Source organism: Azolla caroliniana, unplaced genomic scaffold, assembly GCF_043228905.1.
Source record: "Azolla caroliniana isolate FFs.n. ecotype wild unplaced genomic scaffold, voAzoCaro1.0.p SCAF_7, whole genome shotgun sequence".
NCBI lineage: Eukaryota > Viridiplantae > Streptophyta > Polypodiopsida > Salviniales > Salviniaceae > Azolla > Azolla caroliniana.
The window spans coordinates 8,122,153-8,184,052 of record NW_028230442.1 but is presented as its reverse complement, the minus strand read 5'-3'; the positions used below and the strand labels follow the sequence as shown (position 1 = coordinate 8,184,052).

Below are 61,900 nucleotides of genomic sequence, written 5' to 3'. Positions count from 1 at the left end.
CCGTCGCGATGCGCCTGATGTTCCGCTTCTTCTCGTACAGATCCCTCAGCAGCGCATTCGGTTCCGGCGGAGCAGCCGCACCCTCCATTCCTTTCTTTCTTTCTTTCTTTCTTTCTTCCTTTCTTCCTTTCTTTCTGAATCTATCTATCTATCTATCTATCTAGATATGCCTGCCTGTACCTCCTCTGTCTGTCTGTCTGTTTACATATACATATACCAATCCACTCCTTTATGCCTATCACTCACACACACATTCACTCGCTAAGCTGAAAGGCTGTAAAACATAGAAACAGAAGAAGTTACAGAGAAATTTAGAGAGAGAGAGACAGAGATCCAGAGAAACGCAGAGAGAGAGAGAGAGAGAGAGAGAGAGAATGGTGGGGAGATATGGTGGTGGTGGTGGTGGTGTAGAATTAGGGTTGAGTGGTAGTAGGAGAATTAGGGTTGAGTAGTAGGAGGAGGAGAATTAGGGTTGAGTGGTAGTAGGAGAATTAGGGTTGAGTAGTAGTAGTAGTCGGATAATGAGAAGCAGCAGGCAGAGGAGAAAGGGGAAGAAGGAAAGGCTCAGACGGGAAGAAGAAGAAGAAGAAGAAGGATACGTGTGTGTGTGTGTGTGTGTGTGTGTGTGTGTGTGTGTGTGTGTGTGTGTGTGTGTGTGTAAGAGAGACAGAGAGACAGAGAGAGACCTTTGACTGAAAGCTTTTTTTTTAAAGTTTGTGTGCCATTCATTCATTCATTCATTCATTCATTGAATTGTGCTCCCCTGCCTGCAATTAATTAATTTTATTAACTAATTATAGAATTCTATTTATTCAATTACATACATATCTATATTTTTTATTCATCTTTTTGTTTATTTTAATTGTATTCACTATTTTTAATATGGCCCCACACATTAAATGCCTTCTTCCTTTTTTCTTTCTCTTGTTGGGCCCCAGAATATTCATTAATAAAGTATTAATTAATAATTACATAAAGAAATAAAGAGAAATATATATATGTATGTACATACATACATACCCATCATCCCCCTCTTTCTCTTACATATCTATTTTTTGTGCTTTTCCGTTTTTCTATGTTTCTAATAAACGTTTTGTATTTATAAATGTGACCCCTGACCAAATATATACAATAATACATATACATATGTACATATGTGAATAATGCCATGAATCATGATGTTTGTGTTTTGGGAGCTTGCAAAAGAAAACACACACACACATGTTTCTCATGGGCCCAGACTCTCTCTCTCTCTCTCTCTCTCTCTCTCTCTCTCTACCTTATCATTAGCATTAGAGTGTGTGTTCATCTCTGCCCGCAGAGGAGAGGCTCATAGCACACTCGCTCTTGTCCGATGAGAAACTTTAACACTTCTTCTATCCCTCTTGACAAGATTCTTGACTTCGGAAACACTTGTGTATACGTTTCTGGAATAGTAGCTCCCAAATAATACCTTCCTTCCTTCAACTCTATTGTTGCCGTTGGAGCTTTCTGCATGTTGTATGTTATTTGCCACCATAATTAAGGAAAACGTGTGATCCCAATTTGCAAGCTCGTTAGAACTCCGATATTAACTTGAACAAGTCCAATCAAGCGTAACTCAACAACTGCACATGTCCTTCGTATACTTATTTTGAATCCAAAGTAGGACACGACAACCCAGGGATCAATCCCCAATCCCCATAAAAACTTGGCTAACATAATTTCGTACTCGTGCTCAAGCAAATACGTTGCCATTTGCCATGGCATACGACCATATCCAAGTTTGACTAGCATATTATTTTGCAAAAGGCACATGCAAATGTAGGGTTAAAGAATGGAGCTTTACAAGTGTAGCTCATAATTTATGATTTGTATAGTAGGAGCATGTTGTTTCTCAATCCATACACTTTTAGTGCTAATACGTCATAGTGTATTGATCCTCTTCCTATATTTGTCCACATTTCACATTTGTACCTTTCAATATTTGATCCTCAATTTGATGTGAGCAGGACAAGTAAGTAGCATCATGATCATTAGTCAATAAGACTACACCCCATACTAATGATTTCCTAATATTCGACCTCGTTGAAGTTCTTCTTCAAATGCAAGGAGTGCAACCTTTTTTTCAGGGAGTTCTCAACATTGGTGGCCACAAAAAATGGATATCCATGTATATTTATGATGACCCCTTAAAAATCATACAAATATATTCTAAAAGTGGATTCATTCTTGATGACCGTTTTTTAAGAGATTCTTCGATCTTCATTTGGAATACTTAAGATGTTATAGATTTTGAATAGAAAGTGTGCCCTACCTTTTGTCTTAGCTAGACTTAAATATACCTCGGACATTTGTGATGTTTCATGGAATGGATCCTTCTTTCCACCATTCCATGTCAAAATATAGCCTAATTGCCAGATTTCCTGTCATCTTTTGGCTCTATACTGAACTAGTCAAATTTGTGCCCATCATCTTGAATGGTGATGACAATGCATCATAGATGTGAGCAGGCAATGTCATAATTAAAACAAACTTGAGAATTTGGGAGTTACTACTAATAATCAAAAAATATTGAGAATCCTCTCAATAGTCATTTCCTTTATTTCAATGTAGGCATTTTATCACGATATCCACATTAGGATACTTAAAATATTGAAACCTAAAGGAGTTTTTTTTAACAAAATTTCAAAGTTCACCCAAATGCTTATAAATGTATTAATACTTCAAAACGTATCCTTGGTTATTTACAAATCCACTTATATATGTTTCGTCTAGTAGAAATTATTTACAAATCCACTTATATATGTTTCGTCTAGTACAAATCCACTTATATATGTATTAATACTTAAAATCACTTGTAGAAATTGAGCATGCCCTAATTAGAATCTTAATTTGCTAATCTAGTTTCTAATTATAATGTGGGAATGTCTAGTAACTACTTAGTTCTGCTTCTTGCTAGAAGCTTCATTATGTGCTTAGTTTTAATTTTAATGTGATCAAGGGTTTGAATATTGGCCAAACATGAGAAAAGTCATTTTGTAAATTAAATAAGCATACTTGAAAGTCGACAACTTTGACACATAAGCACAAAATATTTCTCAATTCTTTGGAGTAAAACCTCAATAAACTTGTCCCATCCATAACGTTTTCCCTCCCAAATTTGAAATAAAGTGTGTATGCAAGTCCCTACGCAATGTCAACAAAGTCCCGAACAAAAATGCCCTTTAAAGTGCACTTTTGTGCGGGACTAATAACTCAAAATAGAGATTGTAAAACCCCTTCTATCACATGTATGGTCATGCAACTATTGAGTTTGAACATTGTTTTAAATATGGTATTTTATAAGCCTTGGTTTTGTGAAGTTTTTTACGTCAAAAGTGTATGCATGATTATTGATTCTAGGATTATCTCAATTATTGAAGGCATGTTCATTTCTATATGAAATGAACATAATGGTAAATTTCGTATTTGAGCTCAACCATTGCGTAACTCCAAAGACAACCTCAAAAATTATGTTTGGTTGGGAAAATGAATAAGGGCATATCCAATATATGCAAATGACATAATTATGTGCATGAGTCGCAAATTGTTTATCATCACCTACATATTACATGTATTATAGATAGGTACAAACAAGATGTGCATATGTGTGTGTATAGTGTACACGCAAATATATTGGAATCCCCACCGAATTCAATATACTTGGTTTTTAAACATTAATCTAAAAGCTTATGAGGAAATATGTTCCATATCTAAAGGACCCATCGAGAGAGAGAGAGAGAGAGAGAGAGAGAGAGAGAGAGAGAGAGAGAGAGAGAGAGAGAGAGAGAGAGAGCTCATTTTTTAAGGCACCCAAGCATTTACCAATATGCCCACAACAAGTGGCTTGACCAATATAAAGTGGATCAACATGTAGCGATTTTTCAAGTGACTTTCAATATATATGTGAAACAAGAAATGCCCTCACGCGAAATGTGTTAGTGAATTGTTATTGCTCATCTATGCAAGTTAATGGCAATACTATTGATATGTTTGGGGTGAAGTGCAAATCTATTATATTCAAATAACAAATCCAAATAGAGATATTCTCTTCATAATCTCATTATATATGATTGAAAGGGCTTGGAAGTTGCACAATTTTACAAGCCAAATACACCATTTTACATACACGTGTACATAAATATCCTAGAGATATATTCACATCTTTAAACTTTATTTTATTATGTCACACAAGACGTCGTTACTTTGATGTCAAGGAATTTCAAACAATGTTTAGGGCATTTTGTTCTTAAATAGAAGGTCTGCTTGATTTGGAGAGTTTTCATTCATAAACGTGAGTCATAGGTTGATGATACATCGTTAAGTTTGAACAATTGACAACTGTCAACAACAATAGGAGGGGGTAGAGTTTAGAATTTTATATAAATAAATAAATAAATATATTATTGGTTATCCTGAGGTATTTTGGGAACATTGATGAGGGCGAGCAGGAGAGGGTGAAAAGATTCTTCAAGAGTGTGAACCCTCGGCTTGACGTTTGGACTAAGTCAGGAGAGGGATTGAGGACGACAAGGTTTTGTTGTCAGACTTCTTGTTTGTTGTAGACAATGGCATGATATACAACAAAATCGATGGCACTACACTAATGGTCAATATTGTTTGTCCTACTCCCATTGTTCCCCAAATTCCCTCCAAATAATTCTATTGTGTGAGCTTTACATAATAAAACTCATTGAGTTCTATTATTGGGAGTTCTACACAAACAGGTCCTCACACATACTTCCGCGCACATATCCGAACATAGCCATCAACAAGTGGTATCAGAGCCTTTTGTTGTTCAACAACAGCGAATTGCAGAAAATCCAAGAAGAGGAAACCCTACAACCGAAAGAAAAGACCAGGTCAGTAAATCTCACTTCAAACGAACATGGCTTCAACATCTGGAACAGGAGTTGAAATCCGAAAGTTCGACGACAAAAACTTTGCCCTGTGGAAGGAGATGATGCGAGACGTGTTGATCATTCGAAGACAGGTTAAGGTCATTCGACATAGCGAAAAACCTGCCTCAATATCAGCCAAAGAGTGGAGATCAATAGATGAAATTGCACACTCCACCATTCGAATGCATCTGGCCAAAAACGTCTATTTCAGTATGGCAAAGGAGGCGATAACATTCTCTTTGTAGGAGAAGTTACAGGCTGTGTATGAGAAGAAGTCCTCATCTTCAAAACTGATATTGATCCGACAACTATTCAACATCAAGATGAGAGAGACATATCCAACAACCTCCCACATCAATACCTTCAGTCGGGTGTTGTTTGAACTCTCCTCCCAAGGGATTTACTTCGAAGAAGAAGTGAAAGCCCTTGCCCTCCTATCGAGCTTGCCAACGAGCTGGAAGGTATTCTGCATGACTTTCGCCAATAGCAGCCTTAGGCTAAACCTGGACGAAACTATCGATCAAATTCTCATAGAGGATATTCGGCAAAAATTTATGGGACTCACCATCGACAAGTCGACAGAAGCCCATCACTCGATCGAGTCGATCGAGAGAACAAGTCGAACGATCTAGTCGAAACACCAGTCGATCGAGAAAGAGGGGAGACCGACAGAGGTCGAAGTCGAGGAATAGTTGACCATGTGATTTCTGCACTCATTGCAGAAAACCCGGTCTCAATGTTTCCAACTGTTGGTCGATCAAGAGGAAGGAGAGGGGTCGACGATTCAAGCGGAACTCGAGACGATCCGACTTGAACCACTCTCCAATCGGCAACCAAATCAATGTTGCCAACTCTCGATCAAGAGAAATTCCCTCTCTAGAGGACTCGGTGATTGGAGAGGTCCTCTACAGTGCGCAAGACGCACACACGTGGTTATTGGACTCCGGTGCCACATTTCACGTAACCCCAAACATCAAATGGTTTTCAAACTATTCAGTTGACACCAACGACACTGTCCGACTTGGCAACGGGTAAGAGCACATAATTGCATGGATAGGAGAGGTCCCCATTTGATTACCGAATGGCAACATGATCACCTTGCACCAAGTTCAGCATGTACCCAATCTAAAAAGGAGTCTGGTCTCCATCGACATATTAGTTGAAGACGAGTACCAAACAACTCTCAATGAGTCGACATGGATGATCAGCTGAGGAAACCTGAAGATTGGACGCGGACACAAGTACAACAACTTGTATCCAATTATCGCGATCAATCCAGAAGGGGTCGTGAACATAGCCGAATCGACAAGCCCGAACTTATGGCCTGGCCGACTCAGCCATATTTCGCAAATCCATAAGTTTGGCCGAAATCCAAAGGTTGTTTGTATTTTGCCTTCCAAAACAATTAAGAACATTCCTTCCACCGTACCCATGCTAACCACCTAATCCACCAAATTTTGTTTCGTCCAAATTTTATTCCCATGAGCATGCAACTAGAATCTCTCAAAATATATGTAATATATTTTATGTCAATCGCCAAGTCAAATTTTCTTTCTATCCGCTACGAACCTTTAATTCTTTGTGAGTCACACATTTACTCTTTCCAAGTCCATGATAAGTTCCATCATGGTCTTCTATAGAGACCCTTGTTGGATCCATCCTCATATTGCAACCTCAATTTTATGTTTTGACATTTCTTTCATTCTCATCCGCCAGTCTCCTTGAAGAACTTTTAACTTGTAAACTAGAAGCATTAATGAGATGTATTGAGCCACAAACTTGTCTATACTCAAGATCTATTGCTCCTTCACCCTATAATACAAAAGTGATGACACTAAAGTGAATACAGACATGGTAACAACGATTTAGGCTAGCACTAGGCACCCTTACCCTTCCTAAGATAAGGATAAGGTGCACATTAATAGAGGCACCATTATTTTTATCCAAAAGAGGAGCTCCAAAATTCTATAAAATGAGATAGAGTACTCACTGTCAAGGATCGACAATTTGAGAAGGATGCATAGGCTTTGTCGATGGATGGATTAGAATGGGGTAATGCAAATCCAACTACGAAGAATGGTATCATTCAAATCCAAAGGATTCAAGCACATCTTTCACACAAACTACACAATACCCAAGCCTCATACAAATGAGTTGCAGATCAACAATTCGTTCCATGTATCACTTTTATAACCTTATGCGTCAACCTCTATTCCAAATTGCATTGTTTTTCTCCCATCTCTTAGTCAACTAGTAGATGGACCATAGTACAAGGTTGACGTCATTTTGGATTCCAAGGTCCTGTGTCATAGACCATATTTCTTAATGGATTTGTTAGACTATACACCCAATGATCTAACATACGACCTCACTAGAATCTTGGTAATTTCCCAACTCTTCTCCAAGAATTTCTTCATTGTGATCCTAAGAAGCCAAGTCCAGATTGTGGCATGTGACTAATGGAACTTGTTGTCAAAAGAGGACTATAGCTTTATGAGCATACACACAAAATGGCATAACCTTTTAGAGTTTTGAACCCATAAATAAAAATATTGTAACATATCCTATACATAACCACATTAATGTAACATTTGTGTGATACTAACAACATCATGGTGTCTCGATGGCGACTATGCATGAGCTCAATATTAATATCTATGGGAGTAATTTTTCATTATCAAACCATTCTCTCTCAACACCTATATTCGAGGTAGTCTTGAGATCTTGTCTCTTGCTAATACAAACTCCCTTTTTCTCAATTTCTTTTCTTCCTTTTATGTTTCAATAATGGACTTGACACATAGAAAACCCCAACTCAATGGATGGAAGATAAGAAGAAATGGTTTGGAAAATTGGATGCATCACATTTACTTCATAGAAGATACAACTTGGGAAATTTGTGGAAGCTCACGTTTCACACATTATAATACATATGATGCATCGACCTACAAAACCTTCTTTTGCACTCATCAATCAAAGCTAAAGCCCATCCTTTGTTCATAATCCTCACCATTGCTTCAATATAATGTAGATCACATTTTCTTCAACGTGGGATGGGGAATTCGGGGTCAGGTGAGGAGACTTACCAACTATGCATATTTTGCTCTTACAAGTGTGGGACTTAACCTAGTTAACCTAGTCCACTCCCTACACGCATTCCGCTCACAATCACAATGTGCTCTCTTGATTGCAACATTTATCAATAATGTTCTTGAACATCAAGAGTCATCATTGAATTCCATGGCTACGTAAAAGTGATTTAGTTTTCGTCCCATAAGTCATATTTGAACTTCAAGGACAATAATAAAATCTATCTATCTCAAGCATAAACTAAGTTTCTTGTCCAAGTTCTCCAAATTGAAAGTTAGCTCTAAGCTTCATTACCTTCAAAAAATCACAAGAGGAAGAAAATTCTAATTGCATTCACAAAAGTCTCAAAAAGCTAAACGATAACATTGTGAAAAACTTTAACCCGTTCAACCTCTCCCCAAACCATTACATCAACTTCCTCTCATCTATTTTCCTATTCCCCTAGTAAGGTCCCTTGTACTTGGCATAAGAACCTTACCTTCCCATCCCTCATCACCTTCACATTCCATTTACTAGAGTTTTCCAAGAAAGGTTCTAGGAAACAAACTCTACAAGCACTAAACTCCTTGCTTTCAAAAGTCTAAGCAAGAAAATGTGAAAATAGGACACTTGTAAGGCATAAGCATATATGGAATTCAAAGGAAATGTGGTAGAGGCAAAGTGATAGTGCATGAATTAAGGGTAAAATCCTTCCATGTAATGAGTTCAAGACAACACTTTGTGCACTCTTGGAAAATTGTTCCAAGAATTGGGTGTCAACCAATAGATATACTATTTGTGTAAGAGCAGCATGACATGAAAATGTTCACTCCCACCCCTTGATTGTGGAGTAGTGTTATCCACTACAGATGTGCATCATTTTGCTGAATTCCACATCCATAGAACCATTGTCTTTCTACATGGGACTTGGATACTTCGCAATCCACAACCGTTGTCCTTCCTAGTGTGTCCAAAACATATATTGAGGTTGGACAACAGCAACAATCTTGTGTTTAAGGTCGCAAACAACATGACACCAAAAGAATTTTTCTTCTTTTTACACAATTTATACTTCATCATCAAACTTTACCCAAGAAAACATATTTGCCACTATGTTCAACAAAACGAGTTGACAATAAGCTGTGGAAATTCTGGGTTTAAGTTATTCGATATAGGTGATCCAACAGAACGTTTGCAATGTGCATCATTTAGTAATTAGTGATTCAACCTAATTCAAAGAGCGTTGCTTTGCCATGGGCTGTGTTCAAGAGCACACCTTTGTTTGGAACCTAAATTTATTCATGTCAGTAATGTTATTGACGACAATAAGTAGCAGTCTTGACAATAAAATTTCATGTTTATCCTACAAGTCTCACTTAATTGCTATTAGTCATATGCACCTAATTGCAAATTGTTATACGCATCAGTCGACAAAATAGCTAAAATTAGCATTTTCAGCTTTAGAAAGCTGCCACTGATGCCTCGTCCTCACAAATCATATAACATTGAAGATGAATGCGAATGTACGACAAACCAAGCCATATAATATACTATCATGTCTGTCTTGAAGTTGAATATATCTGTGAGCCAAATATTATGAAGCTGCCTATAATGCTCATGTTACATTGCCTGGCAACAAAGGGATGACCATACAAACAAAACGATCTTGCATCAAGATTTGCGATTACATGCTAATCTATCTATCTATCTATATATGCATACTACTTTCCTCCCTTGTAGCATTTTGATCAACCATATAAATTCAATTAGCATTTTGATTTGAATGGATGTCAAGAGTATATGACATTGAAAGAATGGTAACATCATAAAAAATAAAAGAGAGAGTCAATGTAGTGAATCTAAACAAATAACAACTTGCATAATCAGCAGCAAACTGTAGAACCATAGCTGAAATCTGATCAAACACCCATTGGAAACCCCTATTAAAAATCTGCAATCTCCAACTGAAGGATCGATAAACGTGACAATGCCTAGCCCATCAAATGAACAACTACTAGCCTCTTGATTATTCTGTTGATAGTAGCTATTAAATGCATACGAGAAGTTAGTTGGAGCACCGATATTACTACAGGACCCACCATCTGAAAGAGCTGTACAATCTGCATTTGAGCATGCATACTGTGCATTTACAAACAGGTGTGATTCATTACCAGACGGATTAGCCACACACCATCTTGTTGGTAAGTATGGAACATTATCTGCACTGACTAAAGTACTGGTTTTCCTCCCTTGGCCTGTGAGGTCTAATGGATACTTAGCTTGGCCATCAAAGGTAAAGACTCCCCAATGCCTCTCAAAATTTCCAGGTAACACACTTTTCTTATTCTCATCGAATAGACTGAATAAATAGGCTTCTATGGTTGTACCTGGTCGCAATGGTGTCCCTTGCTTGCTTAATACATGATTGATCAAACCCTGGTTAAACCTTTGTGCAGTAGAGATGTTTGCATATATCCCACCTTCTGTTGGCCAACCAATCTCCCCAATCACCACCTGTATACTAGAATAGCCAATGCTTGATAGTGCTGTTATTGCTAGATCAAAACTTGCATCGAGTACATTTGAGTATGTGAATGATCCATCTACGAGAGGGTGGTTAGTCCCATCAAAGAATGCAAATTCTTGCGGAAAAGTCGATTGTTGTGTCAAGTCCAGAAAAGGGTAGATGTTCACAATAAATGGGGAATTGGTTTGGTCCAAGAGTGCAACGATCTGCCTTACATTTTCTTTCACATCCGGTCGAAACTGTCCTTTTGAAGGCACAGTGTTCAAGAACACATCAGCATTGAATGGGATAGTCACCTTAACCTGGTTACTAAGGCCAACTTTCACAATTGATTCGTAAACGTTCTTCATAGCAGAATATGTATCATTCTGGAACTGAGTTCCATATGCTGCCAGAAATGGTTCATTACCTACTGCAACGTATCTGTAATGTATTTTCAAAGGATTATAAGCAGAGATTAGCAAATTATTCATAACTTTTTTAGCATCATATATATAATTCTGAGACTAAGTTTTGAATGTAACATGAGATGGTTGGTTTCGTATGGCATCAATTCATCTCAGTTCTAAGAAAATGCAATGTTTGGACACCTTTATAAGTAAATGAGGACGGAATGATCAGAGTTATAATTTGGATCGGTGAAATAGTCACAAATGAATCTGTGCTAAAAGCAATATTGGGCATACTCCACGGGAACGTTGTGTTTTGCATATACATAAGCCAACAGATCGACTAACTGGGACAACATTGATGCATAAATAAATTCCATTGCAATAGGAACCATAAGATCCTACAACTGCAAACCCAAGCTACACGGATTTCACAAATTGGGAGTATTCTAATTTCAATAATTTGCTAAGTTACACAGAGAGAGGTAGGAGAACCGTAAAAGGAGTATAAGGTGTGAATAATATTTCATGTATGCTGCTTTTCTGCATAATGCGGAAGTAATTGGTGGCAGAAAGGTAAACCACTAGGTGAATACGAGAGTAACGTTTGAATCCGGTTGGAGACTTCACAGCAATTCCCTTGAAATGTCATAAGAAAGAAAGAATGTAGTGCTTGACAACAGCAAATTACTGAGAGCAACATGGCGAAAGGAAAGCCAGATATCAAGGAACGCAAATTTCGTCCATCTTCCATTTAACAACATCGTAAACTCTTATCATTAGATTTCCTTCAGAACGCAAGTTTCTTCCGGATCATACTAATCGTTTAAGTTGTACGTCGTTTTTGGCTTATTTGTCCTTCCATACGCAGCTAAATGCAATGGCAATGGATTGATGATGGAGTAGATCAGATTCAATATCAAGATCCTGGAAATGTGATCTATTAGGAGAATCTAATGCTGAAAACGATATGTTCTTGCGGGCGAACACAGACAAAAGAAAAACTTTGTCGCACATATATCACTAAAGGAGCAAGGTAAACGATTTTCTATCTTGATCTATACAGCAGATCAGTGCATAACAAAGAAGATTGAAGATCAAGGATCAAGGATCAAGGATCAAGGATCAATAAGAGTTATGACACGTAGACACTGAGAAAAGCCACTGTGTAATAATCAAATAAGCTCCTTAACTGCAGCAGGTTCTGCTGTATAGAGTTCATTATTCACACAGAAAATGGTTCACTCCTAAAAGTTTCTCCCATCCTCACATAATCTCAAAGCTCACACGCTAGACTCTTACCGTTGAGTTTTCAGTACCAAGATTTCTAGTTAGTGCCAACTCTTTGAATCTTTAACCGTATTTTAACACGTTTCTGGGAAAATTCCCCTCGATTACCACGTTTACTAAGCATTATTGCACAAAATGTTCCGAATCGAATTCTAGTTAGTGCCAACTCTTTGAATCTTTAACCGTATTTTAACTCGTTTCTGGGAAAATTCCCCTTCGATTACAATGTTTACTACACATTATTGCACAAAATGTTCCGAATCATGCTATTTATTTGATGTTTAACTCGTTTCTGATCGAATTCTTCTTCTATAAGAAGTTAAGTGAGTGACGACAGGGGAACAGGTCATATAAAATGAAGAAAAGCAGCTACAAAAAAGGACATGTTCGATACTTACTTGATATTCACTCCTCCTTTCCCCATGAAAGCTGTGAGGTTAGATTGTACCCACGCATCTGCAGCGGTAGAAGAAGAAGCAAAGCTGTGAAGGAATTCGTTAGGAATACCAACCATAACCTCGATTCCTGAGCCAGCGAGAGCGTGGAGAGCAGAAGGAATGGCCTCGAAGAGCTTCACCTTAGAAATGTTGTTGGAGAGCAGCATTTGAACCACATTGCGAGCAGGAACAGGGTGAGAAGTGATGTCTCCCCAGTTGAATCCGAGCGCGGAAGCTGGAAGCAGGGATTGAGGAGGAGAAAGAAGGAGAAGAAAGAGAAACAGGAAAAGATGATGACGGAAGGAAGGAATGGGAGCGGGAGGCAGTGAAGAGTGTGGAAATGGAGATGGAGGTGCCCTGCCTAATGCCGCCATAGCGGATCTGCATGAGAAGGAAAGCAAGAAGGAAGTGAAGCAGAGAAGAAGGTCGTTCCTTCTGCTTCTTCTTCTTCGTTCTCTCTCTCTCTCTCTCTCTCTCTCTATGTGTGTACAGACAGTGTGTGTGTGTGTGTGTGTGTGTGTGTGAGAGAGAGAGAGAGAGAGAGAGAAGGAAAGAAGAAAGGGATGTTTTCTTTGTTCCTCCATTCTTTCGTTTCGTCTGTCTTTTCATTTGCCTACCTTTGGACGTTACATTTGTTATACATACATACACACATACATATGTATGTATGTATGTATGTATGTATGTATGTATGTATGTATGTATGCTGCCATTTATGTATATACATATACATGCATGCATACATACATACATATACATGCATGTGTAGACACATTATAGTAATAGCCTTAGGTACTAGGTACACTTGAGAAAAGGAGAAGGGTGGGGGAGTAGTAATAGAAACTTTGACGTGGTGATATTTCTGTGTTCCATTTCCATGGGATGGGATGGGATGGTGCTCTCCTTCTCTCCGTGTGTAACCATGTTCATAAAACTTTGCCAACTTGCTCTGGTACCTAATGGATGGATTTGGATCTTGAATCTCTCTTCTAAGATATGCTGAAATACACAACTTCGAACAGAAAACAACAGATGAACAGAATATACACTGCACACAGTTTTATGTGGAGACCCTAAAGGGGGAAAACCACGGGAGAACAAATCTTCAACTATATATAGAGAGTACAAAGAAGGGTTACAACTCTTCTTTGAAGGATAACCACTTAGGGTACTTGGTAAGTTCGTTGAACTCTGTCGCCACTCTCTCTCTCTCTCTCTCTCTCTCGCACTCACCACACTCTACAACTCACAACTACAGAAGCTCTAATCTGTATCATTTTTCTGTTCTACCTCACTATGCTTGCCCTAATTGTATTTATACTTATACACCTTATGGGTTATTTACAAATGTAGCCTATGCTACTATTATTCCTATTATTATAGTAACAGTCAATCACCGACTGGTCGACTAGTTGATTCGACTAGCCGACCCCTGTGTTGACTGTCTAGTCGGCCCGACTAGTCGACCTTGTCGTTGACCCTCCGGTCGGGCCAACTAGTCGGTCTTGTCTTCGACTTGGATCATCTATTGTCAACTCTCTCTCAGTCAACTCACCCAGTCGACTCTCCATGACATCGATTGTTGGGTCTCGGCCCGACCAGTCAGCTACTCCTTGTCATCGATTGTCAGCTCCTCCCATCGGAGGGACATATTACTAACACTAACTCCACCTGAATTCTTCAAAGGTTAAGGCATAGAAAGATTGTGTGCCTTACATAAGTATCATAGTAGGCAAATTATGGCCACCCACTGTAATGCAAGAGTCTTGTGTGTGTGTGTGTGTGTGTGTGTGTGTGTGTGTGTGTGTGTGTGTGTGTGGTGACTTATCTATGTAATGTATGCCCTGTATACCCTTGTTGTTCATAAACTCAGAAACTACGTATCATTGTGCTTAGACCTTGTGTCATTATACTAGATGTTGATACCAACGTACATAAGTTTATGTACATGGATCAATATCTATCTATTCTCTTATATTTGCCTCAAGTTGAAGGGAAACATTCAAGCTTTATAGGTTTTCAAAACTTTCAACCATGGGGTACTGGTCTTAATCATCTCTGGATCTTCTTCAACCATCACTGATTTGGAGTGAGTTTAAACATTTGTTACGGTTAAATCTATCGAAATTATACAAACCTTAGTATGGTAAAATCAAGCTTTGATATTTGGGTTTGAGGGACAAAACTACTTACATGATAACAATTCCATCTCTAATGAGAAAAGTTCAACATGTCTATCTCAATGTAGGATTTTTTTTGTTTGATCAAGAATTCATGGAAGAACATGCTTCCGTTAGGTTGTCTAGAAATTATCATTGTTTATTATAGAATAATACTACAAAAAAGATGTATTGTAATAACTTATGGTAATTAAACACTATTTTCTACGCAAAAACACATGCGACAAACACCCTTCTCCATGTGTATGTGATAAGGCCAAGGGTTGTTTGTTGCAAATGAAGTTGGTGCAACAACTACATGGAAACAATATTTCACAAAGCTTATAATCTTAAAGTGTAGGTAAACATCCCCCCCCCCCCCCCAATTGTATGGTGAGAAAAGAGAACCTTGTGTGAACAATAATTCTTCTAGTTAGGAAAGTTGGTTTTACTTGTAAATAAAGGCTCAAATGTTCATAGTTGACGGGTCTTATGCTCAATACTTTTGGCAATTTAAACACGATCATTCATTACACAACTTTAGTTTCAAAAACATACATTGAGATCAAATGTCTATTTTAGTAGAAAATGTCTTTCTAATTATTTGGTTTATATGCCATTATAAAGCTCAATCTCAAGCTCGTAATATGGATTCAAATCTTTCGTTCTCATGCAAGCATCACTTTTAGATACAATGCCCAATTTTCACGGGGCAATGGTAGTCTTAGCATAATAATTGTACTCTAACTCATAGGGGGTCAATGAAATGCCTCACGTGTGTGAAACCTAGAATAAAGGTAGGGTTTTTTTTTTTTTCAGGGGGGGGTGGGGGGCGTAGGCTATGTATTGGATGGTTGGGACAAGAGAGTCAATGTCATGTTGTTGTGTGAAACCTAGAATAAAGGCAGGGTTTTTTGTTTTTTTGTTTTTTTTTTTTGGGGGTGGGGGATAGGCTATGTATTGGATGGTTGGGACAAGAGAATCAATGTCATGTTGTTGCTCGAACAACAGTCATCGTGGTGGTATTAAAGTTGGTGACTTTGGGGAAAGAGATTTTTTAAGGGAAAAATAAGGCATCTCTTTTGGTTTGCACTTTTCTATTGAGATAAAGGAGGAGTTTTGTTTTCATCTCTTACTTAAACATTCTCCCTAGCATTTTGTGCGATAACATTTCTGAATCATCAATGCTTATTGTTCACTGTTGATCATCACATGTCATCACCTATTATTAGAATTTAGAACCCATTAGTTGTCGTCATTATTCATTACCATAATCAATGGATTCACTACTTGGTGGCAACGCGCATTACCTCAACATAACTCCAATATCCATGTTCGAGCAGATACTGATGCATCTTGTATGACCAGGATGCATAGTTGTGTCTGTCAAGCTTCTTTGTCGAAAGCAAGCTTGCCATACCTCTGTCTATCTTTCGTCTTTTCGGTCTGTGCTTTTTCGGAAGTTAGGGTTCGTCTGTTTCGAGCAGTTGTCAGCATTAGAGGTTCTCAACCCTCGTGCTTTGATACCATGTAAAGAATAACATGCAGAAGCTTGTAGACAAACCGGCTCAACCGGATTACAACAATAAAACAGAGAATGAAGGTTTAATGGAAGCTTAAGAACATAGAATACACAGGAGAGACAAAGAGAGCAGAAAGCAGAAACTCAATTCAAAATAATAACACTCTGTACATACAATGTGCTCAGTGAGCACTTTTATACAAGTCCTTACACGAACTGACAGAAGTACTAACATGTACTTCAATGCTCATATGAGCGATTGACACTGACTCCCAAAAATATGCCTATGTACTAGGCTAGATTTGTAGGCCTCTAACGGCCTACCAGTTACAATCTGATTCGTCTCTCCGATCTAGCTCTTGGTTCTAGATACCTATCCGGTTCTCTGTTCCGAACACCAATCTAGATCCGGTTGAGGTTGTCCGCTCAACAGAGACTTTGCCTAACATTGGAATATAGGTACAAGGATGTAAGTCCTATATTCAATGAACTTGGTAGTGGAGAATCTAGAATGTATCTTACTCAAGTACAAAGTTCTATTTAAGGCTTTAAAGTCAACACTTCTAACTAGATTCTAATTATGTAACTACTATGTTACATGGTTGACTAAATATCTAAACTTGGTTGAGCTTGACATCTCAACATCATATAACATACATTTTAATGTTTTATTCCTTTTCTTCATACTTATTCAATTGGGTATTTTATACGTTTTTCACGTAATGTACAAATTACACCACGACAATGGTTACGTGGTTTAGTTTCGGTTTTCAACTAAAGCCAAATTTCAAATTTAAAATTTCAAAATTTCAAAATTTTTCATTATTTAAAAATTTAAAGATTCTCCCTAAAATGTGGGAATTAGGCTTAAAAATGAAAAGGTTTTTTAAAACAAAATTAAAAAATTAAAAAATATTAAAAAACCATCAAACCGTTTAAACCATGGTTTCAAACCATTAAAACCAAAACCGAACCGAACCGTTTAAACCATTAAGTCGCGGTTTTGTTCGCTTCAGTTCAAACCGAACTGTTGCCGATTGTTACCTACAAAAAGCTTATGAAATTGTTATGGCATATATCCAAAGGCATGGAAATTTGAACTAATTACCCTTCAAACAATATTTGCAAACTCAACCATTAAGATATATCATACCTATGTAATTGTTAAGTTTTTTTTTCACTTGAAATGTAATCATTAATATTATGAATCACTCACATAGGTTAATACATTATCATTAAGTGCCATGATGGCATGGCAATCATGCATGCCTGTGAGGTGACGGCAGTTATGTGCTTAGTTCGGTTTCTTTGCCTTGAAACCAAACCAAATCATTTATAATTAATGAAAACCAAACAAAACTTAGCAAGTCATTTAAACCAAACAGTTTGGAACCAAACCATTAAAGCGGAATTGTTTAAAAAGTCGGTGAAATTGAATTGTTTAAATGAAACCATTTATACAAATTTTGAAACCAAACTAAACCGTCTAATCATAAATCAAAGTGAAACCAAACCATTTAATCCTAAATTAAAACCAAACCCACCCATTAAACACATTAATTAATTAAACCATTAAGAAGTATTGTAAATTGTGAAACTACTAAGCTTAAATATTTAAGCAATTAAATTGGAAATTATATAGGAAATTATGTTGTTAAACCAAAAAATTACAATGTCTTTCTCATTAAGAAAAACCAGAAATTGAAATCAGTGTATATTGTTAAACCATATCTTTAATTGCAACTTGCGTTGTCATTTTGTTGTGAAGAAGTAATATGATTCCTTTAAGTATAAAATACGTAAAATGATAACTTATAACTTATAAGTAATTAAAAATAAAAATAAAGAATTAAATAAAAAACAAAATAATAAAAAGTATGCATACCTCATATCCCATGATTATCATGTAATATGCAATCTATTACCTTGTCTTCACCAATAAGATTATCCAAATTATTTTTTAGCTCTTCAAAAGTCGTGTGAAAATTATATGTCAATAAAACACCAAATTCTTGTAAAACTTCTATCCATGATCGAACACACATTTCCCCTTGAATTTGCTCGAATGTACTTTGCTCCTATCATCAAATGTTATTCTTGGTGCTGAATTAACCTCTTCAAAAGGTATTAATGATGCTAGTATAACAAGGTAATCACATGTCAATATATATAGTTCCATTGTAGATTTATTATCATGCCAACATTGTAAAGGATCCTTGTTTGTGCTAGTTAAAGGAAGTATCATGAAGTACTGATGTAAATAAGAAATAAGACTTTTATTACTTACACCCATTAACCTCCAAATTTTAGAATTATTATCATTTGGATGTATTGCCGTTGAAGGTGGTTCGACATCACTTGAGAATGAGTGGTAATGGGATTCAATTATGCTTTCAACCAACTTAATATCTAAAGCTCTTTCAATATGGTCATTTGGAAGAGGCAATCTATGTTAAAAATACAATATATTTTTAAATTCAAATAAACAATTGGAAGGCATGATGAAAATTGTATAACATAAAGTTAACCATTACATGGGATCAAGAAACATTGCTATGCGAGATGGGATAGACTTTAGCAAGTCTTGATACTTAATTAAGCATTGCAAGCAATTCTCAAACGCTCTTTGAAGCACTTCTTGAGTGAATCTAGATGATCCTGGAAGTGAAGAATCTAAATTTTATTACAATGTTTTAGTAAACAATTATATGCAAGCAATGCTAGTGATGGTGTGGGATATCTTGATCATCCCAAAAACGTAGAAACCTCTACAAATTTATCCAACCATTCCTCCATGGCACGTATGTAACTCCTATTTTCTCCCATCAAGACATAACCATTGAAATCACTTGGAATTGTTAAATCTGAAACTGTAAAACTAAATAAATCTCTATCCTTGATAGCTTGCCTAAACATTTCCAAAGTAGAATTACATCTTGTAACAACATCAAGCATTGGGAGTTCCCTTTCACGATGTTCAACCATCCTAATGAAGTGTTACTGAGTAGAAGCTTTGTATGAGTTTGTCTTATGATTTTGTTGTATGAAGAAACCCATATGCTTTGACCTTTTGATTTGCTAGCCTCATATGGGATTGAATTCTTTTTCTGTTAATACCCGCAATCAACAGGACTATTGATACAAGTTCTGTGGGGTATTATGATATGTTTTGAAGAACTCGGTTTTGTTAAATGTTCAAAGTTGTAGGAGGTACCATATGCCCAAGATGCCATCAAACCTGAAAGGTGGATGCATGTGGCACTACATCATATAATTACAACTATCCCCTTCTTTGCAGCAAAGTGAGGATGGGGATTGAACACATTACATACAGTGAGTTTGAGGCACGTATGCACACATCACCTATCACCACATCTTTCTTCAGATTTATAAGATGCCTTTTTCACACTTCATATTCCATGTTTATCTTTTGTGGTTGTACCGTACTCGCATACATGTGGGCCAATGGGTGTTTGTTATCCAAATTGACTGCATGTTCAAAGGCTTCTAACCCCATCTTCAAGTTTCCGCAATTTCTACAAGATTCCAAGATACTGCGCCATATGACAAGGTCTGAGCAAAATTCTGACTCTTTTAAAATCTCTAAGGCCTTGTGTAAATGACCGGATCGACTAAGCACATCCAGCATACACGCATGGTGGTGAATACTAGGAGCAATACCATAGTGTTGGCTCATTGCTTCAAAATATGTCCAACTTTGATCAAGTAAACCTTTACGACTGCATGCGGTGAGAACAACAAGAAATGAGACTTTGTCTGGTGATATGCCCTCTCCTAACATTCGATCAAAAATGATGAAAACATTTTCAATTTCACCAAGCTGGGTATACCCTGTCATTAGTGATGTCCATGCCACCACATCTCGTACCGGAAGCCCTGCAAAAACTTCTCGTGCTTTTTCAAGAGAACCACATTTAGCATAGATATCTAGCAAGGTGTTACCAATGACTAGGTCCTTCTCTAGCAACCCTTGGCTTTCAATATCAGCATGGATTTCCTCAACTTTCTCTGAGGCACCTATCATACCACAAGCTTTCATGATATATACCAGTAAATTAGCAGTTGGGGATATGCCCTCAAATCGAAAATGTTCAAAACACTTGACTGCATCCTCTCCATGTCCATGTTCAACATAACCTCCAATCAATATGGTCCAAGATACCATATCTGGGGTTTGAATCTTGTCAAATACTTGCTGTGCTAGATTAAGAGAACCACATTTTATGTACATTTCAATAAGTGCATTATTAAGAATAATATCTTTTTTAAATAATGCTTGCCTTTCAATCGCAAGATGTATCTCCACACCCTTATTTATGGCACCTATGAGGCTACAAGCTTTTAGGCACCAGAAATATGTAACAACGTCTGGAGATACATCATGGGATTGCATGTATTCGAAACAATACAGAGCTTTTTCTCCATGACCATGTTTGGCATATCCCGCTATAAGTGCTGTCCACGACACTAGGCTTCGATTTTGAAGCCTACTGAAGATTTCTTGTCCTATTGAAAGCCAACCACATTTTGTGTACATATCCACCAAAGCATTGCCGATACTACTGTCATCTCTTTCCCTGAAGCCTTGTCTTTCAATCTCAGCATGAATGGTAATCCCTTCTTCCAATGCATTTATATTGCCACATGCATCTAATGCACAAACAAATGTGACATTGTTTGGAGATATTCCCTGAAGCTTCATCTCTTCAAAGCATCTTAATGCCTCTTCACCATACCCATGATCATTGTACCCTGCAATAAGTGAGGTCCACGAAACTACATTCCGAATAGGAATCAGATTGAGCACCTCTTTTGCTATACCAAGCAAACCACATTTCGCATACATATCAATAATAGCATTTCCAATGACAACATCTTTCTGAAGGAATCCTTGCTTTTTTAAATCGTTATGTATTTCTTCACCTTTACGTATAGCTCGTAAATTACCACAGGCTTTCAAGATACAAAGATATGTGACTGAATTAGGGGTTATCCCTTCATGTTGCATTTGCTCTAAAAGATCAAGAGCTTCCACAAAATTTTCATTTTCAACATACCCAGACATGAGTGCCGTCCACGCAACTACATTTCGGAGAGGAATCTCATCAAAAACCTGATGAGCCATAGAAAGATGGCCACATTTAGCATACATATCAACCAAGCTACTACCAATAACAACATCTCTTTCTAATATACCTTGTGATTCTGTAATAGCATGCAATATTTTACCCTTCCTTATGGATCGTACCCTAGCACAAGCATTTAAGCTACAAACAAAAGTGATATCAGTTGGAGAGATGCCTTCATTTTGCATCCATTCACAGCATTCAAGCGCTTCATCACCACACCCATATGTGGTATAGGCAGAGATTAGTGTATTCCATGCGACATCATTTCGAGTGATTGGGATATTATCAAAAACTTCTTTTGCCTTTCTAAGGTAACCAAATCTAGCATACATATCAACCAGGGTGCTACCTAGGAAGATATTTCTTTCAAGCAATCCCCGTCGTTCAATCTCCTCGTGTATTTCTTGACCTTTACCTCTTGCAACCACATACGAACAAGCCTTTAATACACATGCAAAAGTGACATCATTTGGTGAGATTTGATCTTCTTTCATTTCTTCGAAGCATTCAAGTGCTTTCACACCACTGTCATTGTCACAATACCCAGCAATGAGAGATGTCCATGAGACCACATCTCGAACACAAATCTTCATAAAAATTTGCTTTGCTTTGATAACAAACCCACATTTTGCATACATATCCACTAGCGTGCTTACGATAAAAGAATTTATTTCAAGTAAACCCATTCCAACAACAAGAACATGGATACGTAGACCTATTCCAATATCTTTACATTTTCCACAAGCCTTGAGCAAACCCAAAATTGTATGTTGATTGAGATACAAAAGATCCTCCTTTTGCATTTGATGGTACAACAACAGAGCTTGCTTTGGTTTGTCATTCTTAATATAGCCAGTGACGAGGGCATTGAGAGAATGGATATTAGGATTTGCCATAACCATATATGTGCTTACCTTCTAGGGTGTCGCCATTGTAGGTTCTTCTTAACCTTGCTTTAGCTTTTGCTCTTCTTCTTCTTCTTCTTCTTCTTCTTGTGCTTGTGCTTCATGATGGCTATGGGATTGGTTCCATAAGCTGCTGATGAAGTTCTGATCCGGACACGTTGACATTTAAGGACTAATTCGGATCATCTTATGTCACCTCCCCCTTTGGAACATTGGGTAGTTCCTTATGAATATATATATGTACAATTTACAAACAAGGGGGTGCTTATGTACATAGTTAAAATGGTGCCTCATTTGGCGTTTTAGCTTAGTGAAGCCACTCGCCTCTAGGATTGGGTGCACATAGAAATTTGCAATATGGTTCGTAGAAATCTATGCTTTCACATTCAAAGTTCATTAGGGTTGCTTAGGAAGAGGGTTTTACGAGGCTTAGGAGCTCTCAAAGTCTATGCTTTCACATTGAGAGTACCTTAGGGTTGCTTAGGAAGCGGTTTTTATGAGGCTTATGAGCTCACAGACAAATCACATCCATGCTTTTAGGGCTTAGGGTTTAAGATTCAAGGAAAATCTTGTTTTGAGGTTTGGAGTTTAACATTTATGGAAGGTCTCCAGAATGGATTCTTATTGGGGTCTGGAGTTTAACATTTATGGAAGGTCTCCAAAATGGATTCTTATTGGGGTCTGGAGTTTAACATTTATGGATGTCTATGTCTTTACATGGAGTACCTCCCATAGGTAGAAGAGGTTCATATGGGACAAATATATGTGCTAGCTAGTAAGTTATTAGTTTTGTATAGGGATGGTGATATCTCATAATGCATTGACTAGAAATGATTAGTTGTTAACATCTTTCGAGTTCTGTCACATTAGTATATAGCATTCCACTGTCGAATACATGTGTATAATGGACGTATTCACACTATCCCGTTTTGGTCATTTATGTAATTAGCATAAAGGGTAGTTGCCCTAAGTCGGTCACTATATATAGTGGCCTTGTAACCTTTTTGTAAGGTTGGATGTTGTATTACTGTTTTGTGGAATAAAGAGTCTTTTGTGTGTCTCTCTCTCTCTCTCTCTGTGCAACGACATACAAACTGTCACCAGCAGGTATTCTGGACAGCAATCGAATGCTACTTGATCTTCCGCACAGACGACCTTGGCCCCAACATCTGGTATCAGAGCCTGCACAGTAGTCGGTCCCTCAATCCGCTGTCGGCCGTCGTCTCAGCATTCGGTTTCCTGCGTCATTCGAAGAAGAGAGAAGAAGAAGAAGAAAAAAAACCAGGTTTGCATCTCATCGCGTTAGATCATCTTTGCTTGGAGTAAGCCAGCAGGTTGTACTTCGTTCCTTGTGATCGTAACCGCTCGAGGTGAAATCCCCTTGTGCAACATTGACACGATCGTGCTCCACCCGGTTAAACGGCATCCGAAGAGGTAATCAAACGCCGCTCGTTGTAACCACTCGGTGCAGATCGGTCTCAAGACAACAACCCCAAATTCGTGCTTCATCAGGCTGATCGACATTCGAGAGGATCAGTTGGATCCACCTCTCTCGTCGCTGCAGTCAACCGAAGCAGAATCGGTCCAGATAATCGGTTTCAATAATCGGTATTCGGCATATATATCCGAAGCGAACCGGGCTCACTCCGACTCGGCAACATTCGGGAAGACCAGTCGGTTCTGTCCCTCAAGCTACCGGAGTCAATTCGAGCAAGTTCCGAAGCCGAACCGACTCGGGTTCAAATCCGACTAGAACGATATCGGGTGAGCCAACCGGCTGCACTCCAACAAGGTTCGTAGTCAACTCCGAACCGAGCTTCGTCAACCAAAACCGAACTTGATGGCATCAACATCCGGCTCGTCAGAAATGAGTCTACGAAAGTTCGATGGATCGAACTTCAACTTCTGGAAGGAACAAATGCAAGACTATCTCATAGTCAAGGGGCAAATCGATCCCATCGAAAATGAAGAACCTCCAGAAGGATACAAACCAATTGAGTGGCAGAAGCTGGACAGAATCGTCCGCGCCACGATTCGGATGCACCTATCGGAATCGGTATACTTTACGGTGCAATCGTGTACGACAGCATTCGAACTGTGGAAAACACTGTCGGACACTTACGAAAAGAAGGTCGCCGCAACGAAGATGTTTCTGATCCGGCGCCTCTACAACTTGCGGATGAAAGAATCCGATTCGGTTCAAGCACACCTCAATGAGTACGAAAGCATAAGCTCCCAAATCTCGTCACAGGGGACGGCAATCGAGGATGAACTCAGAGCAATGATACTCATGAGTAGCCTTCCCTCATCATGGGAAACTTTCGTCACAACTGTGTGCAATGCGTCAACCACGGCTGTTAAATACTCCGAAGTCACGAGCGCAATCCTGACCGAAGCAGCTCGGAGAAAGTCTTTCGCCAAAGACTCAACAGACGACGCTTACGTAGTACAAGGTTCGACAGAACGATCGAACATACGAGGAAGAGATTCCTCACGGCCGCCGAACAATCAGCGAAGACGGAGCCAGTCACGGGATAACCGAATCTGCAATTATTGCAAGAAACCCGGACACATCAAAGCCGACTGCCGCGCACTCAAGAACAAGAACAACAAGAAGAGTGGCCGGCATGAGGAGATCAATTACGTCAGCTTCTCAGCTGATGTACTACCGGACGACCCGAATATACTAACAATCGAAAATCCAGTCGGATCAGAAGTTCTACTCACGACTGAAGAATCGAGCACATGGCTCTTAGATTCGGGCGCGTCATTTCACGTGACTCCTCATCGATCCCAATTTCGGCAATATACGATCCGTCACTCCGACTCAGTTCGAGTCGGCAACTCACAACACTGTGACATCATCGGAATCGGCACAGTAGAGCTCAACCTTGCAGGTGGCTCTACACTTGTACTCCACAATGTCCGACATGTACCCGAGCTCTCAAGGCCATTGATCTCAGTCGGACAACTAGATGAAGATGGCATTCGTGCCGGTTTCTCTTCGGGAGGGTGGACACTCCACAGGGGGAACCTCCTGCTTGCTAGAGGACCCAAGATACACTCACTGTATCCGTTACATGTTACGCTCAGAGAGGGTAACCTGTTTTTGGTGGATATCCCTGTGTCATCACTATGGCACCGAAGATTAGGACACCTCAGCAAGGCCGGCATTACGCATCTATCTAGAGCCGGATACATCCCCAAACTCTCCTTCTCCGACCATCAATTCTGCGAGCATTGTCAGTATGGCAAACAAGCAGCCGCATCACACCCGACATCAGCACCAAGAGAAACGAGACCTCTCGATTTAGTCCACTCAGACGTCTGTGGCCCGATGCCGCATCAGTCTCTTGGCGGTGCCTCTTACTTCGTCAGTTTTATTGACGATTCGACTCGAAAGGTGTGGGCTTATCCAATTCGCACCAAAGATCGTGTCTTCTCGATCTTCTCCGATTGGCTCGCTATGGTAGAAAATCAAACCGACCGAAAGCTGAAATGCTTTCGGACCGACAATGGGGGAGAGTTCAAATCAGAAGAATTCGTCAAATTCTGCCGACAACGCGGCATTCGACGTGAATTTACGGCACCACACAGTCCGGAGCAAAACGGGATTGCCGAACGCATGAATCGGACAATCCAAGAACGGATAGTTTCCATGCTCCAACACTCCGGACTATCGGATGGCTTCTGGGCAGAGGCTCTACTCACGGCAGCACACATAATCAATATGTCGCCAAGCAGACCTCTAGGACTTCAAATTCCTCAAGAACTATGGATCGGCAGTAAGCCGAATTACGACAAGCTGAGGATCTTCGGATGCGAGGCGTACGCCCTTATTCCGAAAGATGATCGCCGAAAACTTGCACCTCGGTCCAAGAAATGCATTTTTCTTGGATATGGATCAGACGGCGAAATGGGATACCGACTCTGGGACCCCGAACGCAGACAAATCGTTCGAAGTTCGGACGTTGTGTTCAACGAGTCGGCTATGAATCCATCAGTCGAAAAACCGATTGAAGTCCGAAGGGTAACATTTTCCGATGTGCCGACCCTTCAAGAAGGCCCCGCTCTCAACACACGGTCAGCTTCACGGGTAGCTGAACCTTACACTACCGACTCGGACAACCCCGACTCGGCATAGCAGAACAATCCGCTTTCGGACCATCCGACCTTGATACCCGATACGACCAGTCCAATCTTACCTCGCCGATCCAAGAGACTGTCGCAACCTCCGGAGAGGTATTCTCCTGGAATTTTCTTCACCGACGCCGGCGAACCGACGTCTTACGAAGAAGCATCGACTTCTGTCGATTCAGCCACCTGGCATCTGGCGATGGAGTCGGAAATGCACTCCATTCGGGCAAACAAGACTTGGGATCTGGTCGAATTACCTAGGAACCGACGTGCTCTTCCTTGCAAATGGGTCTATCGACTAAAAGAGACGTCTGATTCGACCACCCCAAAGTACAAGGCCAGACTAGTTGCGAAGGGCTTCCGACAAGAATACGGTGTCGACTTCGACGAGATTTTTTCACCAATGGTGAAAATGACAACCCTTCGTTTCCTACTCGGCGTAGTGGCAGCCGACAACTTGGAGCTGATTCAGCTAGATGTCAAAACAGCATTCCTCCATGGTGATCTTGACGAGGAAATTTACATGGAGCAGCCAAAAGGCTTCGTGGCGACTGGCCAAGAACATCTAGTCTGCCGACTCAGGAAGAGTCTATACGGCCTCAAACAGGCACCGCGACAATGGTACAAGAAGTTCGACGACTTCATCCAATCGATCGGCTTCTCAAAAAGCGATGAGAACCATTGTCTTTTCACCAACACAGCTCAAGATGGATCACCCATCTTCCTCATCATTTACGTGGACGACATGCTCATTTCTGGACGCCACGCGGGCGAACTTGCCGATCTCATTCGGCAACTGCGGTTGAAGTTTGCCATGAAGGACCTCGGTCCGGCACGACACATCCTTGGCATGAAGATTAGTCGGCATCGCGATAAACGACATCTTTTTTTGTCTCAGACCGACTATACCCGACGTGTCTTAGAACGCTTCAACATGCAATCAGCCAAATCTGCTTCAACCCCGCTCCCCATGAATCTTCGGCTCTCTCAGCGAGACTGCCCGACATCCGGTCCGGAGGGGGAAGATATGAAGTCGGTACCGTATGCACCGGCAGTCGGCTCCCTTATGTACCTGATGGTCGCGACACGGCCTGATATTTCTCACGCCGTAGGAGTCGTTAGCAGATTTATGCACAATCCCGGCCGATCGCATTGGAACGCAGTCAAGCATGTGTTCAGATATCTGGCTGGCACAAAAGACCACGGCATTCTTTTCGGTCCGAACCGAACCTCAGGCGTAGTCGGTTACACCGACTCGGACTTCGCCGGCTGTATAGACAGTCGGAAATCAACAACCGGATACTGCTTCAAATTCGGCAATGGAGCAATCTCGTGGAAGTCGAAACTTCAGGAGTGCACAGCAACCTCAACGACCGAAGCAGAATATGTAGCTGCGTCCGACGCAACAAAAGAAGCTTTGTGGCTCGGTCGGCTGGCGCACACGTTTCGACAAGTCGACCATGACTCGGCCCCAGTTGTCTACAGCGACAGTCAAGGTGCTGTTGCCTTGTCGAAAAATCCGGTTCACCACAACGCCTCCAAACATATCGACGTTCGATATCACTTCGTTCGGGACTGCGTCATTTCAGGGAAAATCGGTCTAGAGAAAATATCCACAACCGACAATGTCGCAGATGGAATGACCAAGTGTCTTTCGGCAGACCGCTTTCGGTCTCTTCGGCATCAGATGGGCGTAACGACAAACCAGTCCGGTTAGAGCCGGACACAGAGCAGGATGGTTCCCGACAACCGACATCAGTTCCTTAATGATCGGCTTCAACTGTTCCGACCCGACCAGTTCGGTCTTCTGCCTTCGGACCCTGCCGACTCGAACAAAGCTGATATGTCCGAGAACCTAAGTCTATACCTGTAATCTTAGATAACCCATGTATACGCCCATTACGGGGGAGTGTCGAATACATGTGTATAATGGACGTATTCACACTATCCCGTTTTGGCCATTTATGTAATTAGCATAAAGGGTAGTTGCCCTAAGTCGGTCACTATATATAGTGGCCTTGTAACCTTTTTGTAAGGTTGGATGTTGTATTACTGTTTTGTGGAATAAAGAGTCTTTTGTGTCTCTCTCTCTCTCTCTCTCTGTGCAACGACATACAAACTGTCACCAGCAGGTATTCTGGACAGCAATCGAATGCTACTTGATCTTCCGCACAGACGACCTTGGCCCCAACATCCACACACTTCAATAGAATTTGTGTAGTCTTAACTCCTCGCTCATTTTCTATTACAACATCTCTCTATGAAAACAACCCACTAAAACTTGAGAGTGCATGGACAAAACAATTTGATGCTCTTCATATCATGGAATGTGTAATTATTGATATGCAAGAGTACTCAAATAAGCAAACATGTCTCTTTTCATAAGCAGAAAATTTTAAAAACTCAAATATTACAATAATCAGTGTCTCATAGTGGTGGCCTCCTCTTTGTTGTCATGAAGTGTTATCTCTTCCACCATGAATGTTTTTCTACAAAGAGTATCCATATGTAGGTATAAAATGATGGATAGATATAGAAATGTTTGCTTCTTCCTCTACACAAAGTGAATGAGTTTTGATATGTGAGAGACATCTTATTGGATAAGTACGTGTCATATATACTTTTATTATCCTGTTATCTTCATGGAGTAAAATTTGTAGCCTTTGACAATGCAATTTCAAAGAAGATTCTATATCTAGATATGTTAAGCTTTCATCGATTAGTTGTTAACTTATATTATTAATCTACTTATATTACACACTAAGTCTTTGCAAAATAGTATGATGTTTGTGTAAACTTTGTTAAATAAAAAACAATGAGAAGGAAAGTTGGAAAAAGTACAGAAATTGGATAATTAGAGCCGCATCATTGGGTCAACCACAATTCAATGACAAATAATGAACGATATTAGGCAGCTGTTTAAATTGAAGGATGGTTTTAGCTTTGGTGTTGTCATCTTTAACAAGGCTTCGATACCTCGAAATGACACTAAAGGGTTTCTATAATGATACCAATAACATTGTTAGGAAACCGAAGGCAGACATATCTTTAGTAGTAGATTGTGATGGATAAGGCATTTCATGTATTGAATTGTCTAATGTTTGTTTGTGATGGAAATATATACTAATGAGGTTGAGAAGTAATTAGCACCAAGAAATGTTCTCAAATATTGGTATACATCAAGCCTCCATACACAATAAGAATCTTCCCGTTGCTTTCACTAAGTTCTTGTCGTGTTTAGTCTTTTACACTAGTTACCTTGGATCTCTCTTGAGAATTTTGAAGATTGCCTCTCAGGTAATGGTGTGATAGTTGTCAATCTCAAGGTCTCTCAACTAAGGCACAAGAAAACCATTGGTTGATGCTAACATTCGTTGTATCCTTGAGCCATTGATAAAGTAAATAGTCAATGGTTTCTCGTAAAATATGGTGTTGTTATTGAGAAATAATTGGATTATTAACATACATTATCTTTATAGCTCTTAACACAACTATTGATTGTGGATTGTTGATACCATGAGTCTTGTTAACATATCCATGAATACATTAAGGATAAAGTAAGCCCATTAAATGTTGGACGGTTGTCCAACCACTAATTGAAACATATAAAATTTCCATATTTAGAATCCAAATTGTGAACAAATGGTCATATTATGATGGACATTGTTTAATTATCTTCACATGGGGCATTTCACTTGCATTCTTTCTTATTATCATATTGACATATGTTGTTGCTCTGCACTTGTTTCACTCATCTCCTTTTGAAGAAAATTTACATGTGATGCCATGATGTAAGTTGTTATTACCAATTATTAGGTTTATTTTCTTCTTGTCAAAAATTGATATGAACTAATACATTATCATACTTCCTCATTGAAAGAATTCAAGCAACCTACCAAATCAAACATGTTGACACAAACCTTTGCAATATTGTTTGTCATAATCATTCGCGAACAAAATGTTTCATGTTAAGCATTTATGTTGATCAAACTCTTGCCTATAACCACCATACGACCACAAGATGTGTATGACTATTAACGATAAACTATAAATAAAAACTTTTTTTAAAATCCGCGAATGTGCGTGGCCATTTATCTATGACCACAACAATTGAAATATTCCTAGTTTGTATGCTCCCCAAATGGTAGACTTGACTCTTGAGGTAGACACATAATTTTACAAACACACAATGTTAGGTCCCAAAATGTTAGTCACATTTTCGAGCTATGCTACAAAACATTGATTATTATTAATGAGTGGATGTCTTGACTTATGTCCCTATCAAAGAACTTAATCAAATAATTCACTATGTGCTCTTGTACTCTAATGACTTAAGCTCACATTAAATTGCCTTGGAGTGGAGTTTTGCTTCTTATGGGGTTGTTCAATATTTGGACAAACAAATCTATAGTGCCGCTTTGGTTACTAGTATTGGTTGTCGTTAGTGATATTGATGCCACAATAAACATTCAACATTCAACATTCCTCATTTTTGTAAGAATATAATACCTTTTGATGTTGACATGATTATATTTTATGGCAATTTACGAATATGGTACTATAGTTTGCCATATTTTCTGAACTAGCACCCAAGTTTACGAAACTCCCAAAGCAGCAAAGTAGCATTTGCCATAAATGTTTTAGAACTTGCCATGATTTTCTTAAAAGCTTGCCTAGTTAATGTATGAATTTTATATCCTCAAGGGAAAAAATATACAACAAGAATTATCAATTGTTAATTGATCTAGTTAGTTAAAATAATGTTGGAAATTCGAGATTCTATTTATTGGTAAAAAAAAGTCAAGATTCTAATTTCGAAACCTAAGTGCTAAGTGATTCACTTGGCAAAAGAAGAAGGCTATGCATTACTAAAATGCCATTTTAGGTAATAATTGTTTACAATAAGCATATCCTTAATTAAACCATTCAAAGACCAAAATACTTGCTTCATAGTTTGTGCATAGTGATAGTATTAGGTCTACACATAAGCCACGCACTTAATATTTACACCTATGCCACGTCACACATATTCAAGGTATTGACCATATGTATTTAGTTGTGAATCACCAAGCCTAACTAAATATTAAGATTTAAAGTATTCATCGAATTTAGTATGCATCCTTCAACCAAGATAAATATAAAATTACTAGCTCAACAAGTTCGAACTAAACTATGAACATATATTACGAATTCTCGTGGTTACTCTAAGAACAATATTAAAGTATCCTAGGCCCTGTAGGATTGACAAAACATTGCTATCTATATCCAATGATGATTAAAAGCATTTCCGCCCAAAATTCGATGATAATCAATATTAATTCAATGCACTAGGAGTGTTAATGCAAACACTTTTTTGTAAAGATAGGAAATACTTTACAAAACAAAGGCCTAAAAGTTAAAACTCTACAATTTATTATTTATTATTTCCAAAAAAAACTTCTTCCATTAGTTATAAAAATTTACTGATGAGAATGTTATATACAAATCTCAATAGAGACACGATAGTTCCATCTTATGTGGAGGCCCATTGACTCAAGAAAGGGAGAGGACGACCATTGTTGGATGAAGGCTAATCATTGTCTTTCGGCTCCATCGGATCCGTCTGTGAGGCCATCATATAGGCTCTTTAGAGTGGCTACAACTTCACTGTATATCTCTTGCAATAACATTGCTTGATGTATGGTTTGGAAAATACCCATTTACACCGCTGTTTCTAGAGAATCCAAAGAGTTATTGGGTTGACCAATTCCAACACAACTTAAAAACTCTACCAAATTGAATGAATCAATAGATAAATTGAGCACGTCTATAATAGTATTACAAAATGTAAGGATAGATTGTTGACCTTCACAATGGATGGGATTGAAATTTGTACATGATATGTACACCATATTTGAATGAATTTTCATTCTCCTTGTTAAGGACATTTTTTATCATGGTATTTTTGAATTCCTAAACTAACATCACAACCATAACTTTGATCCTACTAGGAGTGAGAATATATGTCGATCGTGATGAATAGAGAGGAAGTTGGGAACGTGGTTGGTATAAAGTTAGTATATGACCAATTCGGAGGTGAGGGATGAAAGGTGCACCCAAAGTCCACAAAAGATGGGATAACAATTGTGCCTACCACTGTTTCAACAATTGCGGAAGTAGGAAGATGGAAGAAATTGAGCTTGTTTTTGCAAATTGGCCGATTGCCACTTCCTAGGATTTGCATTGAAATCAAATGCCAAATATCATATTCATAATAGTTAGGAGCATGAACCTTGGATCCACTAAAAGGATGCACAATAGTTGAAGACTGAAGTATACGAATGACAACTTGAATGGTTGGGTCAAGGATGTTTATGTAGTCATTGGTGAATGTGATCATGATCAACACAATCCACTCTTTGGGAGGATTTTCATTAGGTAGTGAAGAAAACAAGGGGCAGTTAAAAAGTAATGTAGGTAGCCTTTCTTGAGCTTTAGTAAAGTCATCACGTGGCCACCATCTATGGAGCGGAAAGTAAGTGGGATGCGTTTGCATCCAAGATGGTGAAGATGCCAAGTTATCCCAAAATGTGGAATCAATGAAAAACTATAAATGTCATGATGGTTGAATTCTAGGTGGTTTGATGGAGGGATCAAATACTTTGTAGAACCAACAAGTTGGACTATTGCATGGATGTAAAGTGGACTTGTCCTTCATCTTTTAATTGTAGAGGTATGTGGTAAGAAGAATAGGTTCACCTTGGTTTTGACTTTGAAGTTAGGTTAGTAACCGAATAGATGTGCGAATAATGACTCTACCCCCAAATGATAGATAGACAACATTCTTTTGGGACATTGCATTGACCACTACACAATGTAAAGGGGGTTGTATTACATATTATGAAAAATAAATGTGGTTCGACATATGTCAACTATAGGTTAGTATGTTTGATGAGTAAGAATGGGTGATGGCCTAAAACTAAATACAATAAAAGAATATCACAAAAGCTCATTAGAATCCCCCCCCCCCAACAAATTTGATTTACAAAATCATCATATATACGTACGTGACGACGCTAAGCCCATAGTATGTTAATGCACATATGTGTATGCATGCATGTATGCGATGAGTGAGACCCATACGAGAAAAGAGAATGAAAGAATTTATCCCACATACAAAGGAAGGCACATAGATTGAGCCAGATATATGAGTAAGTGGAAGAGAGAAGACTTCATCCCGGGTGGTTCTGTACCTGTAACCCTCACAAGGGGGGATTTGGAGGCTGTGTGGAGGCATGGCTCCGCTGGGCTAAGGACCGGCAGGCGGCGCATCTGAATGGGCGCGCCCGCTCCAAGCAGAGAGTGTCGGTGGGCGTCTCGCCGGAGGGTGAGGCGTCCGGCGCCTTGAAGTGGTGGGGTACCGCGTGTAAGGCCGGCGACGGAGCAGCGATCACCCCCCTCTCTCGGCGGTGGAGGGACCACGCTGCCCTTGCGCCCCTGCTGACCATCCTCTCAGAGCCGCCACTGTCCACCGCAGCCTCCCTCCAAAAACCTTTTTGCGCAGCCAGCGATCATCATGACCCCCCTCTCTCGGCGGTGGAGGGACTACGGCGCCCCTACTGACCATCCCTCTCAGAGCCGCCACTGTCCACCGCAGCCTCCCCCCATTACCCAACAAAACCTTTTTGCTCATATAACTTGAGTAGACATGAATGAGTTCGATCGAGTATGTTTAAAACATTAAAATGATCAATTTAATGGTTTTCTAAGTTCGAGTAGGTGCGCATCAACAGGTAGAGAAGTAAGCATCCAAAATGGGTTTAGCATACATATAATTTGTGTACCAAGGACGGTTTGATACAATTCACCCTTCTAGGTAGATAGGGGACATATGAGAAATAAATGTCCATGTATGTGTTTTGTGGATGCTTATATGTATGTTGTCGTGTATGTGCCTGACTGAATATGAGATATTATTGATATGTGAATGTTTATTTGAGTGTTGAGAGTGCTTGGAAGTAGGCGTTTAAATGTGTGATTAGGTGTTTAAATGCTAAATTTTATGACGAAAGCCTAGAGTTTAGGAAACGAATTTAAGCTATGCATGTATTTTATTTATAGAGGGGGTATCTTTGGAACACAAAACCCCCACCCTAGGTTTAAACCCTAGGCATACGGGTAGTGGTTGCCAAGTGTCCAACTTTGAGCATTGTCGTGAGGTCATGTGTGAGTCGGGAACAAGCATTGGGCCCCTATTCCTTAGTGGAGTGAGCATGTTCCCACTATCGAGTAGCATTTTCAATAACATTAGCAATTGCATCGATAGGCCTAGCTTTGGGCTCTTTCCTTTCTTTCCTCCCTTAGTCATCATTACTCGATGAGGGGTTTGCACATACACATCCCTTTTGTCTTTGTAAAAGAATACATGTGCGGAAGCTTAGCAAAACTCAGAACACAGTCGCCGCTGTCCACCGCAGCCTCCCCCATTACCCAACAAAACCTTTTTTCTCATATAACTTGAGTAGACAGTTCGATCGAGTAGATTTAAAACATTAAAATGATCAACTTAATGGTTTTCTAAGTTCGAGTAGGAATCAATGGGAAGAGTCAGTCATTCATGAGTTCGATCAAGTAGGCATCCAAAATGGTGTCATGACCAACAATGTTAAGTAGGACCATTGGGGACCTGAACCAGAAGATGATTTCAATAATGGTGTTGTCAATGAAGGATTGTGGAGTTTATGTTTCTTGATTGGTGGTGCACAATCTGTGTACGAAGGACAGTTTGATACAATTCACCCTTCTATGTGTAGAGTGGTTTGAATAGGTAGGTAGATAGGGGCATATGAGAAATAAATGTCCATGTATGTGTTTTTGTGGATGCTTATATATATGTCATTGTTGTGTTGACTTATATAAGTATTTTAAACTTTATGGGGGATCTGCGGGGTTGTGTGGAGGCATGGCTCCGCTGCGTTAAGGACCGACATGTGATCTATTTCAATGGGCGCGCCAGGTTCATACTGGTAGCCAATTGTTCAATCTCCGCGTTCATACTAGTAGCCATGCTGAAAATAGGTCGGATGGAAGTCATCTTGACTACTGGAGCAAACATCTCATCAAAGTCAACACCTTTTTTCTGTTGAAAGTCCTTCACTACAATACGGGCCTTATACCCAGGTGTACTTCTATCTTCTCCAGTCTTTAATTTATAGACTCATTTGTTTCTAAGTGCCTTCTTTCCATCAGGCAACTCAATTAGCTCATAGGTGTGGTTCAAAAGCAAGGAATCCATTTCCTCTTACATGACACTATACCACGTCTCCTTGTGTACATCAGTCATGGATTCTTTATAGCATTCTAGTTCCCTTTCATCAGTCAAGAGAACATATTGATTGGCTGGATACCGAGAGGAGACCTTCCTTTATCTTAGTGGATGAGCTCAGATTTGGTTTCTTTTGCCAACTCATCTTCTGAGCCTGCTGTTGTGTGCTGGTTGACTCAAATTCGGTTTCAGCAGCCGGCTGTTGTTTGCAGACTCGTTGTGTGGAAGGGGAATCGACTAGTGCCGACTCCATAATCGTAGTCGCATGGGAAGACGACATTGGTTTTTGTTGTCTGTAGTCTTCTATCGTTTTGTCTTCCATGAATACAATATCACAGCTCCTTAGCATCTTCTTAGGAAGAAGATCCCACAGCTAGTACCCGAACTCATCTTTCGAGTACCCCAAGAATATGCAAGGCTTGGACTTGCTGTCTAGTTTTGACCTTCGATCTTTAACCACATGCATATAAGCTAAGCATTTGAACACCCTTAAGTGTTGGTAAGACACACCTCTTCAAGTCCACACCCTCTGTGGGACATCACCCTTTAGAGGCACTGAGGGAGACTTGTTTATAAGGTAAACATCCGCTAATATTGCCTCAACCCAATATGACTTCGGCAATTTTGCATGCGTCAACATGCTTCTTACCCTTTCCATTATGGTCCTATTCATTCTCTCTACTAGATCATTCAGCTCAGGTGTCTTCATCACTGTATAATCAAGTTTGATGCCTTCAGTCTTACAATACAACTCAAATTGGCCTTTGTACTCACCACCGTTGTCTATTCGGACAACTTTTAACTTCTGTCTGATTCTCTTTCTGCCCTTGCATGAAACTCTTTAAAGACCAACAACACTTGGTCTTTAGACACCAACATGAAAGCCCACACCTTTTTGCTGAAGTCATCGATAAATGTAACGAAGTACTGTTGCTCACGACTAGGCGTGAAGCTCTCCCTCACGATTGCCTAAAATTGGGAAGATCTATGATAAAATCTAGAGAAATAGGTTGTCACGGTTTGCTTGGGATCGGTAACGTCTTCGACAAACCATATGAATGATGTTGAGGCATCTTTGCTTTGCAACATGTATCACATGTTCGAACATAGCCTTCGACAAATCTTCTCATATGGGGCCACCAAAATGATCCCTGTACTAAATCCAATGTTTTAGTACTCCCAAAATGTCTGGCTGTGTATGTGTCTTGACAATTTTGTACTATTCGAAGGCGAAAAGAACCATTGGGAACATACAAAAGTTTCTTAAAGAAGAGTAAACCATCATGACGTTTGAATTGTCGATAATCCATACCTGGTTGTGATCGTGAACAAGATGCTCGAGAGGGATCGATTTGATCTAGAATAGCTTGAGCAAAAACATTTGTCTTCAAATCTTCATGTATGGTACCGATAATGCAGGAATCCAATGGAGTGTCAAAAACCAACGTTGCTTGAAGTCGTGTTGGACCTAGAATTACTTGCTTTTGGTTGTTGAAGGTTGGATCACCAGGATGAGGAGCTAGATATGAGCGTCGTGATAATGCAATTGCCTTCCCTTGTTGCTTGCCCGGACGATATGTAATCTTGAAGTCGAAACGAGTGAGGAACTGAGCCCACCGAGCTTGTCATCTATTTAACACGTGAGCATTCTAGAAGTAGGCAAGATTCTTGTGATCACTTGTTGTTGGGGTGGGGGGTGAAGGGGGTTAAGTTAGAGAGAGAGCTAGAGAGAAAGACAAATACACAAAGACACCAAAATGAGAGGGAAAAATGCCTATCCATTACATGCCCCATAAGGGGTTTATATAATACAAAATGTAACTGTAAATAATGACCGTTACAAAAGAGACCGTTACACTCTTGTCACATGCACATAATTGTGCATGTGCTCACACATACTCATCTTCACACTCATATACTTTACACATACCGAACAACCCCTTTAATGTGTTTTACCATTATACCGCCCCGTACAACTCCTACGGGTAACATCACTAAATACAATGACTTGATGAGGAGATCCTTCTAAAAAATGCCTCCATTGTGCAAAAGAGTCCACTATTGCTAATAGCTCATTGTCATGTATCTCGTCGTTGATTTCGGCAGCGTCAAATTTGCACGAGTGGAAAGCCACGAGATGTAGCTTCTCATCGTTGCCTTACTGTGACAAAATACTACTGAGGGCGAAATTGGATGTGTCTACCTCAATGATAAATGGTTTTTGCGTTAACATGAGCTAGAACAGGAGTTGATGTAAATCCTTTCTTGAGACCTTCAAAAGCCGTGTCCGCTTCCTTAGACCAAACAAACGATTGTCCCTTCTTTGTAAGTTGTGTGAGCGGTAAAATAAGCTTTGAGTAGTCTTGTATAAACTTGTAATAGAAATTTGCAAATCCTAAAAAGCATTGCACATCTTGCAACGAACATAGAGTTTGCCACTCTAACACAGTTTGGACTTTAGCTGGATCCATAGATATACCTTTTGAGGAGATGACATAACCTAGAAATTCCACTTGGTTATAGTCAAAACTACACTTTTCTAGCTTTGCATAAAGACCATGTTCTCGTAGTCGTCTTAGTATTAATAGTACATGAGCATCATGCTCCTCTTGTGTCTTTGAATAAACTAGTAGATCATCCAAGTAGATGTCCAAAAGATCTTGGAATATATCATTTGCCATATGCTGGAAGATTGATGGTGCATTGGTGAGGCCGAATGGCATAACTGTATACTCGACGTGCCTATCGGGTGCGGAAAGCTGTCTTCCATTCGTCTCCTGGTCGAATCCGCACGAGTTATATGCTCCTCTTGTAAGTCAATTTTTGTGAAAAACTTTGCTCCATGAATCCTTTCTAAAAGACTCGAGATCAGGGGAAGTGCATACCTATTCCTGATGGTGACCTTATTCAAGCCATGGTAATCCGCGACTAGACGAAGTGAGCCATCTTTTTTCTTGACGAAGAAAATAGGCGCGCCGCCTGGAGATTTTGAATGTTGAATGAACCTGTTTGCCAAAATTTCCTCTATGTAGGCTCGAAGAACTTCAAGCTCGATTGGTGACATGTTGTAGATCGGTCCCCATGGTGACTCTTTTCGTGGTTGTAAATCAATGGGACAATCATACGATTGATGGTGAGGAAGAGTATTACCTTGTACCTTATAAAAAACATCGGCGTAATGATGATACTTCTTTGGAAGTTGAATTGTTGACTCCTCCTTAGCGGTGTTGGAAGGTTCCACTGATACTGCGAATACAAACATTGATTCCTTGTGTCCTTCATCACGCAATTGATGTAGCGAAATGGTTGAAATCTTGTGAGGAGATTCCCTGATTTCTCTTGTTCTCCAATCTATGTTCGGATTGTGTAATTCGAACCATGGTAACCGCAAAACAATTGGATGCTCTGGACTACTAATTATATTAAATGATACCACACACGCCAAATTATTTAGGACAACACTAATCGTCTCTAACTCTTCTACGATATTACTGGAATCAATGGGGCGACCATCAATGACTACTACAGAAGTTGGGCAAGGGAGTTTTCTTAGGGATATCTGATGAGCTTGGGCAAAATTCTTATCCATGAAGCAAGAATTGGCTCCGGAATCTAAGAGCATTAAGACATGTATTGGAGGGTTACTTTTAGTACTAATTATTACTTGAGCTAGGAAGACATTGCTAACTTGGTTAGAGGGAATGGAACCACTAATGGGTTGCACAAATCTAGGGCTGCCCAACCAAACGACTCCTATTTTGGCTTGACTTAACCGTTTAACTCTTCTTCTAGTTGACTAAGAACTTCAAATTTGTTTGATAGGCTTGGGTTATTAGGACTATCAGACACTCCTAATGGAATAGACTGGGATTTAGTACTATTAGTACTAGCGTCTATTGAATTACCTATCTTCTTGGCCTATGAGGACAGTTCATTGCAATATGCCCCGGTTCACCGCAATAAAGACATAGTCGATTTGCTCGGCGTCACTGCTTTTCCTCTTTCGATAATGGTCCGTGATGACGTGTGGTGTCGATTTCCATCGGAGTTGGAGTATTTGCTAGAGATGACATTATATGACTCCCTTGCAAATGGTTTGCTATGATTGAGGCATATGTGGGCCCCGACCTTGTTCTTGGCATTTGTAATTGAGGCATATGATCAACTTAATGGTTTTCTCATATAACTTGAGTAGACATGAGTTTGATCGAGTAGATTTAAAACATTAAAATCCGCAGCGTAGGCTGAGGCTGGACGATCACCTCCACGCAATCTTCGGATTTTATTGATTGCCGTCCTAATGCTATCGATGTCCCCGAAACAGGCTTTAAACTCACTAATAAATTCCTCAAAATTATTTAACAATGAAGATCCTTGTTCTAACAAAGGAGAGAACCATGCAAAGCTGTGCCATTAAGAAACGTGGCTACTAGTCCCACTCGTGTGCATCGGTGGGGTATCGGGAAGGATGCATTTGAATCACGAGACATTTGTGATTAAGGAATCCTTTGAATTGTGATCGCATTCCCTCGAATTTTGTAGGAAGACCGATCTTGGGTTCTTTATGAATTCCTTCCGTACTTGGTACTCGTTGTTGTAATGACACAATCATTGCTTTAAGTTGTTGCACACATAACGCCAACTCTGCATGTTGTTGTTGCATTTGCTGCTACTCTAGAGAGATTTGTTGAAGATCCCCCAACAATTGTTGATTTTCTTGTTCTAGCGCTACAAACTTTTCTTTCAAGCACTGCAGCTCCGAGAAGACAGATTGGTACTCTTGAGTGCTAATAGTTGCCATAGTATTGGAGGAAGGAAGGATAAGAGGAATAGTATGAAGGGAAGGAGGGATAAGAAGATGAGAAATTCAGTTCAAACTATGAGGGATAGTACTAGAGGCACGAAGAATTAGTCTAAAGATAGAGGAGAAGAATGAGGATTAGTACTAAGAAGGGAAAGAGTCAGTGAGAATCACGAGAGGGGAAGAGAGAGGGAGAGAGAGAGAATGATGACAACAGGAAGTATATTATATTATATGAAGAAAGATACAAGAACAATTAGGAGGCTTAAGACTGGCATTGAACTGAATTGGTTCCTTATAATGCCATGTGCCTCTATTTATAGTACTGTCAGGAATACTCCTAAAGTTTCTAGAATGTTCCAGAGTAATCTGGAATATATATGAATTTCCTATAGTGAAATAATAAATAAAAATAATATTTTTTATATTACAATGCATAGTTTAATGGTAAGGGTTCAACCCTTGTAACACAAGGTCATGGGTTCAAATCCTTTGGAGCCATATCATGACATGAACTGAAACGCTCTCTATACGCAACGCTCGGCCACAACCGAGCTTAGAATCATACACAGAAAACGGGAAATAAATTCACGACACAAAGAAGAGAAGGGTACACAGGATGTTTACGTGGAAAACCCCAAACTAGGGAAAAAACCACAGCAGCCCATAGGTTGCAAACTATCACTATGTTAGAATGTACAAACAGTGAGTTCACGGAGGCAATGACCTCGTGCTCACGATCTTCGCCACATGCGGCAGTTTAAACAGAGGCAATGACCTCGTTCTCTCTCTCTCTCTCTCTGTACACGGTTACACGCTCTCTCTCTTCTTGCACCAACAAGAATAACTACAACAACTAAAAGTTTGCCCTAAGTCATATTTATACTAATATGACTTTTCGGCTATTTACAAATATAGCCATGATGGACTCTCAGAAACATATTTACAAATATGTCTCTTCATCCGGTGAGCACTCCTCACCGGGTCTGCACCATCCGGCTCTCCGTAGCCGGGTACTCCTCATCCGGTTTCGGCCTCGTCCGAGTTTGTTCATCAGCACTGTTCTTCTCCCTTCCCATTTGGAGGGACCTGTCTCCCAACAAACTCCCCCTTCACTCCGGCATGGGATGTCTTACTAGTCCGATCCTCTTCCGGCATGCATCCAGCTTGTCGGGTATCAACACTTTGGTCAACATATCTGACCCGTTCTTGGCCGTGTGGATCTTCGTCAGTGCGAACTCCTGGTCATCTTCTCTTTCCCGGATCCAGTGATACCTTCGCTGGATATGCTTCATCCAGGAATGGTAGGCCGCATTCTTAGCAAGGTGGATGGCACTTTGACTGTCACAATAGAGTCGGTATTCATCTTGCCGGATACCGAGCTCTCCGATGAAGTCCTTCATCCATAATATTTCCTTGCCGGCTTCCACAATTGCCATGTACTCCGCCTCCGTGGTTGACAATGCAACCGTCTTCTACAGCCTCGACTGCCACGAAACAGCTTCCCCTGCATATGTCATTACATATCCGGATGTAGACCGGCTGGTATCCACATCAGCCGACATGTCCGAATTGGTGAAACCGTCAAGTTGAGGTTTTCCGGAGCCGAATCAGAGACACATATTTGAAGTGCCCTTCAAATACCGGAGTATCCATTTGACCGCGTTCCAGTGCTCCTTGTCGGGATTGCTCATAAACCGGCTCACCACTCCGACTGCGTATCCTATATCCGATCGGGTACACACCATTGCGTACATCAAGCTCCCGACGGCAGAGGCATATGGAATCTTCATCATATCCGCCTTCTCTGCTTTCGTCTTCGGGCTTTGCTTACCAGATAGCTTGCAGTTTGCCGAAAGTGTCGATCCGACCGGTTTCGCATCTGACATGTTGAACCGGTGAAGCACCTTTGTCACGTACTTCTCCTGTGACAACCATAATTGCTTCACTGACCGGTTCCGGATAATATGCATCCCCAACATCTGTGTAAACGTGAGTGTTTGCGGAAGCGTAAAACAGAGAACAACATAGAGAGAGAGAGAGAGAGAGAGAGAGAGAAAGAGAGCAGAACGTAATTTCAAAATTATATCAAGACTCTATATACACACTGTGCTAAGTAGCACTATTTATACAAGTCCTCTTGGGACTGATAGAAGTACCATGTACTTCAATGCTCACACGAGCATCTGACACTTACTATGAGACTATAGCTACCTAGTAGTCTATCCTATACTAGGCTTCCGATTGGACTGCCGGTTACGAATTGCACCCGGCCTCCACTGCTTGCCGGTTCGGTTGCTCACCGTCATACCGATCCGTTTCGCCCGATCCGTCTCGCTTACCGGCTCCGGCTTATTCGGCCGATCCGGCTTCGGTTGAGCTTGCCGCTCAACACTCCCCCTCAAGCTCAACCTGAGGTGGGGTCGTAGTGTCGACCTTTGTGGCAGTCAGTTCTTCCAACCGACTTCTCCTGGCGTCACTCCGCCTTGCTTGCGCTCCTCGTCCGGTCTGGTCCCGTTTGCCGCGACCCCTTTGGTTCTGCGCGCCTCGACCCTCTCGGTCGCCATGTCTGCTCAATAGGCCCATCTTAGCACTCACGTTGCTGTGACTCCGGTGCTTGCCGATCCGTCGGTTCTCCCACGATGGCATCGACTTCTGCTGTGTCCGTGTCCCCTTGGCCTTTAGTCGATCCGACTCATCCGGATCCATCTGTTGATCCGAGTCAGCTGTCTCCGACTCGTTCAAGCTCTTGTCCGAATCGGTACACTCCGATTCGACTTCCGGCTCCAGGCCTCTCACCACATCGGACCACTTCCGAGTCTTGGCTTTCTCCATGCTTCCCTCGACTTCTTCAACCGGTGAACCGAAATCGAATTCGTCATTCAACTCTGTATCATGGTCAGTACCGTCGTGATGACCTCCGCACAACATGCACTTCTCCTCCTGAGTGCACAACTCTTCTTCACAGCCGCTTACTCCGACCTGTTCGGATGTGTTGACTTCCTTCGTCGACTCGGCTTCCTTCATCTTCTTGTTTCCTCTTCTTCCGGCTCTCCTCTTTCCGACGGGTTCAACGATTTTTTGGCCTTTGACCGTTTCGGTAGAGACTTTGCCCTTGCTTCTCCCCCTCAAGTGCGGCACGTCGAGATGCTGAATACCAAGGATCTAGATAAAGTGCTGCAACTTGTCCGATCCGAGCACCTTGGTGAAGATGTCGGCAACTTGCCGATCTGTATGAACATATCGTAGGTCAACTTCACCGCTCAGGCGCTCACGCACCAAGTGGTAGTGCACCTCGATGTGCTTTGTGCGAGCATGGAACACAGGGTTCCTGGCGAGCTGCAGGCTGCTCATGTTATCGCAGTAAATCGGGATCGGGGTCGGTACCTCGATCCGCAAGTCTCACAACAGTCGCCGAAGCCAAATGGCTTCACAAGTGGCAACGGTAGCGGCCTGGTACTCAGCCTCAGTGCTTGACAAAGCCACTGTGGGCTGCTTCTTGCTGCTCCACGCAACGACCGCACTACCTATGGAGAACATGTATCCGGAAGTGGAGCGGCGATCAGACGCATCGCCGGCCCAATCAACATCTGTGTAACCGACAAGCTCTTCGGGTATACCTCGCCGGTATAGCAGACCCCGGTCCTTAGTGCCGCTGACATACCGTAATATTCGTTGCGCGCATTGAAGGTGCTCCACGGTCGGCTTCTGCATGAACTGACTTACCATGTCGACCGGATAGCTGATGTCGGATCGGGTGATGGTTAAGTAGATCAGGCTTCCGACAACCTGTCGGAACCGTTTCTGATTGCAGGTCGGTCCGGAGTTAGGACGGAGCTTCTGGTTCCAGTCCAGGGGTGTGGAGACAGGTCGACAATCCGTCATGCCGAACTTATACAACATATTCAACACGTAATGTCGTTGTGAGAGCAATATGCCGTCGGGGGTCCGGATCACTTCGATCCCAAGAAAATAATGAAGGTCCCCTAGGTCCTTCATTTCGAATGCGTCCGACAACTGGGACTTGACGCGATTGATTTCCGGAAGACCCGGTCCGGTGATGACTAAATCATCCACATACAAGAGTATACATACCGGACCGTCAGAGCCTTGCCGGATGAACAACGAAGAGTCCGACTTAGAGACAACAAACCCCAGCTTACGCAACCGGTGCGTGATCTTCGCGTTCCAAGCTCGGGGGGCTTGCTTCAAGCCGTAAAGTGACTTCTTCAGTCGGCATACCGCCGATTTGTTCATCTCCGATTGAAATCCGGGGGGCTGAGTCATAAAGACTTCTTCTTCAAGCTCTCCTTGAAGGAAGGCATTCTTCACATCCATCTGGTGAAGATGCCACCCCCTTGCCGCAGCAACCGCCAGTACCACACGAACCGTCGTCATCTTCGCCACAGGAGCGAAGGTCTCGTCGTAGTCGATTCCGTGGGTCTGCGCGTATCCCTTCGCCACTAACCGGGCTTTGTACCGGTTAACAGAACCGTCGGCGTTGTACTTGACCTTGTACACCCACTTGCATCCGATCGGTTTACAGTGACGGGGAGGATCAACTAGGTCCCAAGTTTCGTTGGCATCGAGTGCCCGCATTTCTTCGTCCATAGCGGCACGCCAATTTGCGTCCTTTTCCGCTTCTGCGTAGCTCTCCGGCTCACGCACTTCTGTCACCTTAGTCATGTACGCATAATGATGCGCCATGTATTCATTGTACCCGTACCGCATGACGGGATCCTTCTGGCGGGTTGATCGGCGCAACGCACTGTCACCTGATTTGAGGCCCTTCTTGGCCAGTTCGGTCTTCGTTGCTGAAGATCCGCCTTTCTCCTTTCCGGAGTCGGATACGCATCGATCTGACTCATCGTTGCCGGTTTCGAATTCCGGCATCTTCCTCTTCCCCTTCTCTTTGCGTGTGAACCGTTTCCTCGGTTCCTTGCGCGGGGAGAGCACGACAGAGTCTCCACCACTTGCCGTCTCTTCATCCGACTGGTCCAACCGACTCAGTCGCTCGTTCGGTCCACTCAACCGTAACGATTCCGGACTCTCATCTAGAGTCCCGACTTCATCATCCTCTGCCAGGGCTGATTCAGGCTCACTGGCCTGATCTTCCGTCATTGGGTCGGGATCAGAAGTCGGAGTCGGTACGGAGTAACAAGATGCCGATTCATCGAACTCGACATCCCGGCTAACTCGGACTTCCTTCGTCCGGGGGTTATAACACTTATACCCCTTTTGCTCTTGAGCATAGCCGACTAGGATGCATTTTTCCGATTTTGCATCCAGCTTTCTCCGCTTCTGATCCGGCACATGCACATACGCTATGTTGCTGAATATCCGAAGGTGTCTTAAGTTCGGCTTGCGCCCGAAATACAGCTCATGAGCTTACACCTTGTCACCAATGCGGTTTTGTATGTAGACGGCCGTCCGGACCGTCTCCGCCCAGTAGAACCGGGGCATGCTCTTCTCCTCTAGCATTGCCCTTGCCGCTTCGACGAGTGTCTGGTTCTTCCTTTCGGCCACACCGTTTGCTCCGGTGTGTATCTGCAGCTGAACTCTCGCCGAATTCCCTTCTGCTACATATAACTGGTGAATTGGCCGAAAAAATACTCCTTTCCGCCATCCGACCGAAGGCATTTGATCTTCCTCTCCGATTCCCGTTCCACCATCTTCTGGAGGCTCTGGAAACAGTCGAAGACTTCGCTCTTCCGCTCAATGAGGTAGATCCAAGTATGTCGAGTATAGTCGTCGATGAAGGAGATGAAGTATCGGCTCCCGCCAAAGCTTACACTTTGTGCCGGTCCCCACACATCCGAATGGATGAGATCGAGCTTGTTATGGCTCCGGTTCCGTTCGGTGGGGAATGGAAGCCGGTGTTGCTTCCCAAGTTGGCAGGCTTCACAAATTTCGGCTCTCCGGCCGCTGAACTTCGGCAAACCGAAAACGACTTGTTTCGTTTGCAGGTCTTGAAGCCTCCGGTAGTTGACGTGGCCTATCCGCTTGTGCCATAGGTTGATGTCCGACTTAACCTTTTGTCGTTTCGCGAACAGAGTGGAGCCAAAGTCATTGGTGTTGAGGATAAACATCCTCCCGTCTCTGCGCCCTTGCGCAATGACTTCGCCCTCATCCTCAATGAAGCACCCGAGGTGCGTAAACCGCACCTGCATCCCCTGGTCGACAATCTGACCGACGGACACCAGGTTCTTCGTGATTGTCGGAACGTGTAATACGTTCATCAGCTTCCCTTTATGTACGACATGGCTTAGAGAGACTTCTCCGACGTGCACGATTGGGTGAGGAGTGTCGTCTCCGGTTTCGACTACTCCTGGTTGATCCGGTTTCTCCAGAAAGGAGAACCACTCTTTGTGGCTCGTCATGTGGTTCGACGCGTCGGAATCAACATACCACACTTCCTCCGTTTTGGAAGTGGTCTTCTTCATTGAGTTTGCCTTGTGATTCATCACCAAGGCTGGCCCCTTACCGGCCTTTCCGGTTCCGGATCCTCCTGATCCGTTTGCGTAGTGTGAGTTTTGCCGGCCATCCTTACCGGTCTTGCCGGATCCGGATTTGTCTGAATCGGCATGCTTTCTCCAACACTCGCTTTCCCTGTGGCCTTTTTTGCCACAGTACCAGCATTCCGTAGCGGATTTGTCTTGCGGGACTCCGGCACCGCCTTGACTCCCCCTGCTTGTGGAAGTCCCGGAACTGTTGTCGGCACACTCATAGTGCCTCCGTTCCTGCTCTTGCCGGCCGCCTCCATTGCGTGCCGACCCACCTCTTCCACCACGCCCACGGAACCGATCCGTTCCCGTGTACAACATTCGGCTGTCCGGGGATGCACTGGTAGATGCACCGGCGTGGTTCTCCTCTACAAGGACCATCGACTGTAAGTCGAAGAATGAGGGGGTATTCTCCCTTGTACACACCGCAGTCCGGAATGCTCTGAACTTGGAAGCTAGGCCTCCGAGACATACCTGCACCATCTCATCTTCCTCTACGGTAACATTGATAGAGGCGAGCGAGTCGTAGATCTCCTTTATCCGGCCCGTGTAGTCTGCCACGGACATGTTCTTCTGTCGAACATTGCTCAACTCCTGTCTGAGTTGCAACTTCCGGGCAGTGGTGCTTGTGGCGAAAACCTTTTTCAGGTTCCCCTAAGCATCCTTTGGTGTCTTGGCATCACGGATGTGGCTGAGCAGTTGATCGCCGACACTGGACGCGAAGCAGTACATCACCCTGCTTGCCGCCTGTTCCCATACCGGGAAGTCCTTGTGTGCCGAGTCGGGTGCCGCATCATTCGCTCCTTCGACATAACTCCAGTACCCGTGTCCAAGCAGGTACTGGTGCATCTTGTAAGACCAGGATGCGTAGTTGCTCCTGTCGAGCTTCTCCACCGGGAGCGATGTAGCCATGCCTCTATCCATGTCTTCTACTGTGTCTGTTTTCGACCTGTTAGGGTTTTCTTCTCAAGAGTAAATGTCTGCAGCAGAGGTTCTCAACCCTCGCACTCTGATACCATGTAAACGTGAGTGTTTGCGGAAGTGTAAAACAGAGAACAACACAGAGAGAGAGAGAGAGAGAGAGAGAGAGAGAGAGAGAGAGCAGAACGTAATTTCAAAATTATATCTAGACTCTATATACACACTGTGCTAAGTCGCACTATTTATACAAGTCCTCTTGGGACTGACAGAAGTACCATGTACTTCAATGCTCACACGAGCATCTGACACTTACTACGAGACTATAGCTACCTAGTAGTCTATCCTATACTAGGCTTCCGATTGGACTGCCGGTTACGGATTGCACCCGACCTCCACTGCTTGCCGGTTCGGTTGCTCACCGTCATACCGATCTATTTCGCCCGATCTGTCTCGCTTACCGGCTCCGGCTTATTCGGCCGATCCGGCTCCGGTTGAGCTTGCCGCTCAACAATCTGTCTTGCCGAACCCAAGTCTTTCATTGAGAAGGTCCGGTTGAGAGCCTTCTTCAACATCCGTATTTTGACTTGGTCCCGTTCGACGATCAACATGTCATCCACGTACAGAAGGAGTATCAGGAAGTTGCCTCCGAACTTCTTCACAAACATGCAGTGATCGGCCTGCGTCTTGTGGTACCCTTGATCGGCCATGAAGGAGTCGAACTTCCGGTACCATTGCTGGGGGGCTTGCTTCAACCCGTAGAGGATCTTCTTCAATCGGCAAACCAGGTGTTCCTTCCCTTTCTCCACGAATCCTTTCGGTTGCTGCATGTAGATCTCCTCTTCAAGGTTGCCGTGAAGGAATGCCGTCTTCACGTCCAGCTATTCTACCTCGAGGCCCATGCTTGCCGCTATACTCAGCACCGTCCGGATGGAGGTCATCTTTACTACTGGGGAAAATATCTCGTCAAAGTCCACGCCCTTTTTCTGCTGGAACCCATTCACCACGATCCTGGCTTTGTATCTCGGGGGGTTGCCGGCATCTCCCGGTTTTAACTTGTACACCCACTTGTTTCGGAGTACCCGCTTTCCTTTCGGCAACTCCACCAATTCGTACATATGGTTCTCATGCAGGGAATCCATCTCATCCTGCATGGCACTTAACCATTTGCGGCTGTGGGTGTCATCCTTCGCTTCTTCGAAGCTTTCCGGCTCCCCCTCATTGGTTAGCAGAACATGCTCTGCATCCGGAAATCTCCGGGGCGCCCTTCTCTCTCTGAGAGGATATCTCCGTCTTCGGGCTTCAGTAACCGGCTCCTCCATTTGCTCTTCATCCGAATCCGATTCGGGGTCTTGGCCGGTTCCGGTTTCAGCTTCCTCTACTTCTCCTTCAGCCTGTTCGGTATCCTCATCGTAACCGGTTGGTCCCTCGAGTGCTAACCGGTCTCTTGCCAGTTGGGTCTGCTCATCGTAGAGTCGATCCTTACCGGTCGACTCGGGGTTCATTATCTTCTTCTCCGACTCCCAGTCAACGAGCGTCTTGTCCTCCATGAAGATAATATCTCGACTCCGGAATACCTTCTTGTCGACCAGGTCCCACACTCGGTAGCTGAACTCATCGTCACTGTAACCGAGGAATATGCATGGCCGGGACTTTGGATCTAACTTTCCTCTCCGGTCCTTAGCTACATGCACGTACGCGAGACACCCGAACACCTTCAGATGCCGGTAGGATACTTCCTTACCGGTCCATACTCTCTATGGCGTGTCTCTGTCCAAGGGTACTGAGGGTGATCTATTTATCACATATGTCGCCGTCGACAATGCCTCAGCCCAAAACTTCTTGGGTAGTTTTGCATGCGCTAGCATACTCCGGCCCCTCTCCATTATGGTCCAGTTCATCCTCTCGGCCAGTCCGTTTAGTTCCGGCGTCTTCGGCACGGTAAATTCGAGCCAGATTCCCTTCGAGCGGCAGTACTCCTCGAACTGCCCCCGGTACTCTCCTCCGTTATCTGCTCGAACCGCCTTCAGCTTCCGGCCGGTTTCTCTTTCCACTCTCGCGTGGAGCTCTTTGAAGACGGATAACTCCTGATCCTTTGTCTTCAACGGTGTGGCCCACAACTTCCGGCTGTGGTCATCTATGAACGTCACGAAGTACTGCGCTCCGGCATGTGACTTCGTGTCTACTTGACACACATCCGTATGCACCAACTCCAGTGGTGCATTATGTCTCATCGGTCGCCTTGGTCGGAAGGAGGTCCGGTTCTGCTTACCGGCCAGACAATCAGTGCACTTCTCCAAGTGCACGTTCTTCACTGGAATGAGGTTGTCGTCTGCAAGCCTCTTCTTCCCCTTCTCGCTCATGTGACACAACCTCTTGTGCATTAGCTCACCGGGAGTGTCGGATGCCATGTTCACTTCTTCCGGACATAACCGAGCATTCATCAGGTACAATGTGCTTACCTTCCGGGCCCGAGCAACAATCAGGCTCCCTTTGCTGAACTTCATGACACCGTTCCGGATGCTACCCGTGTAGCCTTCATCATCTAGCCGACCGGCTGATATCAGGTTCAGACAAACTTTCGGAACGTGCCGGACATCCTTCAGCAGCAACTTGCATCCGGTTGGTGTTGTCAGCCACACGTCTCCTATGCTGACAATTCGGCATGTTCCTTCATTCCCCATCCGGACACAACCGTGATCACCGGTTGAATAGGATGAGAAGCATTTCCGGTCCGGGGTAAGGTGGAACGACGCTCCGGAGTCTACCACCTAGGTCATCTCGTCGCCGGCAAGGTTTATTTCACTCTCCTCGGTGATGAGCATCAACTCTTCTTCGCTTGCCGCGATTGCCGTCGTTCCCTTCCGGTCCGGCCCCTTTCGGTCTTTACCATTCCGGTCTGAGGTTTGCTTCGAATCGGTACCGTCGGTTTCCTTGTCTTTATGGAAATGCCGACAGTTCTTTTGGAAGTGTCCCGGCTTGCCGCAATAGAAGCAAGTAGGCCTTCCCCTTGACTTTGACCGTGTCCCCGACTTCTCCTGGTTCTGGGGACTACGGTTTCTATGTCTTCCACGTTCCGATTCGGTAAGAAGCGCTTTGGAGTCGGAGCTCGTATCTTTGTCTTTCCGACGCGCCTCCTCATCTAGCAAGCTCGACTTTACTCTTGCTAGGGATAACCGTTTTCCTTCCGGCCCGGCGTTGCCCAAAGTGACAACCAACGTCTCCCAGCTATCCAGGAGGGAACCGAGCAGGAGTAGCGCAAGTACCTCTTGCCGACGAGGTACTTCCAATGAAGTTGCCTGGTGTATCAGCCCCTGGAAGGCATTCATATGCTGCGCCATGCTGGAGCCATCTTGGTACCAGAGTCTTACTAGCTTCCGGAATACCGACACCTGATTGACAACATTTTTGTTCTGAAACATAATGCCGATCTTCTCCTAGAGCTCATGAGCCTTGCTCTCTTCATTGAAGTTGTTGTATAGGCTCATGTCGATGAAGCACCGTATGTACGCCGTTGTCTTCATGTGCATCACCTCCCATATCACGGCGTCGATTTTATCCGGTCTCTTGTCCCCGAACTGAACCGGCAGCCAGAGGTCTTTAACAATGAGCATGTCCCTCATCTTCTACTTCCATACTGAATAGTTGGAGCCGGTGAGCTTGAACATGCCGTCAAATGATTCGTCCATTTTCTGTGTCGATTTCGCTCTGATACCACTTGTCGGGAACTACAACGTTCCTTATGCACAACGCTCGGCCACAACCGAGCTTAGATTGACACACAGAAAACGGGAAATAAAACTCGACTCAAAGAGGAGAAAGATACACAAGAGGTTTACGTGGAAAACCCCAAACTAGGGGGAAAAACCACGGCAGCCCACGGGCTGCAAACTGTCACTATGTAAGAATGTACAAAACAGTGAGTTCACGGAGGTAATGACCTCGTGCTCACGATCTTCGCCACAGGCGGCGGTTACAACAGAGGCAACGACCTCGTCTCTCTCTCTCTCTCTCTCTCTCTCTCTCTGTACAGTTACGCACTCTCTCTTCTTCTTGCACCAACAAGGAAAAATGACAACAACAACAGTTTCTAAAAGTTTGCCCTAAGTCATATTTATACTAATATGACTTTTCGGCTATTTACAAATGTAGCCTCGATGGGTTCTCAGAAACATATTTACGAATATGTCTCTTCATCCGGTTCTCACCGGGTCTGTACCATCCGGCTCTCCGTAGCCGGGTACTCCTCATCCGGTTCGTACCGGGCTTGCACCATCCGGCTCTCCGTAGCCGGGTACTCCTCATCCGGTTCATACCGGGCCTGCACCATCCGGCTCTCCGTAGCCGGGTACTCCTCATCCGGTTCATACCGGGCTTGCACCATCCGGCTCTCCGTAGCCAGGTACTCCTCATCCGGTTCATACGGGGTTTGCACCATCCGGCTCTCCGTAGCCGGGTACTCCTCATCCGGTTCATACCGGGTCTCTACCATCCGGCTCTCCGTAGCCGGGTCCTCCTCATACGGTTTCGGCCTCGGCCGAGTTTGTTCATCGGCACTGTTCTTCTTCCTTCCCATCCGGAGGGACTTGTTTCCCAACAATTTCGAGCTGGATTCCCTTCGAGCGGCAGTACTCCTCAAACTGCCCCCGGTACTCTCCTCCATTATCTGCTCGAACCACCTTCAGCTTCCGTTCGGTTTCTCTTTCAACTCTCGCATGGAGTTCTTTGAAGACGGATAGCACCTGATCCTTCATCTTCAACAGTGTGGCCCACAACTTCCGGCTGTGGTCATCTATGAACGTCACAAAGTACTGCGCTCCGACATGTGACTTCATGTCTACTTGACACACATCCGTATGCACCAACTCCAGTGGTGCATTACGTCTCATCGGTGGCCTTGGTCGGAAGGAGGTCTGGTTTTGCTTACCGGCCAGGCAATCAGTGCACTTCTCCAAGTGCACGTTCTTCACTGGAATGAGGTTGTCGTCTGCAAGCCTCTTCATCCCCTTCTCGCTCATATGACACAGCCTCTTATGCCACAGCTCACGGGCAGTGTCGGATGCCACGTTCACTTCTTCCGGACATAACTGGGCATTCATCATGTACAGTGTGTTGACCTTCCGGGCCCGAGCCACAATCAGGCTCCCTTTGCTGAACTTCATGACACCGTTCCGGATGCTACCCGTGTAGCCTTCATCATCTAGCCGACCGGCTGATATCAGGTTTAGACGAACCTCCGGAACATGTCGGACATCCTTCAGCAGCAACTTGCATCCGGTTGGTGTTGTCAGCCACACGTCTCCTATGCCGACAATTCGGCATTTACCTTCATTCCCCATCCGGACACAGCGGTGATAACTGGCTGAGTAGAATGAGAAGCATTTCCGGTCCGGGGTAAGGTGTAACGACGCTCCGGAGTCTACCACCTAGGTCATCTCGTTGCCAACAAGGTTTATCTCACTCTCCTTGGTGATGAGCATAAACTCTTCTTCACTTGCCTCGATTGCCGTTGTTCCCTTCCGGTCCGGCCCCCTCCGGTCCTTACCGTTCCGGTCCGGGGTCCGCTTCGAATCGGTACCATCGGTTTCCTTGTCTTTTTGGAAATGCCGACAGTTCTTTTGGAAGTGTCCCGGCTTGCCGCAATAGAAGCAAGTAGGCCTCCCCCTTGACTTTGACCGTGTCCCCGACTTCTCCCGGTTCTGGGGACTACGGTTTCTATGTCTTCCGCGTTTCGATTCAGTAAGGAGCGCTTTGGAGTCGGAGCTCGTATCTTTATCTTTCCGACGCGCCTCCTCATCTAGCAAGCTCGACTTTACTCTTGCTAGGGATAACCGCTTTCCTTCCGGCCCGGCGTTGCCCAAGGTGACAACCAACGTCTCCCAGCTATCCGGGAGGGAACTGAGCAGGAGTAGTGCTAGTACCTCGTCGGCAAGAGGTACTTCCAATGAAGTTGCATGGTGAATCAGCCCCTGGAAGGCATTCATGTGCTCCGCCATGCTGGAGCCATCTTGGTACCGGAGTCTTTCTAGCTTCCGGAATATCGAAACTTGATTAACAACATTTTTGTTCTGAAACATAATGCCGATCTTCTCCTAGAGCTCATGAGCCTTGCTCTCTTCATTGAAGTTGTTGTATAGGCTCATGTCGATGAAGCACCGTATGTATGCCGTTGTCTTCATGTGCATCACCTCCTCGGGGGCTTCACTGTCAAAACTTGTATGATAGCACGTGAGTTCATCAAAAGGGGTTTAAATTAACCATTGAGATACAGAATATATATACATAAGGGTATTAATAAATAGATAAAAAATATATTTACATAAGGGTGTTATCAATTACACTATAGAAAAAAATTACATAAGCCCATGAAATATTAGATATTTCAATTAGATAGTAAAGAATATATTATGCAAACAATAGTCAATTTTGGAGTAGCATACATACATACATACATACATACATACATACATACATACATATACATGCATACATGCACATATACCTACATTCAAACATTACATCCATGAATATGTATATACATGCATTACACACATTTATAATGCATACTGACTAAACATGAATATATGTACAAATATATATTACCATATGTAAATGCATACACAAATACATATATGTAAATGCATACATGCTACATACATATTTTGTATGTTACATATTACACACATATATTATTATGCACACAATTATATACAAATACATATATACATACCAAACACAAAAAATATACATACATAAATAAATTACATATTATATATACACACACATACACATGCACATAAATACGTATAGTGACATATTATATGTATTACAAATCTACATACATACAAACAAGTTATATATACACACACACACACACACACACAAACACATAAATAAATTACATGCTACATATCATATAATCCATTCATATTACACAATATACAAATTGACATACACATACATACATTACATATATAGATACATTATTACATATATATATATATGTATATATATTGCATATGTACATTTATTCCACATATCACCATATATATATATATATAGGTTATATGGGACCATACAAACTACAATACTTAAATATTTACACACACACACACATCATATATATGAGTGCATATTACACACATACATTATTACATACATTATATATGTATATTACATGCACATACATATATAAAAGGGAGGGGAGTATACATATTTTGATGTGGGGCAAGAAAGAGGGGAGAGACAGAGACAGATCGAAACCGTGGCGGAAAACTCAGCGGCCACAACGACTGGCTCACCTCCATTTCTTGCCCCATCATCGATGGGTACATGATTGTCTCTGATTCTCGAGACAAGTTTTGTTGTGTGGTCCCTCACCCGAGACGAAAACTATGGCAATACGAAGAAACGCCCCACAAGTCATGGTCACTTCGTATAAGATGTTGCCATCTCTTCCAATAGGAAGTTTGCTCTATCAGTATTAGGGAGTTGGGATGGAGAGCTTCATCTGTGGGATCTCTACTCCGGTGCCACAAACCGCCGATTCACTAGAGACTCTAAAGACGTTCTGAGTGTTGCCTTCTCTGCAGACAATCGTCAGATCGTTTCCACGTCGAGAGATCGATTCATCAAGCTTTGGAACACTCTCGGCGAGTGCAACTATACTATCCAAGATAGATGCACACACCGGTTGGGTATCATATGTTACTTGTCACCTGTTACTGCGAATCCTATCATGGTTTATGGTTCATGGGACAAATATGTGGTGTGGAACCTTAATAACCTTAAATCACCTGCTAATTACAACAATAGGTCATAGTTGGGAGCTCCTCCACACAAAGGAATATTATGTGAAAATCCATCCATGCTATTGCAAGTGAGTTGATATAAAAAGTTCGACATTATGGGTTGTATGTACAGTTGTTGTAATCATGTTGTGTAGTTTTTCTCCTCCTAATGATTTTTCCATGGCTATGGTATTTTTACGCAACAAACATTAAGAAATATGCATTTTTGTTGAAAGAATTGTCAATTTTGGGTCAGATATTAAAATAATTTTATTTATACTTGCAAGTTGGGAAAGTGTGGAAAATGGGATCAACCAAATAATTATCCAAAAGTTGTTGTCGCATGCAGGTAATGACATGCATGTTTAATGTGTTTTGTGAGCATTTTGTTTATGCTTTCACTTCAAAAGTTTCATTGTTTAATACAATCATAAAATGTAGTTCTTGAAGAATTTTAAATTGGGATTTTTTTTTTCGAATGATTCTCAACGCTCATAGGCGTGGCTATCATTTGGGCCTATGCATACCTCCTAACACCAATGGGAGCCTACAGACATACATGCCTTTGATGTTATTGCTTCCAACTGCTGGATTGATCGAGCATCATTGGTTGTTTCATCACCTTGGTAATTTGAGCCATATTGATTGTTTCTATTGTTCATTGCACAATATAACATCGTTTTTGAAGTGTGGGCAATTAGATAGAGTCACCCTTTGAAAATCAATAAATATAAGTGATGCGAATGTATATCTCAATGTTATCTATTTTTGGGCAAGGAAGAACATGTAAGGGCATGATGTAACACGATGGTGAATAACACTTACATAAATGTGTTACTCATGGATAAATATTGGATACACATTTTTTGGTGATATAAAATCATTGTTCCTCTACCGATTCTCTTTTAGTAATTCCTAGTTATATATTGCAAGTTATATGTATCTAAGTTGATATTTAGATGGAACATCAAGGTTGCCGAAATTGTGAATTTCTAAGCTTTGCATTCCTTATACTCTTCAATGGGGTGCTTCGACGTTTCATGCAAGTCATATGGTCAGCATGATGGTTGCAGTGCTAGTTTCCATGGTTGAGGTAAATTTGTCATGTTTAAGTATGTTACTAATACAAGAGGCATAATTGAAACTCTATTTTGGTTTTATTTGTTGTGAATTGGATACATGAATTCCCACAATGTGTTTTCATTATGTAACAGTTAATTTGTCAAGACCAAACCTATCTATGATAAATATTGTTGTTGAGACCAAACCTTTCAGATTAGATGTTCTTGAATCTGAACCTTTGTGGGTTCCATAGCTTACTTGCTATGTTTCTTTCGTAGAGAGATTAAGGGCTATGGCTATGGAAGAGATGTTTAAAGGTTAAAAGAATTGTGTGTGGTTGCATTGTAGGAACTTAAGGACTTAAATGCTAAAGTTTTCTTAGAGAAAAACTCAGTATGTGTTTGTTTTGGCATTGTAGCAACTTCATGTAGTGAAGTTCTTTCTCAAGTTGAATGTTGTGAATTATTCTTGCACATCACATGGTATATTCTTGTTATGATATATCTTCTGTTAGATATATCATTTTTCACTTCCATGAAACCACAATATATGCAATGTTACATAGGCATGTCAAAGAAGATGGCATTGAAGGTGATCCTATTCTTTGAATGAAGGTGGTGTGAAGACGCACATACTCTCCACGCTCACATACATGAAAATATACATACAAACAAGCTAACATACATTCATACATACACACACAACAAACACATTCTAAACAAAAGAAATGTAGAAAAGAAAAACAAAAAATACAAAAATGAAGAAAAAAATAAATAAATACTTGTTAAAAATAGTAAAAACAAAAAATAAACACATTGCAAAATGATTGTATGTGAGTGATGCCAATAGTGATGAGTTTTGGCATCACTACCAACCTATTTTATTGTGACATGTATAGAATACACATTCACATAGATCTAACATGCAGATATTTAGAACACATATATACATACATACATAGACACACTGAACATAGACACATAGACACATGGCATAATACAATACATACAACACGTGCAATACAGTACAATACATACATACATACATAAACATGGAATACAATATAGTACATGTATACATACACATGCAATACAATACAATACATAAACATGGAATACAACACAATACATACATACATACACATGCAATACAATACAATACATAGACATGGAATACAACACAATACATACACATAACATATACATACATACATACAACCATGCATAAAATATGCCCAACTCATTCAAATAATACAATGCAGATTGATATACATCTCTATGATATACATGCGTTTTTCTATGTAAGGGTATTTTAAATAGTTGTTGTCAAAATATATATTGACAATAAGGGGTATTTTTATTAACTGTTTTTTTACAAAAGGGTTCTAAAATATTGAAAAAACATATGTATAAGGGGTTTATAAAAGATATCTTGAACGCACGTGATACAACCTCTTTAAATATAGTGGAGCCCCCGGGATCACCTCCCATACCGTGGCATCGATCTTGTCCGGTCTCTTGTCCCCAAACTGAACCGGCAACCAAAGATCTTTAACCACGAGCATATCCCTCATCTTCGACTTCCACACTGAATATTTGGAGCCGGTGAGCTTGAACATGCCGCCCAACGATTCGTCCATTTTCTGTGTCGATTCGCTCTGATACCACTTGACAGGAACTGAAACGCTCCCTATACGCAACGCTCGGCCACAACCGAGCTTAGAATCATACACAGAAAACGGGAAATAAATTCACGACAGAAAGAAGAGAAGGGTACACAGGATGTTTACGTGGAAAACCCCAAACTAGGGAAAAAACCACAGTAGCCCACAGGCTGCAAACTATCACTATGTTAGAATGTACAAACAGTGAGTTCACGGAGGCAACGACCTCGTGCTCACGATCTTCGCCACAGGCGGCGGTTTCAACAGAGGCAACGACCTCGTTCTCTCTCTCTCTCTCTCTCTCTCTCTCTCTCTCTCTCTCTGTACACGGTTACGCGCTCTCTCTCTTCTTGCACCAACAAGAATAACTACAACAACTAAAAGTTTGCCCTAAGTCATATTTATACTAATATGACTTTTCGGCTATTTACAAATATAGCCATGATGGGCTCTCAGAAACATATTTACAAATATGTCTCTTCATCCGGTGAGCACTCCTCACCGGGTCTGCACCATCCGGCTCTTCGTAGCTGGGTACTCCTCATCCGGTTTCGGCCGAGGCCTATCGGCCTCGGCCGACTTTGTTCATCAACACTATTCTTCTCCCTTCCCATCCGGAGGGACCTGTCTCCCAACATATCATGGCAACACACATTTACGAATTCTGTCGTTCAATAGATAAGTATCGTATGTAAGAAGTATTTGCTCATAATGAGGTAAAACAAATTTTCATTGACATGGAGATGACTTTTGTAAACATAGGCATTTGTTGTGTGCAATTCAGGATCCTAGTGTTAGACATAAAGCGTAGAAACCAAATATGTGGACCCTATTTGCATGCCATCCTTAAAGTGATTGGATCATGCTTTCTAATCAACAAACATGGTTGAGCCTTGGGTGCGGCCATGGTCATTTGATATAGAGATAAGGAACACACATTTTTTTAATGTCTCCTATGTGGTTGTTAAAACACCTTATTGTTACCATAGTGTCCATATTCTTGAAACATTTCTCACATGTCTAAAGGGGTATGGACATGAGATTGGAATTTCTACATCTCCGAGATTGATTCAACAATATTGTTCCTCAAAAACCAGGTACATGGACCACAATCAAATCTTTTAGATCTATCAATTGGAATAACATTACTCGGAAGGGGGGACCACTTGGAGAATTCGATTTGACAAAATCTTCCATCAAAAATTGATAGAACCCAAGTGGAGTGTTGGTGGATCAGATAGGACATCTTTTCACACTTTTATCACATGATGTTGCCAAAACTTGTGCAACACTATTACGTTTTTAGCATAAGTTCTTAAAAATTGTCAATCATTTGCTTTAGACATCTCAACGGAGCAAATTAACAACACAAATATGGAATATGATGCGACGCTTGTGGCACTAGTTACAATATCTAACACTATTCCTATTGAGGCATATTTTCATCAAATACAACATGTCCGCAATTCCACCTTGGCTAAGCTTTCTGAGCTTCGGAAATCTCATGGAGCTCTTGAATCTCCCGTGTTGGATATGCACACGAATTCTTCCTTGAAAGAGGAAAAGCGAGGTGAACTGTCCTTTGTCATGAAACCTTACACAAGTGATAAGAAGGAATGGACCGAAGAAGCTATTAGTACTTGACTTGGTCATCAGGAGTCTCATTTTGAGCTTCATCCCAAGCCAAATCATACAAAGATTTCCTATGCTAGTTGTGAGCTTGGAGTTAAAGTTGTCACTTGGTGGCATGTATGTGTTACGGGCATGGCCATATCCCATGGTAAGTTTTATTGTAGTATTCTAACAAGTGGATAAAGTGTGAGGGTTAAAAGAGTGTAAAGAAGGAAAGGATTACCTTTGTTACGGGCATGACCATATCCCGTGGTAAGTTTTACCGTAGTATTTTATACACATGGATAAAGTCATGCCCGTAATAGTATGGGACAACTTTGTTGACATTTTTAAGAAACAATTTCTCCAACCTCCATTTGAGACTGACACAACGCAAAACTTACCCTTTCTAGTTGAAAATTTTCTTCTCTTGAAGACTATGTTCATTATGCTAGGACCCAATTCCAAAAATCGGGTCTCCAAGGTGACAAGTGGTTTATTGCTTGCTTATTACATGGCATTCCTAACACCGATTATCATTGGATAGTCCATGATAAGGAGCCTATTGATCTTGAGTTATCGAAATGTTAATTTTTCAAGAATTCAATTACTTATCTTGGACATTTGATCACTGAATGAGGTCTCCAAATTGATCCTTCTCGAATAGGGAAAGTCAAACTATGGCCTACCCCTAGAACCATTTGTATTCACTTTTAGCTTTTGTGGGGTTCTTACGAAAATATATATTTGTAATTATTCCCAATTGATGACACCATTTACCAACCTTTTAAAAGGTCAAATGCGTAAGTCTACAAAACCAATCTCTTGGAGTGATCATCTAGATAAGTCAGTTAGAACACTTACAGAACATGTGTGCCATGCTCATTCATTTCTCTTACAAGACCCATCTAAACCTTGTGAGGTTGTGACTGATGCAAGTGAGTATGGGGTAGGGGCAATCTTTATCAAGATGGAAAACCTCAACTCGGTGTCAATCCTTAGTTCAAAAAAACAAACTATTTTCTATTATACATACACTAAGTCATGGAGACATTACTTGTATGGGAATTGTTTTGTGCTCACTATGGAGCACAAGTCCTTGAAATATATTTTTGTGACCAACAAGACCTCATAGGTCCAAGGCATGACGGGCAGAACTCATTTAGGACTTCGATTTTTCTATACGATATCGTAATGGATCCATGAACACAATCGATGATGCATTGAGCCGTATTCATGAAGTTAACATGCTTAGCTTCACTGAAATTAAATTTGATCTGTATGAACAACTTCGAGGAAAGGACCTTCATGACAATTATTTTGGAAAATTCTAGGTTAGAGTTGAATCTGGAACAAATGCCATAAACTTCATCCTCGAAAGGAACCTTTTACATTGCTAACGGTTTGCTCTATCGTGATGGTTAGGTTTGTGTCCCTAATTTGTCTGAGGTGAAAAAGATAATTCTTTTTTAATGTCATGATGCACCCTTAGCAAGGCGTCACGGGATACATCGTACACTCGTTTTTATCTCTACTCAATTTTTTAGTCGTCTCAAAGAACTCTTAGGTTCTGATGATAATTTAGTTTCCATTAAAACTCTAGTCTATACATTTGAGGATTTGTCATCTAAACCTCATAAGCCAGAAATAGTTCTCGATTCAAAAACTAAACGACCTAGATTCTCCTTCATGTGGCCATTGGCTTCTCATATCAAGTCCAACTTGAATTCCACTTGATGTT

At 41.7% G+C, this 61,900-nt stretch overlaps 2 protein-coding genes, 1 non-coding gene and 1 pseudogene across 3 annotated transcripts; 2 read left to right on the top strand and 2 right to left on the bottom strand.

Annotated features, from left to right (window-relative positions):
- Positions 1–9,748: 9,748 nt before the first annotated feature.
- On the bottom strand, positions 9,749–13,104 carry LOC147861801 (glucan endo-1,3-beta-glucosidase 5-like). Its single transcript, XM_087322655.1, has 2 exons — positions 12,596–13,104; positions 9,749–10,941 (listed from the first exon to the last, which is right to left on the bottom strand). The coding sequence occupies exons 1-2, from the start codon at positions 13,006–13,008 to the stop codon at positions 9,837–9,839; spliced, it is 1,518 nt and encodes a 505-aa protein (XP_087178781.1). The 5' UTR covers positions 13,009–13,104; the 3' UTR covers positions 9,749–9,836.
- A 5,870-nt stretch (positions 13,105–18,974) lies between these two features.
- On the bottom strand, positions 18,975–22,801 carry LOC147861800 (pentatricopeptide repeat-containing protein At5g27110-like). Its single transcript, XM_087322781.1, has one exon. It carries the CDS (start codon positions 22,365–22,367, stop codon positions 19,719–19,721), a length of 2,649 nt encoding a protein of 882 aa, XP_087178907.1. The 5' UTR covers positions 22,368–22,801; the 3' UTR covers positions 18,975–19,718.
- A 10,208-nt stretch (positions 22,802–33,009) lies between these two features.
- Positions 33,010–55,855, top strand: LOC147861798 (small ribosomal subunit protein RACK1 pseudogene; annotated as a pseudogene).
- LOC147861799 (signal recognition particle RNA) lies at positions 33,736–33,985 on the top strand. The gene has a single exon (XR_015530073.1).
- Positions 55,856–61,900: the final 6,045 nt, after the last annotated feature.

Excerpts from the sequence above, each read along its gene's own strand:
- LOC147861800 (XM_087322781.1), bottom strand. The coding sequence starts at position 22,367 with ATGGTTATGGCAAATCCTAATATCCATTCTCTCAATGCCCTCGTCACT.
- LOC147861801 (XM_087322655.1), bottom strand. The coding sequence starts at position 13,008 with ATGGCGGCATTAGGCAGGGCACCTCCATCTCCATTTCCACACTCTTCA. Across the intron at positions 10,942-12,595 it reads AAAGGAGGAGTGAATATCAA|ATACGTTGCAGTAGGTAATG; the intron begins GTAAGTATCGAA and ends AATACATTACAG.